This window comes from Sceloporus occidentalis, unplaced genomic scaffold (genome assembly GCF_023333645.1).
Source record: "Sceloporus occidentalis isolate IW3139 unplaced genomic scaffold, rSceOcc1.0.p SCAF_329, whole genome shotgun sequence".
In the NCBI taxonomy this organism is placed as follows: Eukaryota; Metazoa; Chordata; class Lepidosauria; order Squamata; family Phrynosomatidae; genus Sceloporus; species Sceloporus occidentalis.
This window is the reverse complement of record NW_028317309.1, coordinates 336,293-408,381: the sequence shown is the minus strand read 5'-3', so window position 1 is coordinate 408,381 and position 72,089 is coordinate 336,293. Positions and strand designations below refer to the sequence as shown.

Below are 72,089 nucleotides of genomic sequence, written 5' to 3'. Positions count from 1 at the left end.
ATGGAGCATGTATCTACTCCCTTGAGGGACGAGTTGGCCTCGTGCGGCGAGGAAAATTATTTCATGGCCCGCGACCTTTACCTACCCACAGAGCGTAAACCGAGAGAGTTTATATCTAGAAACATGGACTACCGCAGGTCGAGCAATAAGACGTTGGCCGGTAGAACGAAGCGCGGGAGCAGGACTGGATTAGAGACCGCGTTCCGTGAAAGACCGCAAACCGCTGAGAACCTTTATAACCGTTCAGACCTTCGCAAATGTTTCGCTGGCGACGCGCATGTTGCGAAATACCATTTCGCGTGTTCGGTGTACGAGAAGGGGCGTAGGGGTTGGTGATTCTCCATCATGATGTCCTTGTAAAGCTCCTTGTGCACCTCCATGAACCCCCACTCCTCCATGGAGAAACAGGCGGTGACATCATCACACCTCACAGGAACCTGAAACACAGCGACGGGGTTACCAAAGAAGACGTCGCGGTCCCATCCTCGGCTCTCTCACCTCTCCGGTCAGCAGCTGGATGATCTTGTTGGTCAGGTCCAGGATCTTCTGCTCGCTGTCTCTCCCGCTCGTGCTACTGAAGAACTCTTTCTCCATGATGCTTGGTGAAGGTGGGGGGTCCCCCAAGGCAATTTTCAGCCCGGGGCCCTTTTGGTTTCTAATTACGCCCCTGTCAACGACTACTGTTTATTTGGCATAGTAAGCGAGATGAGATAAAAGTGATCTTTATGCCTCTAGGAGCCGTATGCCGATCCCGTGCATGTTTAAATAATCCTCACTTTATTAGCCTCTACCACTTCTGCTGGGAGGCTGTTCCATGTAGACACAGAACTCGGGCAAATGTAATGTGTATTGACCTGTGACTTTGGAACCACAGTTTGGACTTTCCATCTTGTTACCATGGTGATAACATCGCAACACCTTTCCCAGGAATAACTGTTCACTTATGCATATGCTAGCCAACTGCATAGCAGAACGTACAGGTGAAATGTTTATCCCAGGAAATGCTGTACCACACGACAGTCTTGAAGGGGCTGGGGCGATATTTCCCATATTATTTCATTTAATATCAGATATTATCTTTCGATACATAACGGTTGCTAAGCAACGCTCACACGCTTTCCTGCTTTCAACGTGCACCCGTTTCACTTCAACACCCTGTAACTAAGCGCACCGGAAATGAGATCACTGGACTAGCCGCGGGCGCAGAGCATCACGGGACACGTAGTTCCTCCTGGCCTCCCGTGTAGCGCATTCTTCGAACGGCGCATGCGCCTTGTTGCCGCTGGGACGGAGGGGTGTGGCTTCTCCGTCTGCATCAGAGGGGAAAGTGGCTCGTCGGCCATGGCTGATTAACCTAAATTTTGAATTATTTGCCCTAAAAGCGTTTCTGTGGGTAAGTGAGTACTGAGGCTCTGGGAGGGGGGTAGGAAGGCAGATATGTTGTGGGCGGGGAGCAATAGGGGTGCTTTGCCCTCCTGGGGAGAAGCTGGGGGTCTGCTAAGTGGGTACTTTATGTGTTTGATATATATATATATATATATATATACACATACACCCCCCCCCAGTAAAAAGCACGTGAGGGGCAATATTTTTTTTTTATGTGGGGCAGTTACTGTTAAAACTGATCAAATGTCCATGTTAATTACTCCATATTTAGTTTTTTGCCCCATCGTAGAGCTTTCTAAATGTGGCCTGTAAAGGACGATGCGTTATAAGTTACTTTATGAGTCATTTATTGCGCCTTCTTTTAAATGCTGAATAAAAATGACTTACTTGAGGTAGAAGCTGCAGCTTCCCCGTCCTCACCACCGATTGGCTGCTTGAAGAGACTCCGTAACGCCGCGTTCGCCGGGCCGGCGCTAGATCTGATTGGCGGAAAGGATATCGCGTGCCGGGGGATGTGTTCAGCCTGCACAGAAAATAGCCCCTGGGGGTAGGGAAGGGGGGCAAGTGGTTATGGGGGGGCATCATGTTAATTATAATGGCTGGGCTGCCCCTTTAGGTTGTCTTCGCCCCTTTTTGTTGCCCCATCGACATTCTTCTCTAGGTTTTTTTTAGTGACGGAGCCGTGAATTTATTCGCCGTGAGTCACATCACTCATCTCATTCCGGGGCAACACCAACAGAAAGGGGCAAACAGCCCCTCAAATGCTTCCTCGATAAAGTGATTCCGACAGAGTCCCTCCGCATCTTTAATGTTCCGTTTAATGTCTTTCAGGCGTTTTCTGTGAAGGGTCCGGCCCCCCGGGCACCGTCTGCTCGCCCGGATCTCTTTCAAGTGGATGCAGCGTCTCCCTTTGGAGCTCCGTTATAGAAGGTGTGTTGGAAGTGGAGCTGGGGAGGGGTGTAAGTGGTCAGTGGCACGATCGGTGCGGCGTCACCTCGTATGTGTAACGTCTGGGGGTTTGTGTTACCTCTGAGGTGACCTGCCTGATCTTGGTATAGCCGGCGGTGTGGATACGCACTGATGTCTACCACGGCCGCTAACGTTACCCTAGGTGATGCCCCCCCGACGCTGGGAACTGACGCAAATCTGCAATGACCAACAATTTTGTTATTTAAAGTCACAATCGGTCTTCGATCAACACTGAGGAAGAGAGAGAGGCCACTTCTGTGGGTAAGTGGTGTAAGGTGGCATAGGCAGACTGTTTGGGGTCAACAAGTGTGTGTGTGTGTGTGTGTGTGAGGGGGCAGAGTGGCATATAGGGGGGATATAAGGCTTATCTGGGGGGCAACGTATCAAGCCGTAGGGCAGATGTGCGTAACTGGGGGGCAGGTTGGCAGCTAAAAGTCAATCATAGTTTTTATTAAATATGAAAAAAAAAGTTTACACGTGAATTAATCTTTGCTAATCAAACTTTTTCTCTATAGGGTAGGCTTATATTCAGGGGGGTCATCTTATAATCGAGCAAATACGGTACATAAAGTCACCGTCTCTTTTATTTCCAGAAGGACGACTAGAAGGACCTCTGAAGATGGAGAACGAGCAGACTCTCCTCTCACTGGGTAGGTGGCGCTGCGTTCAGTGGCTCGTTATGTTATATGTTAATATGTTATATGTTAATATGTTATATGTTAATCTTTAAGCTTCTCCTTGATTGGTTGAAGTCAGGGCTGTTGGTCCGCAGAGGTCCCTCTGGAATACGGTTAATTAATGACTTTGACGATCGCGTTCCAGACCTTTCATCGATACGTTTTGGTCCAACAGATGGCCCTGTGGTCAGGAGGAGTCCGGAAGGGCTGGAGGCAGCAGACCGCGGCGCCTGTACGCGAGACGAGCCGTCGGAGGTAGAACGCGGTTCGGAATATCACTCCGTTCGTATTAAGGAGGAATCGGACGCACGCGCGCTCACAGAATGTACTCGGTCTGTCCGGGTCAAGGAGGAGCCCGGAGATGACAACGCTACAGATGTTGCTAATGGCACGCGGATAGAATGCGCGTGTCCTATTAAGGAGGAGGAGGATGGAAATGTTGACAACGTCGGCGCCTACGCACCCACAGAACGTGCGCGGTCGCGATATAAAGCAGTCTGCGTCAAGGAGGAGCCCGGCGGCCATGAAGGTGCTACAGACGCCGCCGATTGTGCGAAGGGAGGTGGCATCCGAATAGAATGTGTGTATTCAATCAAGGAGGAGGACGATGGAAGTCTTGGCGACGTCGGCGCCTACGCGCCCGCAGAACGTACGCGGTCAGGATACACGTCGGTCCGTGTGAAGGAGGAGCCCGGTGAGGATGAAGACGCTCGAATAGAATGTGCGAGCGCTATTAAGGGGGAGCAGCATGCCTTGCGTGAAGATGCTTGCGCGCCCGCGGGACACACGCCGTCGGCGCGCTCTTCCGATTTTAAGGAGGAACCCGTCTTCTGTAACAGAGGCTTCGAGGACGCGCACGTTGCGGGTTTGGTGGTCGGCGACAAGTCGGATGTCCCTCAACGGCCGGCGGCCAACAAGGAGAAGAAGCTGGCCTGTCCTGTCTGCGGCAAAGCGTTCGCCTTCGGAGCGGACCTCCGCATTCACGAGCGCATTCACACGGGGCAGAAGCCCTTCTCTTGTCCCGAGTGCGGCAAGTGCTTCTCCCGCCAGTGGTGTCTCCTCACGCACCAGCAGACTCACGCGGCGGAGAAGCCCTTCTCCTGCTCAGAGTGCGGGAAGTGTTACAGTCAGAACTCGCAGCTCGTCCGCCACCGGAAGATACACACCGGCGAGAGCCTGTACCCATGTGACGTGTGCGGGAGGACCTTAACCAGGAGGTCCACCCTCCTCGGGCACCTGCGCATGCACCGGGGGGAGAAACCGTTCTCGTGCGAAGAGTGCGGCAAGAGCTTCACCCGCAAAACCACCCTCGCCAAACACAAATTCACCCACCAAAGAGAAAAGTCGTACATCTGCGCCGAGTGCGGGAATTCTTTCGTCCGGTTCGGGCAGCTCGTCAAGCATCAGCAGGCGCATGCGGGCCAGTGATGAGCCGGAGTCCCGAAGAGGGGAAAAAGCTCCCTGGGATTAGCCTACCCCCCCCATGAATTATTACAGAGGGTCGAAGTTCTCCTTTCCCCCCCGGCAGGAGAGGGCGCCGATCCATGTGCAATAATCCGCCTGTCCCGATTTCGGTTGCTCTTGTGTTGCATCTCGTTGACCTGGTTGTCCTTAATAAATAAGTGCTTGTTCAGCTGCTCTCTATGGTAACGGCGGTCTGCTTTCCCATGGGGTGGAAAAAGCTTGAAGAAGGAGCAGCTTTTGTTTGTCTGCGGCTGCTGCCGGGGAGCTTCGGAGGAACGTTTCCAGGCGACCCGACAAAAGACGTCCGCGCGAGGGCTGGGCCCCCCCAGCTCAAAGTCCTCTGGTTCCTGTGACAGACCCCCCCCCCCCAAAAAAAAAAACAGCTGTCCTGGAACCTTTTTATCAGGGTTGGTGTTTACTGCTGGAGTGGTGTGCCGCGTGCAGCTTGATCTGGCGCCCAGGAAGTGGATATGATGTCACTTCCTGCGCTCAGCCAGACACAGCGTACGGGGATAGAATGTGAGATCATCCTGCGCTCTCCGTGCGGCTAGCGGCGGGTATTACCCGTGCCCACCGGATGCGTCTTTATGCTCGGTTTTCCCCGGGACCTTGTTTCTTTGGCGCAGGAAATTTAAGTCATTTTAAAAATTATATGATGTCATCAGTGATGTCATCTTACAATTCTTTAGCCTGGTTATTTTTTTATGATTTTATATAGCGCCATCATATTCCACAGAGCTCTACAATGGGTTAATCTTCTGTTCTGGGTGATATGTTTTCAAAAGGGTGGCAATCCCCCCAAAATTCTAGTGATAAGGGGGGGGCACAAACATATTGTTAATGCTCCAGCTCGCTAAGGGCGGTGACGTAGCCTACGCAGCCAATCAGCCGCAAGAAACTAAATCCTTTCATAATGGATAAAGTAGGGTTTGCTGAATAGTTTCATTAAGGGTTAAAAATAAAGGTTACTGTCACTTTAAGACTGCAGAGCACTTCCTGTGTTATTACAAGGAGTCATTTCTAGAAAAATACCCCCTCTGGGGGCAAAATAAAAAAAATGCCCCATCTGCCCGATAATCAACGCGCATTTTTTTTTTTAACCCCTTAGTTCCCCTATAGACGTCCCGGTACGTCCAGCCCTTCGTGCAGCGTCAGGGACACATCCCTGCCGCTGCACGGGAGACCAGGCTGTCGTTTGACAGCCTGGACTTCCCCCTGGCAGCAGAAGCCGGCTTTCTGCTGCCCGATCTCCCGTAACAGCTTCCGGCATGAAAGCCGGTAAGATGTTACGGTTGAAAGTGCCCGATCGCGCAGTTGCAAACGCGCGATCGGGCATTCCCTTCCGGGACGTCTCTCTCACTCCCCCTCCCGTCCTGAAACGGAAAAGCTGAAAAAAAAAAAAAGTTAATTCATTTAAAAAATAATATTAAATCATTAAAATAATAATATACCACTGTGCTGTACCCAAGCCCCGACTTCCCTCCGATGTCAGTCGCTTTTCGCCTCCCAGGTGGGGCTGGCCCCTGGCTGTCCCCGCCTCTATAGTTTACCGGACTCGTCGGCCCCGCTCCACTCGGAGCCTTTTACACATTCTACATTCTGTTGTGTCACGGGCCACGACGGTGTCACTTCTCTGGTTACCAACTTTGATTGGTCCATCATGTTTCCGTTGTCATACTGCTGACCCAGATGTGTTGTTCTCCGAATGTATACCCTTCTTGCTGCACATATATATATATATATATATTTTTTTTTTCCCTCCTTACTGCATATGTTGTGCTGGACTTGGACTGTGCCCTCATCCGTGTCCCCCCCCCCCCTTCCATATTTCTGTACCCCCCCCCCCTTTTTGTTGGATTTCTTTAAAAAATGCTTAATAAACATTGATTTACCCTAAAATAATAATATAAATAATACAAAAAAAAATAATGTGAGCTGTGATGTCATTGTGACATCACTGGCATGTTCAGGAGGTCCCTAGGAGGACCTCTAACCATTTCTGTGTAAAAATAATATATAAAAAATTTAAAAAAATTTAAAAAAATTAAAATAAAATAAAAAATTAAAAAAAAATATATAAAAAAATAATAAAAAAAATATTAAAAAAACCTTACTTCCCATTGCCCTAGCATAACATCTAGCCAGTATAACCCTCCTACCCCCGTTCACAACCCCCAAACCCGTTAAGCCATAGGCATAAAAATTATACAAAATTGTACACCTTATAGTATGCTCCCTGGTGCTGGGAAAGTCTGGAAAATCTATATAAATTAGGTATTTCTGAAATCAGGACACCTGAATTAATAAACTTGGAGGGGATTTTCCATCACTTTACCTAATTAGTTTAATTTTCTAATCTTCGCTAGTTTTTACTAAATTTCTCATTCTAAATTTTCAGCTAATCATCCAACTATGGTATCAAACGAAAGCTCTATCTCTCCTTGAAAAAACAATATATAGTTTACATGGGTGCACTATTCACAGGAAAAGAGAATCACCGCTAAACCGACATACCCCAAAAATGGCAAAATTGCTCTGGGCTTTGAGGTACCAAAAACCCCTGGGATTGAAGGGGTTAAAGTGGATTTCCAGGTAAATTCGTTATGGAAACTAATACGCCGAATTTACGTCACTAGTCATCGCCGGATAGAACAAAGTTGATTGAGCATGCGCAGGAACCACCGAGCGGCTGCTGCGCGTCGCATCTGTTACCATAGAGAAAGGGGTGTGACTGTGCGGTCAAGTAGAGGAAGGGCTAAGCGGACATATTTGAACAGGGCAATCCTTCCGTGTATCCACTCCAGCAGGCTTTACGTCATTACCGGTCAAAAAGCGACCACGAGTGGACTGCGCATGTGCACGAGCCGTTTCGCTACCGAAGCGCGCTGCGTCCCTGTTACCATAGCGAAAGGGTTGTGATAGAGCTGTCGGTTGGGGAAGGGCTCAGCGGCCATGTTTGATTTGGGCAATCTTTACCGTTATTCCCCGGGAGCGTTGATGGAGCCTTGACAGCTAACGATGTTTCTAGGTATGATACATTTATATTTAATTCGGGTAATTTGCACAGGTTTCTGCCCCCCTCCCCAGGGGTTCCTTATTACTTTTGTGTTAATATTTACCCCTACTTTGGGGGTCTGAAGGAGATAAGGGTAGATGGGGAGGGGATAAGTAGATAAGCTTTTGGTGATCTCGGAGGTCTCTTGTTTAAATGGATGTACATTATATTTCCTTGCTAAGTAAAACAGTTTTTTGCTTTACTGAGAGGGTGGATGATAAGTGGAACAGCCTCCCAGCAGAATTGGTAACAGCTACTACAGTGAGTAATTTTAGCGGAATTCTGAATTTTTTGCGTTTTAAGCATGCAGCAGCAAAGATACGTATGTCTAATATTTCTTGTGTCATTGCAGCTGCCAGGGTGCTGACAACCCCACCCACGAGGGGCAAGGTTCATCCTCTGGGCATTTAATGGACATCAATTCACTAATAACCTGTCCTATGAAGACGAAAGTCAGTTCCCAGAGCACCTTGTGGACATCAGCTCTGTTATAACCCCTCCCGCGAGGACCAAGACCATTCCCAGAGCACCCTGTGGACATCAGCCCTGTGATAACCCCTCCCACGAGGTCCAAGACCATTCCCAGAGCACCCTGTGGACATCAGCCCTGTGATAACCCCTCCCGCGAGGACCAGGAACCATTCCCAGAGCACCCTGTGGACATCATCCCTGTGATAACCCCTCCCGCGAGGACCAAGACCATTCCCAGAGCACCCTGTGGACATCAGCCCTGTGATAACCCCTCCCGCGAAGACCAGAGGCCATTTCTTGCGTACCTGCATAAATCTAACATAATGATCAAGGACCAAGATCCGATCACAGACATTATTCTGAGTATCACCCTGGAGATCATCTACCTGCTCACTGGGGAGGTGAGGAATATATATATATAATATATATATATAATTGTGACATAACCACAGGCCGTTAGAAGAGCTTTAAGTCTGGACTTCTCTACAAATGACCCATTAAAAAAAACTTGATTAATTGCACATTTATTAGGGGAGAAAGTGGGATACTTTTTGACTTTTTTTATACTAGAATGAAATATTTACTATTGTATCTCTCTCGATATGTAGGGTCGCCTACCTTTGATGGATCCTGAAGGACGTGTCATGCACAGAAGACGTTCCTTCAAGACCCAAGGCAGTGGCGCTGTTCCTCTACGGCACCGCTCCTTCTCATGTGGGAAAAACAATGAGCAGAAGATCCTGGAACTGACCAACAAGATCATCGAGCTGCTGACCGGGGAGGTGAGAGGAACGGGACTTTGTACGGTAAAAACAGAGAGGGGCTTGTGGGTAATGACCGTGTTGTTGGGTTTGTCAGGTCGCTGTGAGGTGTGAGGACGTGGCTGTCTTTTTCTCAGCGGATGAGTGGGATTATGTACAAGGGCACAAGGCTCTTTATGAGGACGCGATGGTGGAGAATCACCAGACCTTCACTTCACTGGGTAAGACGATCTTTCATCTCTGTCATCCTCCCTTCCATGGTTGTCCAAAAAAAAAAGATAAAAAAGCCATGGAAAAACATTTTGTCTTAATAAATGCACAAAACCAGATATGAACGTACCGGTCCATGAGAAGACCAAGCTTGCCATCAGAAAAAAATAGATCATGGTCTTTGTTTCCAACAGATGAAAAGACCCTCGAAGGACTTCAGCATCCCACTCGCTCAACCGACGATAAAGTCGTGGCAAACGTTAAAAGCCAGGATCCTTCTGTTATAAGGACAGGAGAGAACTCTGCTCCACGAGAAGAAAGGTTAGAACATCTATCTTCTGAGGAGGAGTCAACCTCAAGTGAAGAAGGACATCTCCCAGACGGTGACATCTCCCAGACCAGGACTCCACCGACTCGTATCGAGGACATCGATGTGACTAAAGCCCATACAGAGAATCTATCTCCTGGCATCCAAGAAGAACCGGCCTCCCGTGACCTCACAGACACGTCTACACCCACAGAAGGTTCATCTTGGTTGGTGGTGGAAAGATCCTCGCGTGATGGACACGGGACCCCCGCGGAACCCCAACAGATGGAGCATGTATCTACTCCCTTGAGGGACGAGTTGGCCTCGTGCGGCGAGGAAAATTATTTCATGGCCCGCGACCTTTACCTACCCACAGAGCGTAAACCGAGAGAGTTTATATCTAGAAACATGGACTACCGCAGGTCGAGCAATAAGACGTTGGCCGGTAGAACGAAGCGCGGGAGCAGGACTGGATTAGATACCGCGTTCCGTGAAAGACCGCAAACCGCCGAGAACCTTTATAACCGTTCAGACCTTCGCGAATGTTTCGCTGGCGACGCGCATGTTGCGAAATACCATTTCGCATGTTCGGTGTGCGAGAAACGTTTCGCGTATAAGTCCGAGCTCATGGCGCACTTGAGGACTCACACGGGCGAGAGGCCATTCTCCTGCCCCGAATGCGGGAAACGATTCACGGCCAGGTCCCACCTCATCGTGCATCGCAGGATTCACACGGGCGAGAGACCATTCTCGTGCCCCGAGTGCGGGAAACGCTTCGCCGATAAGTCCAACCTGGTCACCCACCTGCGGATCCACACGGGGGAGAAGCCCTTTGCCTGCGCCGTGTGCGGGAAGCGCTTCAGTGACTACTCGAGCTGCGTCAGCCATCGGGGCATTCACACCGACGAGAAGGCGTTCGCGTGTGCCGCGTGCGGGAAACGTTTCAAGCGCCAACCGTATCTAATCCGCCATCAGAAGATTCACGCAAGAGAGAAAAATGTTTGATATGCAGAGGGTAAGCCGTGGTGGAACTACAGCTCCCATGATGCTTTGCGACACTATAGCCGGGGGGTTATCTCGGAAGCTGAACTTGTGTAACAGCTGGAGATCTTACTTATTGCCCACCTGTAGGCAATTTGAATATTGGCCACACCCACTTTCCCTCCTACTTAATACAATCTAGGGATTGCCCCACCCACACAGCCATCTAGCCCCACTCCTTTGCAAAGCCGCTACCCCAGAAGATTGGGGCTCTTCTCTCCCCTTGGCCCTAACCCACCAGAGCACCTGACGGTGGAAGAACGGCATCCTGGGCTTCAAGAAATCACTGAGGGTCCAGGAGGGGGGCAGAACCAACCATAGAGTAGGTAGAAATAGGACCGAGAGTTTCCTACTTAATCCCAAAGATGAAAATGAACAAGAAAAAGAGAGGGGATCTCATATGGTACGAGACAGGAACTTCCAAATTACTTTATTTTCAAGTATTGTTACGACGAAGATAGGATGTGTTCATATATATTATCCCAATATTTATGCATAATTAATATTTATTTTTCTTCCCCCCAGTTAAAAAGTTAAAGCGGAAAGTCTGTCCCAATGCACACCTGTATTTGTTGTATTTCTGTATGCCGATGACAATAAAATATTTTTTTTATCCTTGACTGAAAAAAACCATGGATTTTTAATTGAGATGCCTTGGCATCAGTTGAAATACCCAAGACTTGGCATCAGATGAAGATTTGTGTAGCCCTGTTGTAGACCATTCTGGAAAAGCTTAGTTTAGAACGATTTTAATACACCCTAAAATGCTGCCAATGCGCTGAGAGTCGTATTATTTATAACAAGGAAGGCATAACTCAGTTCAATGCCATATTAAAATCGTTAAATACATACCAGCATTGAAAGGGTTACACAAATATATTTAGTTTATTTGTATCAATAAAAAAATAGTCTCTTCTTATCGCTAACTAATAGAAATTTTAAACATTGTCCAGAAATGTTAAGTTTTTATTACCAATTGAACAATATCAATTTACCAAAGTAATATCAATTGAACTGCTTGCTACAAATGTAGCAATTTCACGTATCTCGGCAGATGTTTCAACAATTCAGAATGATGACGTTTCAGGCTTGTTCACAGAAATGTGTGTTAATCTTAACTCTCTACCCCGGGGGCGTCCAATATGCGGCCCGCTGGCAGGGCAACCTGGATGGCAGAATCGCAAGGGCCCTGCTGCTTTCCTGCTGACTGCTGTGCAAGCAGCACAGCAGTCAGCGTCTTTTGTACCGCACGGCGGAAGCGGAACTCAGAGGAGTTAAGTGAACTTCACATGACTCCGCTCCATTCCTGCTTCCGCTGTTCGGCACAAGAGAAGTTGCTAGCGAGCTACGCAGTGGGAAGCAGGAGCCCCTGTGTAAGTCTGCGAGTGAGAGATCTGCAGTGCAGGTAAGAGGGTGGGGGTTGTATGCGTGATTGAGGGAATTAATCTGTGAATGAATGAGTATATGAATGAGTGTATGTGTGATAGCATGGATGTGTAAGAGAGGGGCATGGCACAGGGAGCCAGGTTCCAGCATGTATTGGCTGACTTAGAATGATAGGAGTTGGCAGTCACAGTCCTATCAAGAGATAAATTACACGGCAGGAAAGGAGCTACTCCAGGATCCTGGCACATTGGTAACCAGCGACGACTGCCAGGGTTCAATTTCTGGTGTTTTTCAGTATTTTGTATGTGTTTGAATATAAACCAAGTTAACCATAAGAAAAACATTCCGCAGCTTGCAATGTTTTTGAAAATAAATTAAAGAAACAGGGTTATCAGCTTTCTTATTTCGTTAGCTCGCGTCACGACGCATCCCGAGAGATCCCGTTCTGGGTTTGTAACGGTGTCCATTGGTTCGCCCCAATTATTTATTTTGTTTGGATACGGATAAGAAATGGATTTACAAAGGTTTTGCCTACTTGATGGGGCGGGTAAAGTTAAGTGGCCCCCTAGTCACCCTTACACATACAGACACTAACCCTTACAAGCTAACACACATACACACACACGCACGCACACTCACGCTTACTATCACACCTCCACTGTGTCCAGAGCCTTTTTTTCCCTAGTGTGTGCAAGCAGTCTCTCTGTCACCCCGGGGTCGCATCGTCTTACGGGACCCTGGTGCATTCCGGCCCCTGTGACCGTGCTGGTTTAACTCAGAACAGCCTTGGAGGAGATTGTCCCCTGCCCTCCAGGCCAGCCTGCCCTTTGCGTAGCATTTATTAATCACCCCCAGTTGTTTTTTCCCCCCGTTTTTGCCCAATATTAGTGCAGGAAACCCATCGTGTTGTCCACGTGAATCTTCTGATGTTTCACGAGACTCGATTTGTTGGCGAAACACGTCCCGCATTCAGGGCACGAGACGGGCCTCCCCCTTTCTCCCGTGTGAACTCTTTGGTGCGTAACAAGATTGGATTTGCTGCTAAAGGATTTGCCGCATTCCGAACACGAGAAGGGCGAGACTCCCGTGTGAGTCCTCTGATGTCTAACCAGGCTGGAGTAATCCGAGAAGCACTTCGCGCACGCCGAACACGAGAAGGGCTTCTCTCCCGTGTGAATGCGCAGGTGGACGGACAGGTGCGAGCTACTGGTGAAGCGCTTCCCGCACACGGAACACGGAAAGGGCCGGTCTCCGGTGTGAATCCGCTGATGCCGGACCAGAGCCGAGTAGTCGACGAAGCACTTCCCGCAAACGGAACAAGGGTACGGCTTCTCGCCGGTGTGGCTGCGCTGGTGCCTCACGAGATGTCCTCTGCTGGAGAAGCACTTCCCGCACTCCGAGCAGGAAAACGGCCTCTGCCCCGTGTGAATCAGCCGATGCCTGGCCAGATGCGAGCGGTTGGTGAAGCATCTCTCGCAGTCGGCGCACGAGTACGGCTTCTCTCCCGTGTGGAGCGCCATGTGCGTGAGGAGGTTCGATTTGCTCGTGTAGTTCCTTCCGCACTCCGAGCACGAGAACGGCTTCTGGCCCGTGTGGACCTGCTCGTGCCGGAGGAGCTCGGACCGGTGGCAGAAGGACTTCTCGCATCGCGAGCACCGCAGCTTCTTGCCTTTGCGGACCGCCTGGTGTCTCTCGAGATCCGACGCGCTGGAAAAGCACCCCTCGCAGGCGAGGCGCGCGCGCGGCTCCTCCGCGTAGTACAGCGCACGGTGAGACGTGTCGCTAAACCTGTCGTAGGTTTCTCTAACGTCTCCGTAGTTGGTTTCCGTGAGGTCGGGATCTACGTTACCATGGAAATACGTCGCCTCTGGGCACGTCTCCACGTCAGGGTCAAGAATAATCACTCTGCTTGGCCCTTCGGTGGTAGAAGACGGATCTTCTTCAGGTCGGTAGCCATTGGTTGCATAAATGTCGGTGGCATTCTCTTCTTCACAAGAGCCGACTTCTTCGTTGACGTATATCGATATATGTTCTTCCTGTATGTGATCCGCGGGAGCAGCCACCTCCTCTTCTCCCTCCATACACCGCCTCTGCGGCTCGATTGCCCCGACATACGTGGCTGCCGGGTTGGTCTTGACGCCGCTTATACCTCCGCTCACAGAGCGTGAAGGAGTCGGGGTGCCGGAGTCATCCGCCATTTTGCTTTTCGTGGTTTCGCTTGGATCAGCTACAGGAAATAAAACATATTTTCAGTAGAGAAATCTGGTTAAATGATATTTTTTTATAGGAATGTAGATGATATGATCAATAAACGGTATCTGAAGAAAGCCCTTCTTGTCCAGAAAGAAAACCCCCAATACATAACTTGTCATGAAGGGAACAAACAACCCGCCCCCCCCCCAAAAAACCCAGCCTGTCCCTTAAGGGGTTAAACGTCTGTTGGGTGCATTGGCTACTAAAAAGCTTCCATCATAACCTCCAGTGGTCGGGTCAGTTAAGTGTCACTGAGGGTCTTTCCCTGATCTGAGCTGATTTTACCCCCCTTTCTTATAATTTCAATATAAATGAAGAGACTTGAACCAGCTGTGATGCGATGGATTCGAGTGGCTTCGGTATTACGTCATGTAAATTGAGATTAAGGGGTTAAAGGAACCCAGCCAATGAACACGGCTCCACTTACCTGACAAGCTGCGGGGCTGGGGATTCTCCGTCATGAAGTCCTCGTAAAGCTCCTTGTGTCCCTCTAAATATTCCCATTCCTCCATAGAGAAATGGACGGTGACATCATCACACCTTACAGGTACCTGAAAAAAAACCCACGATGACATCATACCATTCAAACTCATTCCAAACTGTGTGAGGCGATTCCCTTCCTCTCTCACCTCTCCAGTCAGCAGCTGAAGGATCCTGTTGGTCAGATCCACGACCTTCTGGTCAATGTTTCTCAAGTGAGTTGGAGCCGCCTTGCTTTGGTTCTGGTTCCTGCTGACCCCCGCCGCGCATGGACTACCACTGTCTGCCGTGTACACGCTCTGTCGCTTCACAACGATGTAGTTCTGTAGAGCAGGAGAAGCAATAAGACAGTCTGGTGCCCGAAATTGTATTTTTAATGCACGCTGGAGTGGATTTTCTGTGGAAAAGTGTGGATTCGGTCTCATTTAACCCCTCCCCCGGCTGCATAATATGCTCAGTATAACGCCCACTGACATCACTGAAGCAACAGCCAATCACATTTCTAGCAACACGGAGCAGTCTAGCATCCCCAGTTATATTATCACTTTATAGGAAGTTTATATCAAGGACCACCCATATTTTCCACAATACTAACACACACACTCACACTCACACACAGCAGAGGTGGTAGAGGGTAATACAGCGAGGGGGGTTAAACACGCGTGGGATAGACATACGGCTCGTGACCAACGGCCGGTTAAGATTGAAGACCGACGAGCGATCTGCCGGCAGGTTCTAGGCTTCCACATCACAATCGTCTCCAAGCGTAAGGTTCTCTGTACACAGGTCACCCGGGCTGGTGCTACCTGAAAATACGTCCCCTCTCGTGCGAAATGCCAATTTACTAAACACCTACAAACAAAACGTAATGGGAAACGCCGAGCGGACGGAAGTATCAGCGACCCGCCGTGCCCGCGACGCTCACTCACTTCTCCAGTCAGCAGGTAGACGATCTCCAAGGTCAGAGCCAAGACATTTTCGGTCCTCTCCTTCTCCGGGTTGCTCATTGTCACGGAGTCACGGAGTCACGGAGTCACGGAGTCACGGAGTCACGGAGTCACAGGATCCGGTCCCCTGCAGGAAGTATCTCAGAATGTTAAATATTCCTCGGGAAACGATGGGAGCGGCAGAAGCATAGCTGCCAACAGTCCCGCACCAGCCGGCAGAGTCCGACAACCGGATGGTGTAAATCTGCTCATAAAATGTTCATTTTATTTATTTATTTTTTTTTTATTGTTTTTTTTTTCGAATTATTATTTTTATATATATATATATATCATATATCTGTATAGTTATTATTATTATACTAATAAGTCTCCAAATTACCATATATATATATGTTAAAAATTAATCAATTAATAAATAAATGATACATAGGTTGTATAAAAATAATTAAAAATACCCAAAAAATATTTTAACTTTGCTTATGGAGTTGAAGTGCGATAAACAAAGTTAAATTCGGGATTATAATAGCGAAATATGTGGAAAATAAAACACTCGGCGCTGACCTGCTGCTGGGTCTACCCTGTTTCAGAAATGATTTCAAAGTAGCCGGAAGTTACTGACCGGAAGTGTCTGCGTTTCACTGCACTTCCTTATTCCTGGCCGCCATCTTCCTGGAGACCAAGCGCCGGCCAAATGTCGCCACCAAAATGGCGCCCGGAGGCGGTGACGACGAATGTGGAAAACGTTGCATTGGGTCTCTAGGACTGAAAACCCCGTTGCTATGGTTACCCGAACGTTTATTTAGTTATTTTTTTTTTACTATTAAGTGCGTTAAACATTATTTAATAATTAGGTTCACTAGTAACAACTCAAGGAGTATTTTTAGGCTTGAAGGAGAGCCGTACATATTATTAATTAATATAATAAAAATCATTACAATAATAATAACATAATTACAATATTTCCTGTTTTTTTGTTTAGATTTAATTTGTATTATTTTTATTTAATTATAGTTTTGAGGTATATCATTGGTAGGTTTTTTTTTATGAAGGATTATTATTATTATTATTGTTAATGTGGCAGCCAATGGGATGTTCCTGGTGATTGCGCCATTCTTCCGTTGGTTGCTATGGTGATAAAACCACTTTTCATACTGTGTATCGGAATCTTATATAGAACACCTATTGTGGGGTTAATAATTAATAAATTACTAAATAAAGTTTATTAACAAAGACGTTGAGACAAAAAAAAACCATTAAAAGAAAAAAAATGGTGTCTGCTTTGCACCCCCCAAGGGTCCTGTTTTTTACTGGACAGTCTTGCTGTCTTAAGTAGTTGCCCCGTAGGGATCTTGGGCTAGTTGGGGAGATCCAGTGAGCTCCTCTGATTGGCAGAGGGAGCTGTGAAAAGCGATGGAGATCTGTTGCAGACCTGAGCATACCCGGGAACATCCAGGCTCCAGCCAACCGGAGATCTCCCTTTTTCGAGAATGCAGGTAGGCGGTCCCGCTGAGGTCAGTAGGCGGTCCTGCTGAGGTCTGTGGGCGGTCTCGCTGAGGTCAGGGGGCGGTCCTGCTGACCTGCAATAAAACCTGGTTGGGGGGCATGGAGTGACTCCAGGGTCTCCGGGAGAAACATGGAGAGTTCCCAAGGAATGCCCATGAGTCCTTGACTAGCTGAGCGTTGGCAGGTGGCTCTCCGGGCGGGTGGGTGTCCACACTTCTGGCCATTTCCGCCCCAGACCCCCTCACTTCCACCTCCAGTGACCCGGCTAGAAGAAAATCCACCAAATTATCGCTGAACAGACACAAGCCAATAATTCAGAAAGTATACAAGTATGTATAAGTATAAAAGGAAGTTTTACTTTACCAAGAGGGTGGTGCATAGGTGGAACAGCCTCCCAAAAGAAATGGTAGAGGCTAATGGGGCGAATAAGGCCGATCTGCCGGCACATTCTATGTTTCCATGTTTAGGCTCGGGCAGCGTCTATAGAGCAAAAATAAGCCATGAGAGCCATCCAGTGGCTAGAAAAATAATAACACCGTAAACGAAAATTATTTTTAAACTTAACAGCAGCCAGGTCGGCCCCCATTCGGCCCCCGTCTAGTCGCCCGTTTCTCCTGCTGTAAAGAGTTAAACCTTAATAAGTCGTTGGTCTCGTCTTAGATTCAGGAGCCATATGCCTATTCCATGCGTGTTTAATACCCTCACTGTATTACCCTCTACCACCTCTGCTGGGAAGCTGTCCCACTTATCTACCTCCCTCTCAGTAAACATATTAACCACTCCCCTGATCCCATCACCGGACCCCTTAACTCTCCAGGTTGAATGCCATCTCCTACCTTGCCTGCTACGTCAGCTCAGATTAGCGCTAATAGGATTTGGGCTTTGTTAGCACCGTCCGCGCCTCGCAGGATAAACTAAACAGTGCGTTCTATAGCCGGAATATGGATGCGGCTTGGCAGCATTTTCTCTTCCTGCTTCTATTGGTCGAGGTCGGCCGGTCTTCCTCTTCGTGTGTCACCGGGTGCTCCTGTTCCAATGATACATTCGGCAGGCAAGTTCAAATAGGAATTCAAAATTTAATTTTAGTTTCTTTCCTGTCCCTGGGATCGAGATTAGTAACGCTGACCTCATCATCTAAGACTACTGCTGGACACCAAAATCTTTTATTTTTTTTAATTTTTTTTACATTTTTTTTTTTGCATTTTATTTGTCAACCGCAGCTTTTTTAAAAAAATATTAAATAGATTTTTTTCATTTTAAAAATGATATGCTTTTTTTTTAAAATGTAAAAAATGTTTTCCCTTTTTAATTTTAAAAATATTATATTCAATGCTGCTCAAATAAAAAAAAATGCTTTTTTTTACATCGAAAAGAATGTAATTTATGACCCGTGTACTGATTGCAGAAAATAAATGTATAATATATATATACAATTTTTATTAATTTTGCTTTCTTAAGTGTTTCATTTTCTCTCATTATAAACTTTCTTTTCTTGTTTTATTTTATTTCCTGTCCCCCGGGATTTAAATTTTTTGCAGTTGATCTTTTTTGTTATCTAGAAATTATTTTTTATTCTCTTTTATTTTATTTCCTGATCCTAGGATCCAAATTATTCATGAAAATGTTTTTTTTTTTTAAATTGTAAGCTAGAAACCAACATTTTATGTTTTTGCATTTTAAAATGAGATGATGTTTTAACAATCTCATATAAAAAATAGTTTTTTTTTGTATTTATTACAACTTAACATTGACGTAGATACAAAAGCCACAACTTACCCTTATACTGCAAGTTTTACCAAAATCTCTCTCCTTCCTTCCTTCTCTTCTTTCCTTTCTTCCTTCCTTCCTTCCCTCTCTCCCTCCCTCCCTCCCTCCTCCCTTCCTTTATTTCACTCCTTCCTTTCTCCCCCCTTCGTTCTTTAATTTTCCTCTTTTCTTCCCCTTCCTTCCGTCCTTCCTTCCTTCCTTCCTTCATATCTTCCCTCCTTCTTTCCCTTCTTCCTTCCTTCCTTCCTTCCTTCCTTCCTTCCTTTCCCCCTCCATTCCTTCCTTCCATCCCCCTGCTTCGTTCCTCCATTTCCCTCCTCCCTCCTTCCCCTTCCTTCCCTCCCCCTTCCTTCCTTCCTTCCTTCCTTCCTTCCTTCCTTCCTTCCTTCTTTCCTTCCCCCCTTCATTCCTACATTTCACTTTCCCTACTTTCCCTACTTTCAGCTATTTAGTTCAAATCAGTTTATAACTTCTACTTATTTCCATAACTGGGAGCTCCCCGGGTCACTAAGGGGAAACTCTTGCGCCACGTCCCACACCCCGCTCACTTTCCCATTAAAAATAGTGCGTGTTCCGTAACATCAGCGGGATCGCCCACCGACAGCGACCTGACCTCATACCCGCATCCCGCAAAGGGATGAGAACTGTGATGTGATTGTTCTCCCGCTTTTTCTTCAGAACACTGCTTTGCATGTCATCGTCCCTCAGAAGAATACCGGAAGACATCCCTTCAGACATTCGCAAAATTAGAATCGAAAAATGCCATCTGACGGAGTTGTCCAGAGGCTCATTTGGTGGGATCAGCAGCTTGGAGCACCTATGGCTTAACTTTAACAACATCACTGTCATGCACCTGAAAAGCCTGGAAGATGTCAAGAGTCTGAAGGAGCTTCGGCTACAAGGGAACAAGCTAAGTTCCATCCCGTGGACGGCATTTCAAAATACCCCCGGCCTGAAAATCTTGGACTTGAAACATAACAGGTTGGATGTCCTACCTGAGCATGCGTTGAGGTTCCTGGCAAACCTGACCTACTTAGACTTATCCTTCAATCAGCTTACCATCATCTCCAGAGACGTCTTTTACAACTGGCCTCTGTACCAGACGGCTTATGGATCAGAAGGCAGAGCAGAAGCCCGTTCCAGTGCTGTCCTAGCTTTACATGACAACCCGTGGACGTGCGACTGCCGTCTCAGGGGTTTCGTCGACTTTGTCAAGTCTGTGAGCCCCCCTATAATACTGATGAACCCCTATTTAGTGTGCGCGAGTCCAGATTCCAAGGCAGGAAAGTCCTTCCATGAGGTGGAACTAAATGAATGCACGAAGCCAGTGATCTCGGCAGCGGTCACCAATGTCACCGTCCACGTGGGACACAATGCCACCTTTACATGTCTGGTGAAAGCAGCTCCTACACCATCTATATGGTGGACCCATGGGAAAAAGATCATTAAAGCATTTAATGGTACGTTCTGTTAGTGGTCTCGTCAAAAAACATAGCCTAGAAAAATAATTACGCCGGAACAGAAAATGATTTGTAACCTTAGCACGCGCCGGAAGGCCGGCCCACTTCGGCCCCATATAGTCTGCCTATTTTTCCCAACAATACATATACATGTGCTTGTTCTTTAAAACTAGATTTTTTCAGAACATTAGCAAAGTTCAAGTATTTCCAACTATTAAATACATTAATTATGGAAAGCATAACGAGATATAGGGTATAGAGGCAAGACATCATTTGGAACATCTGGTTAAGGACAAATGCCATGTCCTTTTTTTTAATTTAATGTACAAAAGGTTAATTTAGCCTGAATCCTTACTAGCATTTGTAGACCTGCTAAGTCTCTCCCAGATCTGGACGCCCCAGTTTGTCCAGGAACACAAATAGTCAACGTGGTCATCCTACAGCAGAGCGTAGAGGAACAGTCAAGTCCCAGGAGAAATAGAATTTGGCCCTCGTGCTATGGCAAACACAGCTACCAGCCTAATTTCACCTGTACCTTTTCCATTCTTGTAGTATCTACCGTTGACGAAGATACCATTAAATCAGAAATGGCCATCCCTTCCGTGAACCCTACAGATGCAGGAACATACAACTGCGTAGCCACAAATTTCCTGGGCAACGCTTCCACGTCAATATTTCTGAGCGTTCAGCCTCCAAAAGCAGAAGATCCATCGACATTCCAGGCCTACTCCGTCCCGCCATCTTCTTCCGAGGAGAACGTTTTCATAGATGTTAGAATTTCCAAACAGACTGTCTACGGAATCGCCCTGGAATGGTTCGCAGCGACGGAGAACCCGTCGGAGACCTGGTATACCATCTACTTTGGCCGGTACGATGACGCGGACAAGGACGTGATAAATATCGGCCCCGGCATTTATACCTACTCGGTGAATGATTTGTCGCCGGCCACCAAATACGAAGTGTGTATCACCTTGAAGAGTCAACCCCCTAGGAAGGGCCAGTGCATTGTGTTCATGACAGGAAGTGACATCAGTGAACTGGAACAAAGAGAGAAGCTCATTCACATAATCGTGATTGTGTGCGCCATGGTGCTGGCGGTTCCCGCCGCGATGTACGCGTGTACCACAGAGACAAGGTTCAACTGCTTGGAGAAGTGCGTAGGGCTTTGCAGGCAGAAACGTAAGGCCCAAAAAACTCTTCGGAAAGAGAACACCAAAGAAAGCACCTTCGACAGTCTACAGGCCAGCAGCGAGGAGGGTCTGTGCCACCGCGAAACCAACGACGAGAATCGGAGAAGGAGGTGTTCGGAAGAAAAAATAAACAAGGCCAAACCAGACAACAGGAATCCGGCAGAACTTTATTAAAAGCCATGGCTTTTACGTCCTCTGGACTTATTGGTCCAAGTTTTGAGTCCCCCCCCAGAAGAACCAATGGGTTATTTTCCAATGTTTGCCCCAACATACGATATCCAAGAAGAAACCCAAGGGCAGAAACTTACGACAGACTAAAACCTCACTGATTTTAATGGCGGTGATTTCTTTTAATGGAAGTCACGTGAATTTTTTGTTTTTCCGGCACGCTGCTTACCCTGGAGGACAGTCTCGTGGTCTCGCTCCAATCAGGTTGATGGCGTGTTGGTCTGTTCAGCAGGCAACGCGTGTAGCAGCATCAGACGTTCATGTATGTTACACGCAAAGATGCTGCTCCGATACCAGAAAGGCAAATAAGCCGTTAAAGTAAATGACCATTTTTTTAAAGTGAAAAACTGCTCTTTTACCTAAACTTGGATCCCCGAGTGAAAAAAAACAGATATGACTGGACCTTTAATTGATCTGGGGTCCCCAAAAATATACTTCTTTTCCCATTTAACTGTTATTACGATGCCTTTGCTAAAGACCTGCACAGTATATCATATCCATTGCTTTCACTTAATGTTTTTTGCTTTCTTTTTGTGTTTTTTCTTCTTAATTATTGTCTAAGAATACACGTTTGAACTGCACAGAGAACCAGCTGATATAAGGCAGTAATATCGGGACTTTTGGGTCTCTCTAAACTGTATATAAATCGTATTTTTTTTTTTTATATCTATCTTTATATTCAAAATTAAAATGTACTATGTACATTCAATAAATATTAACTAATTCTTATTTTTTTTCCTTATATTTATGGCAAAAGTGCACTACAATACCACTGGACATTATTAGAATATAATAATTCTTAATGTTTAATCTCAGGAATTGTACAAAAATATTCTGTCCTAGGTTTTAAGTCTTCCTTTGTTGATTTGTTTAATTTATATCTCTAATTATTTGCAATTGGCTCTTAATAAAAGTTATATATATTATATGGTATTTTTACCTATTCATCTTTTGTTTTTCGTTATTGTATTGTTATTTCCTAGCTGAAAGCCCACCCTGCCCAACGTACGTTATTATTTTTTTAAATACTTTTTAATGAAGGGAGGCAATTTAGACCCCCACGTTAAACTTATTAATGGTGTAATATGGAAGCTGAATGGGGAGTGCTGACAAAGTGCCGCCTGGTTGCCCATCAATACATCAATATAGTTAAATCCAGCCCAATATACTCGATGGACACTATGGACTCTTTTGCCCATTACGCATAAAAAATAAACACCGAAGGGAGCACAGAAGGGATCCAGTTAGTAAATAATGCTGAAATAAGTCCTTATTACTCTAGTACCCCTCAATACTCTAGGACCACGTGCTAAATTCCATGTTATACAACACGTGTTTCAGGAGGCAGTGGCCCAAAATCTTCAAATCAGATTTTCAGATCTTTAAGTTGCCCCTTGGCCCCTGCATTTTGGATAACGGAAGTCTTCACAGCAAGAAAAAAAAAATGCTGTTGGATGGCCCAATTGGTTCTTTTCTGTCGTCAAATTCTGTTTATACGTCTCAAACCCCTAAATACAAATTATCAAAATGTCAAGTCACCCTCTTCAGTATGGATACATAAAATGTAAAAAATAGATGATAATACTAAATAATAATATTATAGATAGATAATAGGTAAATAATAAATAATAATACTAAATAATACATAAAAATATTAACATTATAGATACATAATAAGTAAATCATACTAAATAGTAAGATTAGTATTAACATTATAGATACATAATAGGTAAATAGTAATACTAAATAATAAATAATAATATTAACATTATAGGTACATAATGCGTAAATTAAAAATAATACTAAATAGTAAATATTAACATTATAGATACATAATAGGTAAATAATAATACAAAATAATAAATAATAATATTAACGTTATAGGTACATAATAGGTAAATAATAAATAATACTAAATAGTAAATAATGTTAGCATTATAGATAAGTAATGCGCAAATAATAAATAATAATACTAAATAATAAATAATAATAACATTATAGATGCACAATATGTAAACAATAATAATGATAGTAATACTCTAAATACATAATATATTAAAATAAATGAAACCACCAAAATAATAATTATAGCAAATAAGAAATTATAACATTATACAAAAAATATATAAAAAAATAGTAATTATATTATAGATAAGTAATCTGTAATACGTAAGCGTGAAGCAAAAATAAGCAGATCATTTCATTGTTTTGTTATGTTTAATGAATTGCATTGAAAATAAGAATAAATGTCAGAAAAGACACAACATCTATTTTTCAGTGAAAAAAAAATAAAAGATGCACATTAGCAATCTCATTGTATTTCTGCAGTTACTTATATGTTCAGCTAATTGTGACATAACATTCTTTCTGATAAACGAATATGTCCGTATCTGCTTCTAGGATTCCACACGACCAGGAGACAATCTGAAATAGTATTTTGGGTGATTAAGACTGAGCCATTCTATTGTTTCCCACAGGCAGTATGATGATCAAGCCTGTTTTCATGTTTAATGCAAAGTGGAGTGCATTTTGCGTGGACTCCATCGCATTTTATCGCATGTAAATCGGAGCAGGCATTCTTTAGTTATTGGAGTTAAAAAATAAGACTTCTATGTGATTTAACTCCTCCCCCGGCTGCCTCTTATGAAAGCAGGAAGCATTCGTCAGTACACTTCCTGTCCATGCTCAGCAGAATTCCTACCCTAGTCAAGGGCAGTTAAGCAGCCAATCACACCAAACACGTGTCTCTGAACACCAATGTTTTGCTAGCATTCACATGATAGGCTGTGCAGGAAGTGTACTGATGAATGCTTCCTGTTTCAGTAGAGGCAGCTGGGGGGGGAGGCGTTAAATCAGGCAGACGTGTCATTTTCTAACTCCAATAACTAAAGAATGCATGGTCCGATTTTCACGCGGTAAAATGCACTGGAGTCCATTCAAAATGGACTCCAATGTCCAATAAAAAATATGATTTTCTATGACCTGTTTCTGAAAACTATTATTTTAAAAAATGTTTTATCTTTCTTTTAAGGCTCACACAGTATATAATAAACAAAATCACTAGGTGTTTTGTATTTTTTATACAATAAAATATTTTTAGCCATTTTTAGCCCTCAACAAATTGTGTTTGATGTAATTGCGCCCCCTTCTGGCCATGTTTGAAAGCCGATTTTCCAAAAAGTTTATATGGCATGCCTTATGGACTGGGTGACCTTCGCGCAGGCGCGCGTCACGTAGGAAAAGCGTTTCCCGGACTAATAGAACGAAATGGAGGACCCCGCGTTTTTCTTCTCCAGCATCAGTTTGAGTTCTGAGACCAGACCGGTGGGGACTTTGTCTTTCATTTGCTGATCTATGATCTTCGGCGTCAACGATCCTGAAATGGTGGGCAGGCTCCATTCCGTCTTGTTGGCCTTGGGCAGTAGGCGCGGAGGTGGAGGAGGAGAAGGTGCACTTGGGGTGAGCATGGAGCCTTGGCTGTTATTGTTCCCGTTTTCGTTTTCTTCCATTTCCTCAAGGGCGAACTTATCAGGAGAGTTGTTGGATCTCTTGAATTTCAGCCACTCTCTCCGGACATTCCTCGGAGGGTGGTCCGTTCTCCTCCGCCTGATTATTCTCCTCAGAGGCATGACTCTGTTAGACTTTTTATTGCGCCAGAACATGGCGGTGGAGATGAAGATAGTGATGACCACCATAATGGCCATTACGCCAGCAAGAACCCCTAACGCTTTCATTGGGTTATCTTTACTTTGCATCAAAAAGGCAGCCATGGGCCCTTTGTGAAGAAGAGTCTGTAAAAGAGTACAAAGAAAACATGTAACTTGGATCCCCTATCTTCAAGACTTTCATCCCATTTATCAGATATATCAGCCCACCATCTTTATATCTATTTTAAAATTTCTGAGATTATTTAGAAAAATTTGCGCTAAATTCATAAAGAACTCAGTTGAATTATCCCGGTCGACAAGCCATTTTTGTGCGATATTTTGAGCTATATTTCTCCTTACTTTTTTTTTAATTAATTTTGCTATTAATTTTTTTTTAATATTTTTTTCCATAACGGTAGCCATTTTAGAATACGATAACAGAATTTTAAAATTTGGAATAATTATTACGGAAATTATTGAAAAGCCATATTCTGAAATACAGAAAAAATATTTTTTTTTTTTGAGGCGATGATGAAATCTGTGTTTGTTTTTTGTTTTCTTATACTCTTTTACAGACAAGAACATAAAAATATAAAAAAAAAACAAACATAAATGCTCTTTGGCATAAGGCTTATATAAAATATAAAAATTTTTAGTGAAGGGGCTGCCTCGGCGGTCCCTTGATAATTTTTTTAACTCTGCCTCTTGGATGGATTCTGGCTCGTTTCAGACTTTTCCAATACATGATGGTGGATATCACTATAGTTATAGATATGCTGGAAAGGGCGGGTACTCATGCAAATCCCAAATATTGTCCATGGACGCTTCCTGAGACTCAAAACATAGGACTTTACCTTTTCTCTTATCTGGAAAAGTCAAAGAAATAAGGAAATTTAACGTTGGATATGATACGTCTAGGGGGGCAAAATACAAACATTGGGGACACTACAAAAGTTACTTAGTATCAGGGAATAGAAGTTGAGGAATGGTTTAGCGAGGCTCTTCCAGACACTAATGTCCACCATGCCCTCGTCTGGAAAAATGTCTTCCAGTATGCTGGGACACGTTTGGAAGCTTTTACGTTTTTGGCATACCTTTTAATATTATCAAAGCCATCATTCCATTGGCTAGGTTTATCACAAGTGTGGTATCCTACGACCCATTCCATGGCAGATGGGCAGGTGGACGTTGGATGTTCTTCTCCATCCTACCTTATATGAGGTAAGAGGAGAAGTCAACGTAGAATAAAAGAAAATACCCTACAGATTCATATATTTAGTTATGTTGGGTGTTTTATTATTTGGAAGCCGACAGGGCCGGCCCGACAATGGAGCCGAGTGGGGCAACCGCTCCAGGCGGCACTTTTGAAGGGGCGGCACTTTGCCGCCCCCAAGCCCTTTTTTTTTTTTTTAAAGCGAAAGAGAGAGAAAGGGGCGCCGAGTGGTTTTCGCTTACCAAGCTGTCAGTACCCGCTCGTCGCCCCTCGCTCTCTCCTCTGTGGCGAGTCTCCCTGTTCGGTCTCAGTGCCGGCTTCGGCTTGTAATGCTGAGTGCCGGAAGATTTCCGGAGCTCAGCATTACAAGCCGGCACCGAGACTGAACAGGGAGACTCGCCGCAGGACTGCTGAAAGGTAAGTACAAGGGGGGGGGGAGAGGAAGGGTAGATAAGGGGGGCGCCAGGGACGGAGGGAGAGGAAGGGTAGATAAAGGGGGGGGGGCGGCATTTTAAAATTCGCCCCAGGCGACATTTTGCCTTGGGCCGGCCCTGGAAGCCGACCTGTAATTTCTAGGTTAAAAAAGGTTTCAGCTTGGTTTACAACTCATCTTTCATGCTGACCATGTTGAAGTAACATCTTGGGTATGTTTCCCAAGTTGACCTCGGTCAGCACCAAAAGTCACCAAACTTTGCATGAAAATAATAGCAGAAGTAGTAAAAAAGAATTGTATTAAGTTCAATAAAGGGGACTTCCCATGAAAAAATTTTTTTTCCAATAAACTTCATATATCTGCTGGCCCAGAGGCCGCCATTTTTCTCAACCATGTGATGTTTTGGGTGACTTTCCCGGCTCAAAAACCACAGTGAGCTGATTCGTTATGGAAATGCTAATGAAGTCCCTTCCGCCATAGACTTTCATTAGTCAGAGTGTTAGGCCGGGTGATTAAGACTGAGCCATTCTACTATTTCCCACAGGCAGTATGATAAAGAGTCGGGGGGGGGTTGTCTAGTAGATTGGGCTTGGATAAAAAAAACTCATACAAATGGCTAAAAAATGGTGAGGTTCCCCTTTAATGAAATGTTAAAAAAGGTAGAAGTCACAACAACGAGTTAGTCACATCTAGTCTTCTAAGACCACAAGCTGTTTTTTTAAATGAATGTTATTAGAAGTGTAAGATACGAAGGGACAGACGGGTTCGTTAAACATCTCACCTCCTCTGTAACGTCAATTTTGACCACAGCCGTCGTGCTGAAAGACGGAGACCCTCTGTCTTTGGCTTGGACCACCACTGACCACTTGCAGTCCTTGTTGTGCGTAATGTTCTCAATGATGTCCAGAGACCTGATATATGATTTCAGGTTAATCTCCCCAGTGTTTTGATCGATGTCAAAAACATTAGCTGGGTCCGCTTGCATGATGAAATAGTCCACAATATTGTTGGGTTCATCTGCATCCTGGTCGGTTGCCTAGGAAACAAGTCATCCAAAGATAGATCTGCTTTCTAAATCTGAACTTTCAAGTACAAAAATAATCTGTATGTCTATTAATATGCTCCTAGGTATGTTAGTGTGTGTATGTTACAGTGTGTTAGTGTGAATGTAAGTATGTTACACACAGTGTGTGTGTAAGAGGAGCGTGGGGACCCCCAGATGCCAGTAACATACTGGGAATTGGGATGGGCGATTTAGGGAAAAACTGGGTTGACTTTAATGTAGAAAAGGTGGGACTTTTTCTACATGAGGGACCTTTCTACAAAAGGTTCTTTTGTAGGCCAACATTTGCGGATTACCAGAAAGATGTCACATGGGCAATCAAGATCTCGGAAGCAAAAAGTAGTTTAGAACTCTAGTCTTCTACATTTCACTCTAAGGATATTGGCCATCAAAAGGTACCAGAAGTCTCATCAGAATGAGATGAGACACCTCTGAGCAACAAGATTGGGTGACAGGACCTTCATAGAACTTGATGCCAGATAAGAACCATTCGGCATGTCCATTTCTCCTGCTGTAACGACTTAAACCTTAATCAGCCATTGGTCCTCGTCTTAGATTCAGGACCCGTATGTCTATCCCATGCATGTTTAATACTCTCACTGTATGAGACGAGACCAAGAACCGATTAAGGTTTGAGTCTTCACAGCAGGAGAAACGAGTGACTAGGTGGGGCCAAAAGGGCCAGATCTGCCGGCAAATTCTAGATTTCTACAATATTCTCAAAGTAACTCAAAAGAGTGATGTTACTTACCTCTACTTTTACTGGGGTCCCAATGACCATCGTTCTCTCCTGAATATTTTCATTAAATTCCGGACAGTGGTCATTGATGTCCAATACCGTGACGAACACCTCTGCCAGACTATACTTCCCTTCCGTATCCTCGGCTTTGACGTAAAAGTTGTACTTTGAGTTGACTTCAGCATCGAGAGACGCCCAGGGCTGTGTGTAAATGATTCCTGTTGACGGCGTGGATAAGAAACCTGCAGAAAAAGAAAAAAAAGCATTACCCAAGAGTTCAGGATCTGTATGGAAGACATTTTATGGTTATATATATCTGCCCATAATATAATGTTTTTAGGCAGCTGCATATCAGCCATTTGTATGAGTTCTCTGATCCCCGATCTACTAAACACCCCGACTTCTTATCATACTGCCTGTGGGAAATAATAGAATGGCTTAGTCTTAATCACCCAGACTGGACTCTTGCTCATCAAAGTCTATGGAAGAACAGACTTCATTAGCATGGCCATAAAGCTCAGTGTGGTGTTTGAGATACCCACCTATAGATTGACCACTATCTGGTTATTTAAAGACCTTTTATTTTTCTTTCTTCCTAGTTTTTTTCTTACAAATTTGACTTGAATCCCAACAAAAAAATTTTTTCTAAAATTATCCCCACTAAAAAAAACATTCAAAATGGAAAATAACAGCTAATTATTATTTCTTTCTTATTCGTCATCCCCCCCCTGCTGACTTTTTGCCTGATATCCAAGTGAAATACAAAATCTATATATAAATATATATTTTAAAAACCTATATTTAGTTTTTCCGCTGGGAAGAAAGTGAGAAAACCAAAATAAATCGTGACAATTAATTTCTTCTCCCTTTTGTGTACACGGAAGAAGCTGTTATATTTGGCTATCAGAGTTCCAACTGTGCACCCCAACCCCCGCCCACCATGATCCAATTAACAGCTTGTTGGAAGGCTTTAGTGAAAAAAATTTAAATCACCAATGAATAATCGCATGTTTTTGTTATACGTGGATAATAAATTAGGTTTCTAATTTTTCCGTGAACTTATGTTTATTTTTCAATTTTAGAATTTTATTACAAATTCATTTATTAATTATATAGATAAACTTAAAAAAAAAATAGAGCATCAGATTATTATTTAAGAATAATTTTGTACTTTTTTTTTAATATAATGCTGTTTTATATTTTTCTGTAAATCCTCATTGTAACGTGCTATTAAAAAATATATACTTATTTATTATATTATTATTTTAATATTATATTTTATTTATTATTTCAAATTAAACAAAATAGCCAATTTATTAAAAAACACATTTTGACTTTTTTTTTTTTTTTTTTACTATGTATTATGTTTTTAATTGTTATAAATATTGATGATATAAATGAGGAATATGAATTTTACTCACGGATCAGATCCAGCTCCGTATATTGAGTACTTTATTTCACCCCAGATTCCGGAATCCAAGTCAGTTGCCTGAAACAGTAACATTAAAAATATTTTGCATACCACCAATGTTTCCATAATATCTAATATTGTATATTTAGACTTTTTTAACCTTAGCCTCAGCATTTTTTCCAAGGGTAATATGAACGGGAGCATAAAGGTCGCCATTGTTACAGCTGGGAAAATATGTTCTTACGGGCCCATTGTCCAGTTTATGAGGACAGGGTCCTGCACTGTCAAAGAGAATCGGGTGACCCAGTAATGTAAATAATGTCAAAATAAACAGGACTTACAGTCACGGCTTACTACGTTGGAGCCTCCGGGAGAGTTCTCTGGGATTCTGGCAATATAGTATTCCGAAGAGAACTTTGGGACGTTGTCATTGATGTCCAGAAGATGGATGGTTATCTCTGCCGTGGAGCTGAATTTTTCAGGTGTATTGACTTCTATCGCTAGGAGCTGGAGACAAAATGGTTAAAATATTTCTAACCCACCTGAAGGAGAAATGTTGTACTTGAGAAGCGGAATGAAGAAAGAAAACAGAAGAAAGAAGACAGAATAAGAAGAGGCAAGAGAAGATGCGGAGACAGGGGACACGGAAGCGGTCAGCGGAGAATGTAGGGGGGACATTGAGAGAGAGTGTGAGAGAGCATGAGTAATAGTGAGTGGGAGTGTGAGAGAGACTGTGTGAGTGTGTGAGTGAGCACCCCGCATGTCTAACGCCGAGACATGTAAGCAAGGTCACAATATAGTCCCTGTTTGATTCGTTACAGTAAAGCATGATTTTTTTTTTTTACAATATTTTTTTCTATAGGGGATCCAAAATTTACAATTGTCTGCTTTATTTTGCATATTATATCCTTAACTTTTTAAATACAATTATTAAAATGATAATTATGTGAAAAAATACCTTAAAAACAAGGAAATGGTACTTCTCGTAGTCTATTCCAGCAGAATTCTCCACAATTATTGTGACTTGAGCCTCGTTCAGGACGGTTTGGGGTACCACGCGTAAAATACCACCGGGTCCAACCAAACGTAGATTAAATTTTGCATTGGCGCCCTTTAAATAGAAATAATTAAATAAAAATAAACAAATGAAAATTATTATTTTTTTAAAATATATATAAAAAAATTTAAATAAAGAAAAACAAAGCTAGGTACAAATAACGTCTATATCATGTTTAAGTAGCCAAAGGGGCCTTTACGATTGCATTAAAACATGATAATTTGCCATTTCCCAGGTAAAATTTTATTTTAAAATTTGAATCTTACGAACCTGATCTGAATCATTGACGGTAATTTTAAGTCCTCTTAGGATCTCTCCCTCTGGCGGATGCTCATACATGGTCAGTTCAAATTGATTTTGGGGTCCATTTTCACCATAGAAAGTGGGAGGGTGGTTGTTGAGGTCAACTACTCTTATGGTGACCACCGTAAAAGCACGACCCACCACTTCCTCTTGCGCGTTCAATTCCGAAACCTGCCAGGGAAACACGGTAGAATATCGAGAAACGTTTCAAAATGGCCGAATTATTTTAGTTTTTTAAAAAAAAATGTTTTTATTTAGCAAAAAAAATTCTAAAATAAAATCTGAGATCTTTAAAGCCCTAAAACAACCAGACAGTATTGCAGAAAGGACATGAAATGTACTCCAACCGTGATGATCAAAGACCAAAGATCTTGGCGGTGCCACCGCTCCATATCATTCTGATGATTTTACCCCCCCCATTGAAAATGGCAGAGCATATTACCCCACCCATGCTCCACCTCCTCCTGCCCATGCTCCACACCTTGAGCAAGTCTAGTTCCCCCCAGAAATATTCCTGTGGACGCCCATGCCCTTGGTGTTAATACAACAGACATCCGAGTAAGCCTTAACTATAAGGACAACATTGAAGACACCATGGAAGGGGCTTCAGGGATATCAGGAAGAAATTTAGAAGCTTAATCTCGACCTATCACCAACTGAACCCCTAAAGAAATGGTTCCTATGCAACAGCCAGTGGTTCTCTATGAGAACCTTATCTCTCGTATAATTTGGCCAGTAGAATGACTTCCTAGTAGATCATGTATTCTCAAGGGTTACCTGGATCTTCAGCTCATAGACCTCTTTCTGGAGTTCATTCGGATTTTTTATCACTGTTATCACTCCAGTGGAATTGTTGATTGCGAAAGCTCCATCGCTTCCTGAAACGTTATTATAGAAGGAAAATGGGCTTATAAAATGATCATGGAGAAATTTATAATTTTTTGGTTAAATATATAAGGGTAACACAACTTATCTAAGTGAACGTTAGCAAAAGTAGTGCTTTACTGCTCTCTTTAGGCACCTTTTGCCATCTTGTTTATGTTCGATTCTCTTTAGCTCCAAACCTTGTTATAATTATTTGTTCACAGATATTGCAGATTTACTAAAATGCCAGATGTTTCACTCACATGCCCTCGCCTAAAACTCGCAACCCCGTCTAGAATTTACCACTGTTATTCTTGGGCCCAAAAAAGAAGACCGATGGCTTTGCTGGTCAGTCTTGGATGGGCCTACCCTGTGTTCCTACCTTAAACACCCCAAACAGTGGCAGATGCCCATATATTTGGTGGGAATGTCCTCTAAGACCTTCCTGGAAAGATGCTGGAGTTCTGCTAATGAGACATCTTCTAAAATTCCTCTTATCCATACCTGCTAAAATCCCTTAAACGTAAGCTCCAAACTATGAATTCCTTGTCATCTTATGTGTTTGGAAATCCATTTTTTATAAGGATTTTGCATAATAAATAGCCAAAAAAGCCAATATTTTGCTTGAATTTTTTTTTAATGTAACTGCATTGACAATGGCCTATTTTATTTCCACGTACCTTCTAGGAGATAATAACAGATAGTGTTGGGGCTTCCTCTGTCTCCATCATATGCTATAACGGTAAATATTTCAGATCCCTGATGATAAAAAAATAACCAATGAAGAAATATATATATCAGGAAAAGTGTCAATGAAAATAATTTGCGATTTGAGTGTATTATGCAAAAACGTGAAAATATTGAGCAAAATATGTCCAAATTGGTAAAACATTTCGTTCAAAATCACCCTAAAACTTATTTTAATGCCATATAACGTCATATCCTTTCAGATGCATCACATTCTGATTCATCATAATATGAGCATATCCCCTGGAGCTCATGGATTAAAGTGACTAAAGGAAGAAGAGTATGATGTCATACGATGTCATCAACTGAGATTTAACTGGTAAGGCAATCCCCAAAACCCATGCCTCAACATTCACATGTAACTTACCAAAGTAGTGTCTTCATATACATAACCATAGTACGGGGTTCCTACAAATACTGGGGGAGAATCTTGGACATCTGCAACGTTGACCGTCACGGTGGTAGTCGACGAAAAGATCTGGTGTTTGCCATGAAGTTTCCCTCCTCCATCCTTCGACGGATATCATATTAATAAAAAAATAGACACATTAGCTAAAGGAGATTACATATTGTACATTTCTCATCTTAATTCATGGTTTGCGTTTCTTTATTTGAGGCACAACAAATAGAATTTGAAGAAGAAGACAAATTAATGACTGGCAAGGGCTTAAATCACCCATTTTTATCAAAAAATAACAAGGATGAATAATAAACACAAACAAAATTGATGGCGCTGTTATCATAATCTTTTTTTTACTCTATTGGGTATTCAGAGGGGTACTTATGACAAGGTCTAGGAGGGTAAGGAGAAGAAGGCCACCTGAGTTCTTTGCGTTCTGCGGCAGAGATTCCTGACAATGACTTCACCCCGAGCACTGGGATATGACGTCATATCTAGACCGTGCAAGGAGCAGGAGTCTCCATCCATCTGGCGAATGCCAACTGTTAGCTCAGAATGGGAGAAGGGGCTGGGACAGTGGGGGAGCCGGGACAGTGGGGGAGCCGGGACAGTGGGGGAGCCGGGACACTGGAAACATTTTTGAGGTACTGAAGGCCAGGGACATCACCCATAATGGAAAAAAAAATAGCATAGGATAATTATACAGGACAATCAACATACCTTAGCCAACACTATGACAAAATGAGTCCTTGATTTCTCAAAATCTAATGGCATTCCTTCTTTTATCCTCAGAACACCGCTGTGACGATCTATGGAAAATTTACTGTTGTGCGCATTCTGGAAGAAAATATTTGAGATGTTGAGATGTTATGGGGTTATTGAAGCCAATATGGTGGCTCATGATGCCCATATGAAGACCTCAAGAGGTGACATGTTATGGTGCCCAAATCTGGAAGTCAAAATGGGACTTTCTATGGTATGGAGATACCATAGAAGGTTAGCAATGGTCAGGTGGTTGACCATGAAGACTATCTTCAGTAGTATTTGACACACACATTCAAAGATAACCCTTACCTATCAAATTTGACCTTGACTGATGTTTTATGAAACAAAAAATGAAATTCAAGCAGCACTTGTCCCACCTAATAGGCCACCTAAGCAGTGGCCTAAAGTGCCAACTGGCATGGGGCACCATTGGCCGTCATGCCAATGGTGGAAAGAGCAGTCCAATTACCGTATAGATTTCGGTCCCTCCTGGACCTCCCTCGTAGCCATATTTGGTGTGTATTATATTTGTGATTGAGACTTTGGACCTGAGGTTTAGGCAATTAAAAAAAAATAACCATTTGATTTAGCAAAATTGTGAGTTATTTTCATACATTGCGTAGCAAGTGGGTGTTGTTGCCAACCAAACAAGCAGAAGATAATATAGCGCAAGTTATGTGTGAATGCGGCAAGCTGTGAACAAAATCAGACGTTAAAGCCTAAGGCCCAGGAGTGAAGCAGAGAAAGCCACCTAGAGACAGATGCTTTGATATAGATTTAAAAGGATGCGTATGTCATCCGTCAGAGGTGTTATTAACTTGTAATTGAGGACAGAAAGATGTGAGAGAGAGACGGAAGAAGGAGAGAAAAGGGAGGTAAAGAATATGTAGAAAGAAAGTATAAATTAAGCCTTAAAAAGCCACAAAAGATGGGGCAAGAGGGAGAAAAAAAGGGGGCAATGGGCTGCACCCATCCAGCCATTCTTCTGGGATTTAACTCTTTATTTCACAACTGGACCACCTGGAGAGGTCTGTCCTGGATTTGAAGGCCCTACCACTACCCTCCGACAGCCTTTAGTAGGAGGAAACTGGGTGGAGAACAAGTGCAATGTGGGTGGGAGTGGGTGGAGCGTGGGCGGGGCAACACATTATTCCCCTACTCCAACAAAAGAAGAATCTGACCTGGAAACCCAAGAAAGCAGAATTTCTCCCAGAGACTCCGGGGCAAACTCCAGAACTCCCATATAGGACTATATGAAGTATCTTTTAGTAGTAACACCGTTTAGTGGATAAACGGCCATGTGGTAAGATGAAGAATAACATTCAAGCTTTCAAGACCTCAGAGGTCTTAACTTGCCTGTATCGAATATGTAATACTCCCGCCAGATCCGTTGTCTCTATCGACTGCCTCGATCTGAAAAATACTGCTTCCCGGCGGGGCATCCTAAAAAAAAAAAGAGGAACATCTATTTAAACAAGAGGGTGGATTCCAATTACAAACTGCCCCGAGGGATCATGGGAAATGGCTGAAATTGCATGTGAATTAACGAACCTCAGGCACCGTCACAATATATGGTGTGTGAAGGAACTGTGGGCTCTCGTCGTTGGCGTCCGTTATCAATATCCGGACCCTCTCAGCCACCTATATTAAGAATAAAAAACATGGAAATTGTAATAAATATTCTAAAATGTTTTTTTTTTAAATATCAAATATGCTAAATTATTTTGTATTATTATTTTTTTACTACCGGATTTCGACCAATAGTGGCTTTTAGCCTCATATCTCGATGAACATCAGCATTCCAGACTTACCTTGTTTAGACCATCTGATATGCTAACAAGTACTTCGATCTCATCCCGTTTCTGTAAAACAAATGTTTTTTTTAAATGTTTAATATATTATAAATATTTCCTGCTTCTAACTGTGTCTACCTCTAATCCCACCCCTGCTCACCTCCAATCCCACCCCTGCTCACCTCTAACCCCACCCCTGCTCAGCTCAAAACCCACCCCTGTTCACCTCTAACCCCACCCCTGCTCATCTCAAAACCCACCCCTGCTCACCTCTAACCCCACCCCTGCTCACCTCTAACCGCACCCCTGCTCATCTCAAACCCCACCCCTGTTCACCTCTAACCCCACCCCTGCTCATCTCAAAACCCACCCCTGCTCACCTCTAACCCCACTCCTGCCCACCTCTAACCCCACCCCTAGGTTGTGTCTAGGTTACACATCATGTCTCTCCTACTTGCATGCATTATAGCAGATCCCAAGCTCACCCTTCCAGTGAAAACCAAAAATGATAATTTTACCTCTCTGTCTAGTTCTTCAATTAACGTGACATTTCCGTTAAGAGGGTCCACGGCAAAGTAACGTTTCATTCCAGGTTCAAACGTCAGGCCATAGGTCACCGGATAACCCTCCGGGTCACTTCCATTTAGGGTATAGATATAAGAACCTTCAATGAATACATAATTAAATATATATATATTAATATAAAACACATATTACACATTTTTATTTTAAATTATATTTTACATTTGAATTTATATTTCATTCTAAAATTATATTAAAAAATTTCACTGAGAATTTCCAGTTTAATTTAAAGTTCCAATTGACCTAACTCTATTTTCTCCAAGTTCTAATTTACCTTATTTTTTTTTTTTTCCTAAAAATGAAATTTTGGGGGAAATTCTGGAAGATTTTTAAAAATTCTCTGCATTTTCACATTTTTTTTCACAGGCTTATTTCCAAAACACCAACATTTTTAAATGAAAAAAAAATTAATAATAATTAAAACAAAATATACCGTATATAATTTTTAAGTTCAATATTATGTTTTTTAATATATTTTTTATACTTTTTCTTACCGTAATGCATTTAACCCCTTAATGACAAAGCCTGTACATGTACGGGCTCAAAATGCATTGTTTTCAATGGGATTAGAGACCACCCATTGTCCTTAAGGGGTTAAAACACTTGATCGCACTAAAAATCACAGCTAGGGCCCGCAAATAAATCCATAAATATTTATCTGTGCCGTGCATATTAATGAGCTGTAGGATGTCGGTGTTAACGGAATGTGTGACATGTTCCTCTCCTGGCTTGGAGTAACCCCTTCCTGGCCGCTTTCCAGAATATACAAAAAAATTATAAAAAGAAAGGTATTACCACTGACCTACTGGTGTGTCTTCCGAAACGCTCAGCAGGGCCATGTTTCCATTGTTGCTTCCGGCTCCGTTGTCAAAAAAATACGGGGCGTAATTGGTTTGGGCTGAAAAAAAATAAAATACAGATTAAATATTTTTAATATGTAGAAATTTACTAAGAGAAGTGCCATGTACCTCTGTATACAGTAATAACTCCCAGTGCTGTATACAGTGATATAACTCCCAGCGCTGTATACAGTAATATAACTCCCAGTGCTGTATACAGTAATATAACTCCCAGTGCTGTATACAGTAATATAACCCCCAGCGCTGTATACAGTAATATAACCCCCAGCGCTCTATACAGTAATATAACCCCCAGCGCTGTATACAGTAATATAACCCCCCAGCGATGTATACAGTAATATAACCCCCAGCGCTGTATACAGTAATATAACTCCCAGTGCTGTATACAGTAATATAACTCCCAGTGCTGTATACAGTAATATAACCCCCAGCGCTGTATACAGTAATATAACTCCCAGCGCTCTATACAGTAATATAACCCCCAGCGCTGTATACAGTAATATAACCCCCAGCGCTGTATACAGTAATATAACCCCCAGCGCTGTATACAGTAATATAACCCCCAGCGCTGTATACAGTAATATAACCCCCAGCGCTGTATACAGTAATATAACTTCAATCGGTGACAAAAACCTGGTTTTATCTCATTTTGCTCCCTTTATCTGCAGACCTGGAGCCGCAGTTGCTGTCAGTCATGTGATATTTTGGTGACTTTCCCTGCTCAAACACCACAACGAGCTAATGCTTTGTGGCAATGCTAATGAAGTCTCTTCCTCCATAGACTTTCATTAGTCAGAGAGTCTGATAAGTGATTAAGACTGAGCCATTTAGTATTAGCGTGTGTGTTTATCACTGTATGGGGTTAGCATGACTGTGTATGAGTGTATGAGTGTATGATTTTAGCATGTGTGTGTGTTAGTGTATGATGTTAGAGTGTGTAACAGTATGGTGTTAGCATGAGTGTATGTGTGTTAGTATTCAGTGTTAGTATGAGTGGGTGTGTGAGTGTCAGCGTATGGTGTTGGCGTATCAGGGGTGAGCCTTGGGTTAGTGGCTCCTGGGAGGGGGAGAGGAGGAGCAGGATAATCAATGTGTGTGAGTGTAAGCTGGTAGAGTGAGTGGGTGTTACACCACTAACCCCAGGCTCGCCCCTTTTCTCATCAGATGCGTTTGAATAATCATTTCTGTTTGCTCCACTTATTGACCACCATCCCTGTAACAAAGTTTTACTTTACTGAGAAGGTGGTAGATAAGTGGAAAAGCACCCAGCAGAAGTGGTAGAGGGTAAAACAGTGAGGGAATTTAAACATGCATGGCGAATGTTACATCGCAATGACTTTTTAGGGTCAAATACAGGAATGTTAGTAATACAGTGCAGTGATGTCATCAATAATCCTTTAAACCTAGAGTCATGTCATTAAGAAACTATGATGATGTCATCAGAACAGCCAAGTCATGTTGAGAATTTTTTTTGTTAAAAATATTATATTTGGTAAAATTATATTTTCTGTTTCTTATCTCACCGACTGGGAAATGCTAAACACCCTCCCATCCCTTCTACATTATTTGCCCCCCAATAAATATTTAAATATTAACTCTTTCATAGCCTGTCGTGAAGCTCCTAATTTACTGACCTGCTTATGACAGCAGCCAAATGGTTTGAATAACGGTCAGGAGGGGAAGGTATTCTGGATGGAGGCACCTGTATTCAAGCAGGGATTCCAGCTGTGGTATAGCAGGAAGAAACACACCAATCGGGACGCTCCGATATCATTCAATCAGAGAATATGAAGGAGACGGTTCTAGACTGTGTGACCCTGAGAATCCCCCCCCCCCCACACACCCCGAGAACCTGAGACTGGGGTAAAAACCCTGAGAATCTGCCCATTCCACCCGAGACCCTAAGATTGGGTAAAAACCTTGAGAATCTGCCAATTACCCCTAAGACTTGGGTAGAAATCCCTAAAATTCGGCCCATTTACCCCGAGACCCTGAGATTGAGGTAAAAACCCTGAAAATCTGTAAATTGACCCCAAAACTGAGGTAAAAACCTCTAAGAAACTGCCAATTTACCCTAAGACCCTGATATTGGGGTAGAAGCCATGAGAATTTGCCAATTACCCCCAAGACTGGGGTTAAAAACCCTGAAAATCTGCAAATTCACCCCAAAACTGGGGTAAAAACCTCTAAGAAACAAGAAACTGCCAATTTACCCTAAGACCCTGATATTGGGGTAAAAACCATGAGAATCTGCCCCTTCACCCTGAGACTGGGGTAAAAAACCCTGAGAATCTGACAAATCACCCAGAGACCATGAGATTGGGGTAGAAATCCCGAGAATCTGCCTGTTCACCCCAAGACTCTGAGATTGGGGTAAAAACCGTAAGAATCTGCCCATTCACCCCAGGACAGGGGTAAAAAACCTGGGACAATTTCCAGGTAGATACATATTTATACTGGAGACATTTTTTAATGTAATTTAAGGTAATTTTAAGCCCTGGATGATACATTTCTGGTGAAAATATGAGACAAGCTGACATTTCTCGGAGAAAAAACATTTTTTGAGGACTCTCTTAACAACATATTCCAAAAAATACTATCAAAGAACCTTCAAAAAGGTTGTCCATCGATAACAACATGAATCGGAGCCATAGTTCCTGCCCCCCTGAGCTTCATCAAGCTCTAAATTAACGCGTTCTAATTTAATTTTAAATTTAATTTAAATTTCCCCCCCAAAAATCCAGAAATCAGAATTTTTCCCCACAGCATTTTCCACAATTGACACTTTTATTGTCGACCTTCTTCAGGAATAAAGAATGAAATCCGTGCCGCAACGCAGTAGACAATTTTAATAAATTTTTGTTTGAAGGAAATCCTTAAAAAAAGGAGAAAAAAAGAAAAAAAGAAAAAGGAGAAAAGCTTTTTTTTTTTTTTTTTTCTTTCTCAAAACCCTTAGGTTAGGAAGGGTTAATAAATATCCCTCTGTGAGGTTAATAAGAAGGGATTAAGCTTTCGTACCAACTGCTCCTCCAGCCCGAGAAGAAAAGAAATTGAATTCCACTTACCCGCCAGGCAAACGTGAAGTACGGAGAAAGGGATGAAGACGAGACGGAGGCCGGTTTTAGAAAAGAACATTTTTGGTTTAATTTAAAAAAAATAAAATAAAATATATATATATATAATTTAGAGGAGTTTTTCGGAGGCTGCTAACTTTCCGAGCAGCGAATAAAGAATCTCTGTGCCGTCGGAGATAACAACAGACGTTAAGATGCTAATCCAATCACACGTCCTATTCTCCCCTTCTGCTATCTTATTAGACCAATTAACTTGCGAGGCGTAGAGTGATATTTTTTTTTCTTTTTCTCATTCCAACTACCCCCCCCGTGGACTGTTTGAATTTTTTATTTTTTTTATTTCTAATTATTTAATTTTTTTAAGATGTATATTTAATTTGTAAATTATTTAATTTATAGAGATTTTTTTTTAGATTTTTTTTTTTTTTTTACTGCGTCAGGCAAAAGGTTGAATTATTATTATTTTTTTTTAATTCGGAAAATTATTTATTGTACATATTTTATTCTTGGAGCCAGTGGGAGAGCTGAGTGGGAGTCACTCTGTATCAATAGTTTTGTTGTTATACACATGGCTGGGTTTCCGACTCGAGTGGGCTTCAGCCTATCAGCTCCATGGTCTTAGAGGTGCCATGGGATGGTTGAAACCATCTAGTACCAACTTTGATACCTGGGAATCCTTCAGATTTACCCCAGGTGCTCTGGGTTGCACCGATAATTACCCTAGACTCTGGGACAACCATTGATCGCTAGGCGGGGAGGAACTCTCGATCTTTTTTCACCCACATCTCACATGAAAGCTCTAATTCCACCCTAATTTCCTGGACGCTGTATGGAACATTAGGGAGTTCTTGCCATTATATACCCTACTACATCTACCTACCCCCTACACATTATAGCCCCATCAGTGCTGTATTTATGGGGGTCTGTGCCCTAGGCTTGGCCGAGAAAAGTCCCCCCCAACCACCCTCATAGATCTAGTGGCATATTCTCTCCTAGGTTGACTAGGAGGTCAAGGCAGCCATTTTGCCACATAACTATGGGCAGATTGCCCTGTTGGGTGATCATACTTCCTGGCGTGCCAATGCTCCTCATGGCGGTTGGGGAGGTCCCTTCTAATGGCCCATATAGACTCCACAGTGATGTCATAGGCCGGCCTTCAGCATGGTAGATGGTGGCCGTGGAGGTTAGTGGTAAGGGGTGGCTGGGGTGCTCCCCTGGGCCAGAGCTAGGGCAGCACCCAGCCAAGGTACGTCTCTGACAGGACCTTTCATATGGAGGGTCCGTTGGGTCTTCTGTTGGTCTTCTCTCTGCAAAGGGCTAGGGTATGATGTCATTAGGTTGGGTGACGATGGTGCTATGGTGGTTTCCACAGACCTCTGCCGTATATCAAGGTGACACATGCCTAAATGCTTAAATTCCTTCACTGTATTAACTTCTACCACCCCTGCTTGGAGGTTGTTCCACCCATCTACCACTTTCTCAGTAAAGTAAAACCTTTGCAATATTACATAAATGCCCCTGACCCCCAAGTCCAGATTGGACAAATGGCTTTGATCTGCCGCCAGATTCTATTTTACTTTTTAATGCATGTAAATTGCTTGATCTGCTTTAGTTTGCAAAAATACACGATAATTGATAAAATTTGCTCATAATCAGCCTAATTCAACCTTGATTTGCCTTTAAAAGAACCATTGGCCTCTAAAGCAGATTATGGATTTTTTTCCCTTTTTTTTTATATACATCTTAACTTCCGTTTTCAGGATCTGTGTGATTATTCCTCCCCATTAGGTTATGTCTGTTGTTGATTTGCTGATTGTTGCCATTGCCCGTGCACTCTCTTTGAAGGTTGCCGTGATTAAAATGTTTGGTGTAGTAGAGTAAAAGGAGAGGAGAGAAAGAAGAGAGACAAGAAAAAAGGAGAAGGCAAAGAATATAGAGAAAATGAGAAGAAAAGGAAGTGAGAGAAAGAGAGCGGAGAAAAGAAAGGAGGACAGTGAGAAGGGACATGACAAAAAAAAAGGACAGAAGCAAAAAGGGAAGAGATGGAAGAGAGAAAGAGAAGAGGGAAAAGAGAGAGGAGAAAAGGATAAATTAGGTAAAGAAAAAAAGAAAGAATACAAAAGGAAGAAGGGAGAAAGGAGAGCACAACACGAGAAAAAGAGAGGAGAGAGACAAAAATAAGAGAGAAAAAGAGAGAGGGGAGAAGGGAGAAGAAGAGTGAAAAAAACAGCAAAGACAAAGGAGAAGAGAGAAATGGGAAGATGCTTAAAAGCCAAGAGAGATCGGAGAGACAGAGATGAGAGGAGAAGAAGCAAACCCTACTCGCAGTTTTAGAGCTCCAGACAGGGTCGGTCACTCTCTTCGTTCCACGTAATCTGCACTGCAGGGGCAGATCCAGAGCATAAACTCACACTAATCCAATCAGATACTCACACTAACACACACCCCCAGACACTCACACTAACACAACCAGACACAGTAACTCTCAAGCACATAGACACTGACACTAACATACCCCCACGCACACTGACATATCCAGACACACTCACAGTAAGACTCACACTAAAGAACATGCAGACAGAAACTCATACTAACACACTTATTCAGACATTCACACTAACACATCAAGCCAGACACTCACACCAACACAACCAGGCACTCAACACTAACACACACATTAATGCACATAGCTAGACATTCACACCAACATACATTATCATACCCAGACATACACTCACACTAGCATACACACACAAACACGCACACTAACCTACCCAGACACACAGACAAAATCACACACACTGACACTCACTCTAACACATACCCACCCAGATGCTCACATTGAAACAACCAGACACATTAACACACATGCACACTAACACACTCTCAGACACTAACACATGCACACTAACATATGCAGACACACTAACCCATCCAGGCACACACTAACATACCCAGACACACGCTAACATACCCAGACACAGGCAAACATACTAACATTCCCAGACACAAACACTAACCTACTCAGAAACACACACACTAACATACCTAGACACACACACAACTCACGTACCATGGTGAAGCCTTAGCCTGTCCTTAATGCAGCTCACACACAGTGTGACTCCGTTGAACCTCCATGAAATCAGGGGCATAAAGAGGTAAGTCTTGGCCTACTCGGTGGGGCAAATACCCCCCATGGATCTGTCCATGCTGCTCTGAAAGAACTTTAGGCCACATCCACAGTCCAGAACTCTATAGCACACGTTCCTCTCACATGTCAGCAGACATGGCACATCAACTCTCCCCCTACTACATCTCAATGTCTCCCTCTCTCTACTCCGTTCTAAGCAGGGGCAGTCCTCATTATACAAACAGGAGGAGGGCATTAGGGAACTTCCAGTGGAACCTCAACAAACAAGCAACAGAACTATTATTCTATCTCGGGGACCGAGTCTTTAGTTGAAGTCGGTAGAAAAAAATGACCTAAGCATTCAGAAGCTCATAGACCTCTCCTGAGGAGGGAATGGCCATGGATCCATTCCATCTGGAAAGGAGACCTCAGAGGCCCTGAAACCTTAGGTCAGAGTCTAGATCTGTTGGCCCAATAGAAGGTATGAGGTATCAACTAAAGGCCCCATTTTCTCTTGGGCTAATGAAGTTAAATCCATTTTTCTTACCATGATTTGACAAAGGATCCATTCGTGCCACTGACTCGCTAAAATAAAAAGGGGGGGCAAAGAAACATTGGGAAGCTGGAGGGGGAGGCTGAATGGGGAGGATAGGTGGGAGGCTGGAGGGGGAGGCTGAATGGGGAGGATAGGTGGGAGGCTGGAGGGGGAGGCTGGATGGGGAGGATAGGTGGGAGGCTGGAGGGGGAGGCTGGATGGGGAGGCTGAATGGCGGGGGGAAGGCTGGAGAGGGAGGCTGGATGGGGAGGCTGAATAGGGAGGATGAGGGAAAGGCTGGGTGGGGAGGCTGGTTGGGGGGCTGAATGGGGAGGATGGGGGGAAGGCTAGAGGGGAAGGCTGGATGGGGAGGCTGAATGGGGAGGATGGGGGGGAGGCTGAATGGGGGGCTGGGGAGGGAGGCTGGATGAGGAGGCTGGATGAGGAGGCTGGATGGGGAGGCTGAATGGGGAGGATGAGGGGAAGGCTGAATGGGGAGGCTGGATGGGGGGGCTGAATGGGGAGGATGGGGGGAAGGCTAGAGGGGGAGGCTGGCAGGGGGGGGCTGAATGGGGAGGCTGGACCTCTATATATAGGATAAAGGAACTAAAGAAAAAAAAAATGCCGTAACATCAAAATTGGGTTACTCTTTTCTTATAATTATAAATGCTCATTATGCAAAGATAATTGGACGAATAAAGCAGAGGTCTGTTAATTTATTCATTTCTGGAAAAGTGTGAAAACAGGGGAGGAAAGAGTAAAAAAAAAAAAAAAAAAAAATTCAATTTGTGGTGTCATGTATCAGCAGGAAAGGCTTTCGGCCTATACGCTCTTGCATACCTAATACGAGTTGCCATGGAAACCACAATATTTTTTACACCTTGCTCAAAGTGGCGCTTTGCTGATGCCATAACGGATATAAGACCATGCAACATTCACCCTTTTCCCACTTTTTTTTCTGACTCCGGTAGTTTTAAAATATACGGGGAGGGGAAAAAACAAGCAAGCGTACAATTTTTTTTTTACTGTTTATAGAAACTTTTTTTATAGAAACGTAACTGAAAAATAATAATAATAAAATACATAAACTTAATTGTTGGTATATATTTTCCCTATTGACCAATTTTCCTCCTCTTTGCTTCACTTTCCTCCCCTGATGCCCCTCTTTCCTCCCCTGTTGCCCCTCTTCCCTCCCTGATGACCCTCTTTCCTCCCCTGTTGCCCCTCTTCCCTCCCTGATGACCCTCTTGTGACAGGGCCAGGCTAGCTGGCTCATGTGTCATATGAAGTTTAGCCGGGTCACGGAGCACTTTTCTGTCCAGTTCCTTATACCATGACCCGGTAATATATTATATTGTGTATTATTGTGTAACCGGCCCAGAGACTGATGTGGATTCAGCCCCAGCCTTCAAAGAGACGATCCTATAATCTGTCTGGGGCTCTTAATCAGCCAACACAGCCCTGTCTGCCCAGACGGCACCCGCACTACAGGGGGGATAACACAGGTGGGGGAACCCATTGTATTCTGTAATCCCCTCACCTGATACATCCCCTGTATACTGATGGGATTTGTGATGGGATGTGAGTGATGGGATTGGGGGTTGGGTTCAGTACACATTGCATTGAGATTGTATAAAGTTCTGTGTGTTTGTAATAAAGAGAGTTCTTCTTGGTTTGCTACGAATGGTGGTCTGGATGATCCGTGGATAGCTGAGTGCTATCCGTATGAGGGACTGACTGGTGATTCCTCAGCCCTCAAACAGGGGTACCCAGCCTTGGGTACGGTGACCCTGTAACAGGTACGGTGACCCTGTAACACCTCTTTCCTCCCCTGTTGCCCCTCTTCCCTCCCTGATCCCCTTCTTTTCTAGGAGGTCAGAATGTTTGCTGGGTATGAGGGGATCGCAGGGTTCTACAGCCCTAAAGCCCAGATAATGTGCATAGAAACAGCAGGAAACGGCTTTATAAATTAAGCGGGGTAAAGAAAAACCCAGTATTCTTCTAAATTCCCCGTCTAGTTACACAAATACCCCGCAATAGGGCAGAAAGCCACACAAATAGTCTAGGTAAATCCCCACCACTAACCACACCCCTAAAACAAAATGGCACCTCTCTGGCCATAGACACAGGTCCTTTGCATACACAGTCTATAGCAGAGATGGCTCGTCTATTATTAGGCCTCTCTGTTTCTAGAATGGTTCTCTGTAAAGCCCCACACACAGGAAAACTGGGTGTGGTTGGAGGGAAAGTGGGCGGGGAGTGGGACGTGCTGCAACGGGGCTCCCGCGACCCGGAGATTCTCCGTGGTGACCCGGAAAAGTGAAGCTTCACCGAGAGTCTCCGGGAGAAACCCAGTGTGTTCCCAGGAATGCCGAAAACTGCCACCGGTGAGGAGCCAGGTCTTAAAGGGACCTCTTACGTGTACAATGATGTACCTGGGGGGGGGGCGCCTCTTTTTTCTGGTGGTGTGGCAGTGATCTGTGGCGGGGCTAACACTTATTGGGGGGAGTTTCTTCCAGTTAAACTTTGGAGTGATAGGAAGTGGGTGGGGAGTAGGTATGGGTGGGTATTACCTGGGTGGAAGTGGGCATAAAGACGGTGGGAATGGGCATGACCAAACCTCACCCCCCTGCCTGGAGATACTAAGAACCATAGGAGGGGGTATATTTTAAAGCTCCATACCCTAAATAATCCTGTGTAAAGTTAGATTATAATAAACTATACATATGTCTTAGAAACCCCCGTTATGGGTTTCCAATGGTAGCTTCCATCTTAACTTCCTGTTCCCAGGATGGGCATGATTATTCCTCCTTATCAAGTTCTCTCTCTCCCCTATCGTTAAGTTGGAGAGTTTCAGGACAGGGATTGATTCGATAATACTGGCTCCGAGGTCACAATCTAAAACCAGAGGGTCAGCGGCTTAGATGGAATGCAATGGAGTTTTACTTTACTGGGAGGGTGGTAGATAAGTGGAACCGCCTCCCAGCAGAAGTGGTAGAGGCTAATACAATGAGGATGGGATAAACATATGGCTTCTGAATCGAAGACGAGACCAACGACTGATTAAGGAGAAACGGGCAGACTAGACGGTGGGGAACAGGTCTGCCAGCAGGTTCTCAGTTTCTGTTTAACTTGTATGTTTTCTATTGGCGCCCTCTAGTGTACATGCCCCGATACTACAGGCACATATTCTTATACTTTAATTTTTTAAAACGCAGCGTCTGGCTTTACCACCTTTGAATATCCTTACGTAAAGCGTCTGGTTTATATTTAGCGCAGCACAGATGTCAAAGCTAAGTATAAGATGATTTGCTTATAGGTAATCCTTTGTCGATCTCGTTATCCAGGGAGGTGGAATCTTATGCTGGCACATCGCACAGACCTCCACCTGCTGCTGGAGAGGAGGATCCGGGTCCCCTGCAGCGCTGCGGGGATCTGGATCTTAGACTTGTAGTCAGACCTCTATTTGACATCTGATTAGAAGATGACCTTGAATATTAGACGAGGGGTATTTTTCAGAGCATTTGCTCTGAAAAATAACTCGTTTTATAATCGAGCAAATACAGTATTTTGCTATTTTCTTTTTTAACCCAGTTGTAGTTTTTGCCCCCATAATATGTTTTCAGGCAGCTGCATATGAGCCGTTTGTATGATTCTCGCTCTGTTATCTGAGCCCCGATCTACTAAACACCCCGACTCCTTATCATACTGCCTGTGGGAAAACAATGGAATGGCTCAGTCTTAATCACCCAGCATGACACTCTATTAAAAGTCAATAGAGGAACAGACTTCATTATCGTTGCCATAAAGCATCAGCCCAACGTGGTGTTCGAGCCAAGAAAGTCACCCAAAATATCACATGACTGACGATGCAATGGCGGCCTCCAGAATTTATTGGAGTAAAATTAGATAAAACCAGGTTTTTGTCAATGGCTACCTAGATTACTGTGTACAGCACTAGAGGGGTTAATACAGTATACAACACTAGGAGGTTATTACTGTATAGTGCTGGACCATCCATGGGATCACAGGAGATTCCAACCATAAGTGGTGTCCATATGGTGGAGGAACATCTCCAACAGCGTTGGCCTGATGAGCTTATAGACGGTTTCTTGGCATTGTTCACCAATCAGAAGATTCCCTACCATCGTTTCGGTGAAATCTTAACGTTACGGATTACGCATGTCGAGAAAGACCGTGTTCTACGTTCCTTCCTGGTTAGATTATGAGTTTTATAGAGAAAGGATGTAAAACCATGTGCCGAGGGCCACTTCACCAGGATTCTCAGGGCTTCTATGAGGACTATCGTGTCCCCCCTTTATAATGGGTTTGAGATTGCGTTTTCATGGTACCGGTCTCGTTCTAATGGAATCTTAGTTTTGCTCCATCCACTTATTGACCCTTCAGAGATTAAGGGTCTTCAGCTACCTTTAACTTTCTCATCCTAAATTTAGGGAATGTTCTTCTTGCTCTACACATTTTGGAATGTCAAGTGAGAGGAGAACGAATCATATTATTTTCCAGCGTGTCTATCAGGGCCGGCCTTAGGGGTGTGCGACCTGTGCGACCGCACAGGGCGCCATGGTTGCAGGGGCGCCTGACTGGGACTTAGATTAAAGCATCGTTTTGTTTTTTTTTGTGTTTTTTTTAAAACTTTATTTAACATCATTCATGTTAAATAAAGTTTAAAAAAAAAATGATGCTTAAATCTAAGTCCCGGTCAGGGGCGCCGAGCGGTTGCTCGTGAAGCTCTCGGCAACCGCTCGGCGCCCCTTACTCTCCGTGACTCCGTCGCTGTGCCGGCATCTCATGTTGAGCGCCGGACTATTCCGGCTCTCAACATGAAATGCCGGCACCGCGGCAGAGAGAGAAGACGGATGCCTCCCGCTCTCACCGCAGGACTCCGGCAACAAGGTAAGTGGGGGGGGGGGGTGTAGTTTGAAGGGGCAGAGGGGGGGGTGTAGTTTGAAGGGGCAGAGGGGGGGGTGTAGTTTGAAGGGGCAGGGGGGGGTGTAGTTTGAAGGGACAGGGGGGGTGTAGTTTGAATGGACAGGGGGGGTAGTTTGAAGGGGCAGAGGGGAGGGGTAGTTTGAGGGGCATGGGGGGTAGTTTGAAGGGGCAGTGAGGGGGGCGCCAGAGGAGTAGTCCGCACAGGGCGCCACAACGCCTAAGGCCGGCTCTGGTGTCTATTATGTGGAAATGCTAATTTACAGCTTCATCGTCTGAGTGTATCGATGTTAAAGAATATAGATTTGGTAAAAACTTATTTTTTCCGCTGACCAGATGTCCTAAACTGGAAAGACAACAGATCTACTTTATATTGAAGGCGACAATGAAAGTCACACAGCTTTGGTTGCTTCATGGCCAACCGTTAACCAACGAAGAACATCCAATGGGATCACCCAACCAAGATGCATCCACCACAGAATGTGTCTCGGCCACCATCAGAGGACACTTTCTTTTCTCCCCTTTCTCTTCTCCATCTTTGCTCTCCCTCTCTCTACTTCTTTCATCTGGGGGCTCTGAACGAAACCCCAGTTGATTCAGTTTTACCAAAACTACACATAAACTAAACAAGTGTCCAACGTAGATTTATTATATATATTAACAAAAATACAAAAATTTTAACAGAAATATTTAAGGGTCCTGACATATCTGCACCTCGCTGGTTACAATCAAAGCCTAGATTATTTTTTTTCTCCCCTGCTCTTACAGAAGAATAATATATATATATATATATATATATAAAAAAAACACATATATATAACATATTTCTGGAAGCAATTTCTTTAAAGCCACTTTGAAAAACAATTTTTTTTTATTTCCCGGAACAAATAGGTGTTCAGTTTATGACATCCCTATAAACCCACTTTGATGACCCATTACATCTGCAAACAATTATTCCGACCTCTGCGTCTCCATCTCGGAAAGGAATTCTTGAAGAATGGATGGTAAAAGACATTTTCCGCCCCCCCCCCCCCCCCTTTCTTCCATTCCGGTCCTCGATATTACGGATGAGAATTATACATAATGTAATGAGTTCAGAAATCTAAACAAATGATTCAATTGACGCGCATCTTTGATGTTTGCATTCAAGATCCTGGAGGCGTGTAAAGTGCTTTGGGGCAGAACTCTTATTACTACGGGTTCATTTCCTTTTGCCCCCACCTCCCCCGGCCATTATCATGGCCACGCGGATAAAGATGTTCAAGGTATCTGTGTAGATTCCCAGGCACCTACAGACAAAAAAAACAAGGCATCGTCATCAGGTTCACAGATACAGAATATAAAGACAAGATTTTCCCGCCCAAACAGGAAGTTGTAAGTCACTTCCTGTCCTCGCCCCGCCTTGTTTTAGCGGACTGTGCAGGAGCCTCTAGCGCTAGAATATTGTTTTCAGCCGCGCAGGGTTTCTGTAAAGCTATTACCACAAATAATAAATAAGGGGAGGAAGGGATTTAAACCATGTGATGGGGCAGCAAGATGGCGGCTCCAGCACACAATGTACAACTATATAAAACTGGAGAAAATAATATATTTTATATATATATATATACACACATATATATATATATATTTTTTTTTTATATGTTCTAGGTTGGTACACGAACTAAAAATAATTAAGATTTATTTCCAGAATTAAATACAGACAAACCCTCTTAAAAAACAACATTTTTATTAAAGGGTCGAACCAATCAAAGTAAAGTCTACAGGTTATTCGACATACGAGTGCAAATTTTGGTTCTGAATTATATATATTTTGGAACAAAATAATATTTAATCTAACATTTATTGAAAAAGCTTGGATACTTACGAATTAATCGGGTCGAACTTTTGTACCCCGTACGCCGGATGGGTCTCGGCCCGTTTGATGACTTTCTGTGTGTCGTACAGAAGGAACATCCCAAATAACACCAGACCCCCGTATATCGCAAAGGAGTAGAGGCCAGCCCCAAACGCAGAGGTTGGGGGAAGGAAAGCACTTCCTGGAACGGAAGAAGAAAAGTGGTCAGAAGAGAAACATCTGATTGGAATTCGACTACTACCCTGAAGTTGAACGGGAGCTGCCCCCTCAGCGACACATTGAGAAGCCTGAGAAGTTCTGCCCCCGTTTCTCCTTCAACCATGGTCCCACCAATGAGGCCGCACCATTGGGTGAGAGGTCACCCCCCCCCCCCGGGAGGGAAGCGGATCCGGAGGCTGCAGCTCTGGGTAGGGACCCCGGAGCCTGACAAATGGCGCAACCAAGGAAGAACATCGCTTCTACTTACCGATAGATGATGCAAGGACAAGGCCCAGACCAACGCCCAACGGTCCTCCCATGTTGAGAAACTTCTCACTTGGTGCACACATGGCTACCGTGGACAGACCCCCTACAATGCCAGCCGTGTACCAGGCGGCCCTTATAAGCAGGGGCCCTCCTAACAATGTTAAAGGAGCCACCACGGCGCCCATCACGCCTGCGAAGAGGAAGCCGATGTTAGCAAGCAGATCTACCATTGACATGCGTACAGTTTATATCCCCCTGAAATACCCCCAGGTAAGGCTATATGTCTTCTTCAGGAGCGCTTGGGTGTCTAAACGTAGCCATCATCGTCTCATCGTGGTCCAGTGAACAGGACCATTAAGTATCCCGAGCTGTCGCCATGACTACCGCCCAACTGAGTAAGACCATCTAAAACTGGTGCGTTAACGGTTTCAGATTATAACGGGGACCCTTTTAAATCTAGACCCCTAAACCAGTGGGTTCGGCGTACCAGCATGTAACATCCACGCGAGATGCTTGGCTCCGGGACTTTGTTCGTATGAGATGGATCGGAGGAGCATCCCGGCTCCGATCATGGCTGCGAAGGTCGCCCCGATGGCCTAGAACGACACGAGAAAACATCGCTTTTTAGTTTAAAGTGCTGTAGCCCTTGGGCTCAAATGCGACGGGCTAAGACATTTTGGGGTATATTTTTCTTAAAAAGGGAGCCCGAAATGTCAAAATATTTGAATTTATTTAAGCCGCATGTATAGAACACGCACGCAGAATGTAGATCCTGCTACGATCCCGAGGATGCCTTGTATTTTTTATGGCCATCAATTGTTACATTGTGGCTAACGAGGTGCGACATGACAGATGATGTCGCCATAGCGACAGAGTCTAGAATAGATTCTCACCAGCCAGGAGCCTCTCATCATCAGGTTCAGGAGAGCCGGCGACCTGCTAACCGCTACGGCAGACAGAGCCGTGAGGCCGATGCTGCCGGCAAAGTACATGTAGGTCGACCTAATTCTGTCTTTTACGTACTGAGGCCAAATGCTGCAAAGAAACAAACAAACAAATGAAAATAAAACATTTCATGAGACAGAAATGAAAAGGAGGAAAAAGAAAGAAAAAAGAGAAAAAAGAAAAAAAAAGAAATGGATTCCAAAAATGATGAAACAGAGCAATAAAAAGGTATCTGTAACATACACAGCCTTCTCCACCGCGCCGATTTCATTAGACATTCCCAGTCCATAGTAACACAGAGCGCCAAGACCAACCACGGCACCTCCAGCAACGACCAGTCTGCCGGTCAAATCGACTGTAAAGTGGGGAGGAATTACAACATTAAGTACAGAGTATAATAGATAGCAGAAACCAGAAAGCCATGAGACCCATCCGGCCCCCGTCTGGTCGCCCGTTTCTCCTGCTGTAAAGACTCAGACCTTAATCAGTCGTTGGTCTCGTCTTTGATTTAGGAGCCGTATGCTTATCCCATGCATGTTTAAAGTCCCTCACTGTATCACCCTCTACCACCTCTGCTGGGAGGCTGCTTCTACTGAATACAAATTGCCGCATTCATTAAAGGGGTTAACGCTTGTGTCTTCAGCCCCCACAGGTCCAATGGGACCAAGTCACCAACTCAAAGCATCAACAAAGTAAGAAAAATAAATAAATAATAATCATTAAAAAAAAAAACTTCAATGGCGCCGACCTGGAAGTCAAAGGTGCTTCCAGGTCAGCTGCACTCCTATTGGTCAGCAGTGATCTAATCATACTGATTAGCATCTGATCACTTATTAGCGACATTTTGGGTCACTGATTATTGATCGGACTCACTGTGTCACGTGATCTAATAGTGCTTACAGATTATTTTTTTTATTTAAAAAAAATGTTTCTTTTTACCAGCTCTTAAGCTAATAAATTGCTATCTGATCATTGACTCATGAGGCCACCGATCACCAGCCAGCGACCTGACCCGGTGGGCGAGTGTTATACACAAGAGCTTCATTTTCTTCCTGCGTATCACGCGCAGGCGCGTTTTATACTCATATATAAAGCATCGGCCGGTGGGAGTTTCCGGTACAACGGAGACGAGGAAAGCTGCGGGAACCAATCACTGAAGCCAAGTCACTTACTTCTGGCAGCCGTCCCCACTGACGGTTCCAAAGCCGCCTCTTTGAGTTCTTCGCGAGCGGATTTGCCACGACGTAGGCCGAACCTGGCTTTGGATGAATGACCCTGTCGGAGAAGACCACCGCTGTTAAAAGTACCCCATAGTGTACTATGCTATGAGCACGTATGTTATAGTTATGTACGCGTGATACGTCAGGTACATAAGAGGACTTCTCCTGTAACTGCGTCAAGGAGGTCCGTGATACCGTTCAGTGGCTCAATGCTCAAGAGTCAGAAGCTCCCAGGACCTCCAGAGGTCCCGTCTTCAGACGTTGGAGCTCAAAGCTTACGTGAACTGTTACTTTATGAACGTTGGTCCACTAAAGGGTATTGCTGACCGTCTGGGCACCGTACAGCTGGGGAACGAGGCAGCCGTCTCTTGGCGCTCAATACACTTTCGGAAGGATCTTGGTTCTTCCCTACCGTAGAGGGTCACAGGGAACATAGCCAGCGGCTACCTCCCGACACGTGTCATCTCTGCACACGCGCCACCATACCCCACACATACGCAACGGGCCGTCTGTATAGTTCATTATCCATTGTATAACCGTGTTAAGGACGGAGAAGGTGGGCTCACCTGGTTGGGCTGCAGAAGCCACTGGTGGGTCTTCAGCGTGGTGTTCCTCAGAGCGGGAGAGCCCTGGGTCAGTGCCGGGCGCAAGGCCAGCGCAGGCACGCTCCGAAGGCAGACCAGTCTCGCTGCGAACATCTTGCTCGTCTACCGGATCACCTCTCCTGGAAACATAACAGTAGGAACTTAAATAAAATATATCTCAGGCATAACAAATTAATAATAATAAATACCAATAACAACACAAAAAAAATATATATATCTCAGACATAATAAAATAATAAAAAATACATCAAATATATATATATATCTCAAGCATAACAATAATAAATACCAATAACATCACAAAAAAAAAATTATATATCTCAGACATAATAAAATAATAAAAAATACATCAAATATATATATATATATATATATATATATCTCAAGCATAACAATAATAATAATAAATACCAATAACAACACCAAAAAAAATTATATATCTCAGGCATAACAATAAAATAAAAATACACAAAATAAAATATATATCTCAGGCATAACAATTAAAAAAAAATAATAATACTAAAAGACCAATAATAACAATACAAAAAACACAAACATCTTGCATCATTGTATGAGGTTTTTTTTAAATAAAAAACTAAACACATGTAAATTGGGTTTATATAAAATTACTTTATATATATATATATATATATATATTTTTTTTTTTAAATGTAAGGTTTTTAAATAAAAAACTAAATAAATGTAAATTGATTTTATATAAAATATATTTTAGGCATAACTTATTACAAAAAAATAAAAAATAAACAGCTTGCAACATTTTATGTAAGATGTTAAAATAAACAAATTAAAAATGTAAATTGGGCTTATATAAAAAACATTTTCGGCATAACTTAATAACAGTAATAATAATAAAACACATAAAAAACTATGCATTAGAGGTGTTCTTAGATAATTCATAGGTTTAAATATAAAAGAAATATAATATGAGGAATAATTGTAAAATAATGAAAAAAATGCATAAACCGTTAATTACACAAACAATAGCAGTTATTTTTACCCTTTATTCTATATATTCGCGAGTTATTACTTACCCCACTTGTCCTAGAGTTTTAAAAGCCCCTCACAAGTACAAATGCGACAAGGACTCGGCTTCCTCTGATGTAACTACGCAGCAAGCTTCGGGAAGGTTCCCTGATATTGCTTAGAACGCAAGGCTTGGTGGGAAGTGTAGTCCTCGAGAGACTACAGATCCAACGCAGGCCAGGGAGACGGAGAAGTCAGAAGAACTACAATTCCCATAAGCGCCCGGTAGCTGGGCGCCTGTCAGCGATTGGTGGGCGTCGCTTTATGCGATGACGTAATTACATAAGCGCTGGGTGACATGACTAATGGGCATGCTCGCTTTTGTACAGAAATATATATATGTATACTAATAAATAATAATAATTTATAAATATAATTTAAATATAATATAAAAAATATACAAATATAGATAAATATATATAAATAAAAAGATTGAACGGGATAAAAGTCTCTAAAATGTCTCTTTACGGCTGCTAAGAGTATTCAGAATTACAATAATTACATGATTTGTACAGAAATATATATATATATATATATATATATATACTAATAAATAATAATATATAAATATAATAGAAAAATAATATAAATATAAACATATATATATATATATATATAAAAATAATATAGATAATATAAATGTAATAAGAATAAAATAATCTAAATATAAAGAAATATATATATATATAAATAAAATAAAAAATAATATAGATAATATAAAAAATGTAATACAATTAAAATAGTCTCAGTATAAAGAAAAATATATCTAAATAAAATAAAAAATATAGATAATATACATGTAAAATGAATAAAATAATATAAATATAAAGAAAATTATATATAATTAAAATAATATAAATATAAAAAATATAAATAAACAATTTGACTTACAGAAACGAGATGGGGAGCTTGCTCGAATAATAATAATAATAATAATAGTTTAAAAAAAAAATAGTCTATCAGTCTTTGTATCTATATCTGTATCTATATAAACTATTATATAGTCAGTTGTAAGCGGTGTTATTGGGAAGTGGGGCAACTTCATATTACTGTCTAAGTATTAAGAATGTGATGTCATCAAAGCCCCTGTTGGTGTAATGGTCAGGTGTCCGAATACTTTTGTCCAGATAGCTCTCTTTTGTCCATACCGTCCCAAGTATCTGCCCCAGTGGGCATCATTTGCAAAATACCAGAAAAACAAATGACCGAAGCACACAAAAAGTACAGATCTCATATCTGGATAGGCGTATTCAAGCCAGACTATGTTTTTATGACCTTGTTTGTTGTCGGCCAAGGTCAGTCTGAAACGTTTCGGGATATTCCTTTTTTCTTCCGTACAGCTTTTTTGTTTTCCTTTTCAGAACGGTGAGATATTGGGACGACACTAAAGTTGATTAAATTTTAGATTTTTTTATTTTTTTTTTATTTTCCTTGAAATGTATTTGAGTCTTAAGTAAAAGTTTCCATAGATTTAAGGAGGATAATTGAAATTGAATACTTATTTTTTTGGTCCACCTAGTCTGGTCTGCTTTTACTAATATGCACACGGTTTGGGACTTCATGTATGTCTCAACCATATGTGTGACAAGGACCTACTCCTTGGTCAAGTGGAGCTCTAACTTTCTCTCCTCTATGTCAACCTAAACAAACCCAGAGGAGAAGGAACTGATCTACCCTACGCAGGAAAGGGTCCCGATGTGGAAGATTGCATTGCCGGTTGCATTCTTCACCTACCATAGCTGCAATTCCCCTGGAGTTGAGCCATTGGGGTATTGTGGACACTCAGGCTTATGATGGTCCACCAAAGGGTGACATTGACCACAAAGACGTGGCAGATAGCAGTTCAATATATATGTATTTAGCAAGTGGGTGAAATCTGGGCAAGCAAAAGCTCAAGGTTGGCTGAAACCAACGAGTAAGCAGAGGTAAGGGGTATCCTCAAGGTCCAACTATGATAGGTGAAAGGCTTAAGGCCAGTTGAGATTATTAAGTGAGTTATTTTCCACTTTAAGTCAATTTTTGGTGATGGGAACCTAAGATCATGCAAGGTGACAACACGTCTATGGCCATCTTGGCTAATGACAGATAAGATTATATCCGTTTAAGGTTTCATCAATGACATCAGACACAACTAGCTGCAGATGAGTACAAGCTAGGAAACCGTCTCCTTCTACAAGTCTTAGAAACTATCTCCTATTTTTCTAAATTTTATTTACCAGCAAAACAAGAAAAAGGCAAAAATTTGGACAATCAGGACCAGGGTGCCATATGCATCATGGGGTAGTGAATGTTATATTATCGTTACTTATTTCGCATTTATGCCAGAGGTAGTTTAAAATCGAATTTTGAAAATGGTCTCTGTTTTTACATCAAATCCGTATCGAGCTCTTTTGAAGAAATTTATTTTTTTTAATTTTTATCTAAAGATTCCACATTCTATTCAAAAAATTTTTATAAAAGAAAAAAATTAGAAATTAAACAAAGATGATCAAAAAATTCTCATTCGGTACAAAAAAAAAATATAAAATAAAAAAAATAATAAAAAATATATAAATCTGCAGATACTTATAAAGGCCTTGAGGGGGCAGTATTGAGCTTTACATTTTGTTTTTTTTTTGCAGAGAGAGGCCAGTAATCTGTTTTTTACATGACAAACACCTATTGTCTGAAATGCCTCAAGCTCTAGTTATCTGGCTTATGCGAAAGTAACAAACCTCCAGGAAATACCCATTTATTGTATGTTAAAGCGCAATGTGTCACCTTCATCTCAACCAGGCAAAAAAACCAAAAAACACTGTTTGATACGGCATCAAAAGGTTTATATTTTGTGCGGACGGCCATTTTTTTTTTTTTTTAGCGGTTTAACAAATTCCCGTATCTAAAATAGGTCACGTCGGAGTTAAGGGAACACTCCTCTTTTATAAATGTTTAATATTTGGCTTTAAAGTTCAGGGGATCACTGTATGAGGTTTAATAACCGAACAGGGTTTCCTGGCAGAGAACACGGTACTGTACTGTAATTACATCGCAAAACTCATTACCACAGCCTGGGTAAATGTCATGCAGGTTATGAATGTGCGTGCGCAGCCGTAACCCGAGAAATACCAACCTCTGGTATTTTAACTACCGTGGTTCAGCGTGGCTTTGATCACCGTTGACAATCCCTTTTCGGCCGTAATTGGTTCTTCGGGACAAGAGGAGGACTTCTCTGGAATTTGATGCCCGATATGTGGTTGGAAAAATCGGCATACGATGATTGCATCTTGAAGATGCGGGATATTAAGAAGGTTTGAGTGATAGGGTGAGTGAGTGTGGTGACGGGGTTTTTGGAGGATCTGTATGGCCGATGTGTTGGGGACGTTGACCGGTGTGCGCCTTGCGAGTTGGCTTGTTGAGGTGGACAGCGGAAAAAAGTCCCCTCTAGCATTTTTCCAGGAGAAAGGTCCTGACCAAGATAAAGAGTCTGAATCAGATCAGCTACGATTCCTACCTCATCTGTCTCCGCAGTCCAGGGCGACTCAAGTGTTCTCCTTGAGCTGGCTGGAGCCCACATTGGATATCTCAGATATAGTCTGGAGAAGACCCCTTGGGACATTTTTTGGTAAGAATTTGAGAGTGAAAAGAGTCATTTATTTCTGTAGTATTACCATACCTCGGAACTTTCCAGGGCAGGCTACCCAAAGCTTTTCCTTTCCCCGTACCTGGAGAATGAAAAAATGACCTGGAGACCCAGGGAAGCAGCTCTTCAACCGGAGACCCTTGGTCAAAACCAGAGAGTTCCCCAGTATGTGTATTATCTATGGGGAATATGTGATGTTAGTGAAGGTCACATTCATGTATCTTGGTTTATCACCCAAAAGAATTGTCGCTAATTTGGGTCAAGAACACTTTTGGAATCTAATTATACATCTGGCTAAGTTTGGATATCTCGTGGTTATTAGGGTATCCATGCCAAGTATCTGAGCCTACATCGGAGTCATATAAAGGAAACAAATTTTAGCGGATTATGAAGATTAAGAAGAGTTTGTCGGGTCTAGCGTGGAAAGAATAGTTCTCGAGGGACGCTGGTGGTGCCAATAGTCTCGTCAGCAGCAGTGAGGAAAGACCCTATGTCCTTTGGTTTGATTTAGTGATATGAAGTCCACGTGGGTTCAGTGACCAAGTTCAACCCACACCCAACGCTAGCGATCAACACATTTAAAGGTCTTCTTTTTTGATGCCTCCTCTTTTAAGCCATCCCTGTAGAGAGTCTACATGGTTGTCTACAAGGACAGCCTCGAGATCTAGAGATAAAGAGATCTTATGGAAAGATCTTAAGTAAAAATAATAATAATAATATTAAAAAATATATATATTAGTTTTAAGCAAGTATCTGAATGATTCCGTTATGATTATGCTTTCTTAAGGCTATCGTTGGGCTTCCATAACCTGAAACTACATCTGATAATAGGTGGTTTACAAGATCCTTATTAAAAAATACTAGAAATTACATTTAAACTCACCAGGTATTAGAACGTAAATATCCAATTACGCATAAACAAAAATAGATGAAGTATTAACTTCTTAATCAAGTATAGCTATAGAAACTTGAAGCAAAATTAACATATGATTATACGAGTAACGTTATTAAATACCTCGCTGATTAGAAATTATGTAAATAAGTAGAAATGTACAAGTCAAAAAGTCCAAGCTAAAGTCCGCTTTTAAACCATAATAATCGCTGAAAAAAAAGAATTTTGTAATTCCAATTTATGTATTTCGATGCCTAAAGGTTCTAATATTGTTAATTAAATTAACAATTTTATGTTGTAAACGGACAACTTGCCGCACTTACTCAAAAATCAGTTTTCTTTATTTTTAATACAATAATTTTGTATGGAAAACAATGGCTGCGAGGGTTAAGCCCCGGGCAGAGAGCAATTAAAAACGGGGAATTGAGACAAGATGCGACCGGGGGGGGGCTTTACCTGGACTTTTTATATGACTTTCTATCAAGCTCAAGGTGTGGGTCTTCAAAATCCAAAAAAGGTCCAAAGATCCACAATGGATCCCCAAATCTTCATCTTCTAGGGCAGCAGCCTTCTCCACCCCTCCCTGGCTAGAAGGCCTGCTGGTTGATTGGATCTTCTTGGCCGTCCTCGAAAGAGAGGAACCATGAGAGGCTTCAAAGGAGATGCCAATCTTACCAATGGCTTGTAGAACCTGCTGTACCCTCACACCCAGCAAACATTCTGAGCTCCTAGAAAAGAGGGGCATCGAGGAAGGTAGAGTAGTACCAACGGAGGAAAAGTAAAGGAACAAGGATTTGGGGCATTAAAACGGAGATACTTGGCAAGTACCACTTATAGAATATTCTAATCACTCAATGGTCATGGTTGGACAGTACAACTCTTTGTCTTCAGGCCACACACTTCTTTGTCATGAGTTAATGGCATGAGGCGTTTGAAAGCTCTAGCTACAAAGAAAGCCACTTTGATTCCATGTGTCTGAACTAAGATTAAAAGTCTATTCTGTGAACAGAATGGCTTCGTCGCAAAGGTGATTCCTTATAGAAAGTCATCGCGCTAAAAATAGATGAAAAAGTCCAATTATTACAATCATTGGGGTTGTGTTTTGTAAAATGGGCTCCATAGAGACCACGGATCAAATGTTCAATCTCAAACGTCCGAGCTTCACCATAAGTTAGTATCGTACTATATTGCTTGTTGAAGAAAAATCAACAAGCTCACGAGAAAATCGTGTCGAAGGTCAAAGGTCATACCTTTTTTGGGGCAACACAGTAAAGGATGTTAAAGTTATACGAGCCTTCGAAACCCGAGCGGTCTCTTCTTCATAAAGAACTTGAGGACCTCTAACGTTCATGTAACTTAATACGGCAAGCTTGGGAGAGGTGTTCTTGGTCTCAAAGTCTGGTTGATCATCGTGAAGACCCTTTGAACGTTTGCTCCAAGTAGACGTCGTGTATGGTCTTTTTTTGGGGGGGCATAGTTAGGAATTATCATGACCATACCTTGGGAACTCTCCAGAAATACCTCGGAGATCGGGATATTACAGCTGATAATTGGTATTCTGGGGCAGTCCGTTGGTCTCCTCGTGTGTAGACACCTCATGGCTACCAAAGACTCCCCAATCCAGGAGATTCGGCTTTGCAAACCTAGATGTCACCCTCACTGTCTCCATATTTGAGCTGAAATCTACAAAAAAAACTGTTACATTATTAAGTTGGGAGATACTCAGTTTTTGGAGATATTTCTGAACTTTCAATAATCCGGAACCCCATTCCCCCTCCTCCCCCCAACAATTTTATGGTTTTCAAAGTGATCACCCCAAATTTTCCATGAATTTGAGGAATTATTTAAGGAAACCAATGGACCTCTTCTTGGTCTTTTTGTCTGGTGATCCTCGGACGGATGAGACGTAATTCCGACGGTGTCAGAGGGTGGCTTCGGCCAACCAGGAGGAATTATAATAATCTTTCATCTTCGTGGACGGGGTTTGCACAGTCTCCCTGCGAGGTAAAGTGAACGGTAATCGTATGAGTTTGCGAAAGCAGGCAACGCGGCTTTATATATTTATGTATTCATAAGGAGCTTGATGAAGGCTTCTAAAAGAGGCATCGACACTAGTAATCTGCTGAATAAATTATACCAGCGATCCGGGCTGGCAGCGAAAACATTTAATGTTCTCTTGATCAAATATTCAAGACTCATATGAAAATAAATGAAATATGTTCATATACATGATAAATACCGGAGGATAATACTGCGTGACGGAGGGAGGCACCTTGGTTTCCCATGCTTTTTTCAGCACCCCAGCGCTGTATACAGTAAAATAACCCCCAGCGCTGTATACAGTAATATAACCCCCAGTGCTGTATACAGTAAAATAACCCCCAGTGCTGTATACAGTAATATTACCCCCAGCGCTGTATACAGTAATAACCCCCCAGCGCTGTATACAGTAATATAACCCCCCAGCACTGTATACAGTAATATAACCCCCAGCGCTGTATACAGTAATAACCCCCCAGTGCTGTATACAGTAATATAACCCCCCAGCGCTGTATACAGTAATATAACCCCCAGTGCTGTATACAGTAATATTACCCCCAGCGCTGTATACAGTAATAACCCCCCAGCGCTGTATACAGTAATATAACCCCCAGCACTGTATACTGTAATACCCCCCCAGTGCTGTATACAGTAATATAACCCCCCAGCTCTGTATACTGTAATACCCCCCAGTGTTGTATACAGAAATAACCCCCAGAGCTGTATACAGTAATATAACCCCCCAGAGCTGTATACAGTAATATAACCCCCAGAGCTGTATACTGTAATAACCCTCTGTGCTGTGTAGAGTAATAACCCATACTGCTGTATACTGCAATAACTTTCAGAGCTGTAGCCTATGCTATATTGTATACGTTAAACTCTATGCTATATATTTTCTTTACAAACACCCTTCTGATGGTGGCCCTGATCGAGAAATAAAAAAAATAAATAAAAATATCTCTCAAAAATATTGCCTGCCTTGCAGTTTTTTTTTCATTATAATGGCTTTAATTGTAGGGTCGTCGAAAGAGTTAAGGGCCTTCCTTCGGCGCGCTATCTCTCTCCCGAGCATCTTCCAGCCGGAGAATAAAGAAAAACAGACCAAATTTATAGTGCGGCAGAACGTTGTTAATATTCTAGAGATGTCTGGATTTTCCTGGCTCAGCTATCATCAAGGGACAAGCTGCTTCTCTGGCTCTATGAACACTCTTCAAACTCGAGCTTATCCTTCATATCAACCTGCCAGCCTGGCACCCCCCTGCTCGCCGCTTCTCACAAGGTATTCATCACTGTCCTTATCGCTTCCAAACATCTGACATTCCGAGAAGGGTATTATCTCTTTTTAAAGGCACAAACCTCGATGGAAAATGTTTTCTTTGCCTTTTTTTTAAAGAAAACATTTTATTTGAGGGACACGAGTGGTTCCGTTGCGAAGAAAGGAAGGAGAAACTTGGCCACTTAACCCAAGTCTTGGCCTGGTAGAAATCGTAAAGGTGATAAGTCGGTATGACTCGCGGTGGCGCCTCTGCGCAAAATTTGCATAATTGAGGCGGGATAGAACCAGATGTGAGGAAAGCCCCAGTTGGGGAAGGTCTTGGTGGAGATGGAGTGTTCCATGGGTGGAATGCTGATCTATCACGGACATTATGGCTCCCACATCTCCTTGAAGACTTGAGGTCCCTCTCCTTGCAGTGAAAGGCCAAGAAGATCTGGGCCCCCCCCTTGGTTTACCAGGGAGGGAAGAAAGGGGCCACGTATCCCCAGCCCCAGAAGCAGAAGATGGGGACCCAATGTCCTCTGTGGCCTTATGAGGAGCATGGTCAACTGTCCCCATTCTTCCCTGACAATGTTAATGGCTGATACCTTGGACTATTTTCCATGGCAACAACCTATCAGTGCTTTTTTTTGGTCACATGACAATTTAGTGTTCCCGGTAAATGCTTTGAAAGAAGCCAAATTTTACACTGTTAAGAATAATTTCTGGGAAAGGTTTAGTTGGGTGTAGGCTGAAGAGCACCCCTTCCCAGCCATCATAAACCCCAATTTCCCAACACGGACCAGAAGCCAAAAGGCTGCCCTAGATGTTAAGTAACCAGGTAGGATACCCAATGCCTCTGGGGTATAAGTTAGGTTATAGTGGTTAACAGCATAAATGGGAACTTCCCAGGTCAGGCTACCTCGAGCTGTCTGACGTTTGGGGGAATGGCTTAGAAAGGGAGCGGGACTAGCTGCCAATAATATAAAATTGAATGGGAGTGGGAGGGGAATGGGCGGAGTCAGGGCTGGTCCAGGACATTGTGCTGCCTGGGTTCATGGATGAAATGCTGCCCCCCCCACCAAAACCATATCCCCATCCTGATTGTTGCTAATTGGTTGAGGCAGCCTTTGCAAAAGTGGGGTAAGGAGAGATGGTGTGCAAGTGGTCAATGGACCAGCTACAAGGGAGATCTCTGATTCCCCCCCCCCTTTCCTGGTTTAGCAGCAGTAGGATTTCTGCCCCCATGGACACGCTGCCTCGGGCCACAATACCATTTTTTTGCTTGAATATAGGACAACCTCACCAAACTTTGAATCCTAATCAAAGAAAAAAAGAAAAGGCCTGAATATAATGAGCATAAGACGACCCTATCGGAAAAAGAATCATAACCACTGTTTTTGCTTTCGTTGCTCTCACACTCATACTCACTCTTGCTAACACTCTCCCCCCTTCTCCCCTTTGGAGTACTTATGCAAAAAGGAGGAGCCACAACCCGCACCACGGGGATAGCCTCTCCCCCGTTCCTCCAATAGGGGGAAAGGGTGTGCAAGGCTCCGCCCCTTTTGCGTAAGTACCTGGATAACAGAGCTGATGCCGGGGAGAAGAGGGCGAAGAAAGAAGACGAAGAAGAAAGGCAAGTGAAGAAAGGGAGCTGCGGAAAAAAAGACACGGAAGCGATGGGGTAGAAGGTAGGGAGAGACTTGACCGTACAAGAGAGTGTTAGAGAGCCCTAGGCTAAGTCAGCTGGGCCGCAGCTATAAGGTCTAAATAAAAGTCATCCATTTTTAATAATTGATATAATATTATATCATATAATATACCATATTAGTCGCTCTGATTGGATGAAAAAAGCACGAGCTATTGATGGTTTTAACGAATGGCTTTGTTTGTTCGGAAAGCAATGGCGGGGATCGTTCTCCTTTAACGATCATTTATTTATGGCCGGGCGCACATCGCGGACGCACAGTTTGGCTGCTTCGGTGACATTTGTACAGCCTGGATCTTACGATGATGAACAGTATAAATGCTCGCGCTGGAATTTACTCAGCACGGCTCCGGCACGCTGTGTCTGACCGATTCACACGCCGAAAATACATCTCTCTGTACAATATAAGAGGTTACGCACGAATCCCCGCCGACTACAACAGGGAGCTTTTCTGTACGCGCACGGAGTTAATAGGCAGAATCTCAGGGTTCCCCCCACCCCCGTCTCTGGGTATCGGGGTGACCGGGCAGATTCTCAGGGTTTTTACCCCAGTCTTAGGGTAACTTGGTGACTGGGCAGATTCTCATGGTTTCTACCCCGTTCTTGGGGTGAATGGGCAGATTCTCAGGGTTTTTACCTCAGTCTAAGGGTAACTTGGTGACTCGGCAGATTCTCAGCCCCCCCCGTCTCGGGTTGACTGGGCTGATTCTCAGGGTTTTTACCCCAGCCTCGGGGTGACTGGGCAGATACTAAGGTTTTTTTTACCTGCTTTCTTGGGGTAAATGGGCAGATTCTCAGGGTTTTTACACCAGTCTCAGGTGTCGGGGTGAATAGGCACATGTGTCACACAGTCTTTAGCCGACTCTTTATATTCTCCTCTGAGCATCTGAGCATCCCGATTGGTGCTTTTCTCCCTCTCATATCACAGCTGGAATCCCTGCTTGAATACAGGTGACTTCATTCAGAATGTCTTTGCCTCCTGAACTCTTGATGATGGGACAGCCCTGGCACTTTAATGCCAGCAGCCACCTGATGACATAAGTGTGGCCGAAGGCTGGATATGGGCGGCTGCACACATGTCCTTGAGACGTGCCTCCCAATTGTCCTGCTTTGGGTGGGACAGTCCTGATTTAGCCACTCTATCCCACTATTGCAACTCTAGATGTTATTACAGCCTGGGCCTGCTGATCATCGTACTCTGAAGCAAATTAAACCGGAGGGGGGCAAATCCTTGTGGCAGATTCATAAAGAGAGCTATGATGGCAGTAAAGCACTCCGTTTTGGCCAATCCACACTGACCTGAGCCCTGTACGCTGTATAAGTTAAGGACTCTCACTCAGTCGCTCTTACATTCTTTCACAAGGATATGGAAGCGGCCGGCGCGGAAGGTAGGGAGACATCGAACGAGAGTGTGAATGAGAGCTCTTTGCTTCGTTATCCTTCATTCATTGGGTCTCTCCTCATTTTCTGACATTTGTGCGAATGAATGAAATTGGCAAATTTAGTTAAAATTAAAATTCGGACGAATTTAAATGCCCAAGTCTAGTAGTTAAGCAGGCCTGTTGATATAAAGTACACAGCCGAGCTCTCATTACACTGACACATTATAATTAACCTGGAAATTCATTAAAACACCGTAGGCCTGGCCTTTGCTAATTACTAATTAGCGGACTGTTCTAAACTCACGAGCCCAGCCTCTGTAACCTGAACCCTGCACGCTGTATGTGTTAATGGGCACTGATACAGGACTTTATGGAAGCCTAGTTAGCAAGCTAATGTCCTCTGGTGTCACCAAATTTTGGTCTTTATGTAGCTCCATATTTTGAAAATCTGCTGTTTTCCTCCCTTGAATAGGGTTTTTTGGGGGCTAAAAGCAAGAATTTTGTATATTGTCCTCAACCCGAGGATTTACAGCCCTCGGAACACTGAAATCTGTAATTTCAGTCTTAAAATCAATGTCAAGTACATAGTAACAGACATTCCGCCCCGTGGTTGTGGTTATTTTACTTATGTGTTCCGAATGTGGAGGAATCACGCCTTGTGATTTCTTTCAGGGTAGGATGGACATGTTTGTTAATTGTTAATGGAATCTCCTAGTGTCTGTGTGTTCCATGTGTTCAGTCAACCCAGTCGCCTAATTGTTCAATGGAGACTTTTTTTTCCCCTCGGGTTGTCAATATGCTCCGGTTGACTGGTCTTCGTGATACAATCTCTCCCGTAGCTGTTTTCTAGATTTCTTTTGGAAAGCAGATGGATGTTGGGTGCTAAAGGTTCGGCCTTGGATCTATATTCCATTCATTGGACGAGAAAAGTAATTTCCTGTTTCATGAAAGCAGGCCATGGATGGTTGAAGAGTTGTTGGCCAAAGTTGTTTGTTTCGGAAAGCAAGTAGAGGCAACGGAGCAATGATTTGAAGAGAAAAGCTGCTGAAGCAGTAATAATTGGTACATCACAACAGCTGGTGCTCATTCCGAACGAAACACACAAAGTCAAACACAGAAGAGCTGGATTTGGATAGAAGGGAGATGAAAGTTGCAGAGATCCTAAAGATGGACCTCAAGGTCCATCTTTTTTGTCCTCAAATTAAAAGCAAAGTGAGACATTCAAGAGACGAAAGTTGCAGAGATCCCAAAGATGGACTTCAAGGTCCATCTTTTTGTCCTCAAATTTAAAGCAAAGTGAGACAATATAAAGACGAAAACTGCAGAGATCCTAAAGATGGACCTCAAGGTCCATCCTTTTGTCCTCAAATTTAAATCAAAGTGAGACATTCCGTTAAGAGTATAAAGAAACAGTGTGAAACGCGGCTAACGTCATATGGCTTCTTCATAATGCCCGAACGCTCCATCTTCAAAGCCTGTTTTACCACGAAGCACTGTGCATGCCCTACTACTGTGCTACCAGATCCTTAGTTCATTAGCCATGAGGACACTCTCAGTCAAGACAGTTGGCACTTATGGTTGTAGCAACATTTTTTTTAATGAAAAAAGATGTATAAGACATAAAAATGCTTCACTGGAGCTCTAGATTTATAGAAAATAGCCCTTATTTTTGATAGACGATCTTGGGTTTAACTCGCTGTTTGTCCTTCAGCCTTTCCAGAGGTGTGTTTTTTATGAGAAGATAAGACAGTCTTTAAATAATTTCCAAACCGCTAGTCAGATTAAAGAATATGCCAGCTGGAAAAGATAACTTGCTTAATTGAATAGAACACACATTAAGTGAACGGAAAAGAGGATTCTATCCTATAAGTTATTCCAGATTTCTCCAGAATTTATGACAGCATAATGCTGAGGCCTTTCTCCGTAGATCCAGTGGGTATTTATTTATGTTATATGCTAAGGCAGTAAATCTTGAGGATTTGTCAAGTAATTTCCGACTCTTATTCCTTGTTTTTATTCCCCACAAATAATTGTTATTGAAGGATGATTCCATATTTCAAGATAAAAGAAATCAGAAGGTATACATATATAGTATGGCAATACATTATATCACCAAACATATGGGGGGGCAGCAGAGCGGAATCCCCTTGAATGGTAAACAGCTGATAACATGGAATGATAACATGGAATACATTGATACATGCCATATCCGTCTCATCTAAATGATACCATCGGAGAGGAAATCTGAGAGCATCAGGGAAGAGAACAGACGACAAAGGATTCCAAAGAGAGAGAGAAGGGGGAATAGGGGGGGATGGAAGGGTTAATACCTGGAAGGGTCCGGGGTAAATTGTGTTCGATCAGGTTGCTCAATTGGTTGCCATTGGCTTCAAACACAGAAGAGCTGGATTTGGATAGAAGGGAGACGAAAGTTGCAGAGATCCTAAAGATGGACCTCAAAGTCCATGTTAGTATGGGTTAGTATGTGTATGTAAGTATGTTAGTGTGGGTTAGTATGTTAATATGTCTATGTAAGTATGTTAGTATGTTAGTGTGGGTTAGTATGTGTATGTAAGTATGTTAGTATGTTAGTGTGTGTGTGTAAGTACATATGTTTGTGTGTGTTAGTATGTGTATGTAAGACCATTTGTATGTTAGTGTGTGTGTAAGTGCGTTAGTAAGTATACAAATTTTGCTGTGTGTGTTAGTGTGTGTAAGTATGTTAGTATGTATAAGTATTTTGCTGTGTGTTAGTGTGTGTAAGTATGTTAGTATGTATAAGTATTTTGCTGTGTGTGTTAGTGTGTTAGTATGTTAGTATGTATAAGAATTTTGCTGTGTGTGTTAGTGTGTGTAAGTATGTTAGTATGTATAAGTATTTTGCTGTGAGTGTTAGTGTGTATATATGTTAGTATGTATAAGTATTTTGCTGTGTGTGTTAGTGTGTGTAAGTATATTAGTATGTATAAGTAGTTTGCTGTGTGTGTTAGTGTGTGTAAGTATGTTAGTATGTATAAGTATTTTGCTGTGTTAGTGTGTGTAAGTATGTTAGTATGTATAAGTATTTTGCTGTGAGTGTTAGTGTGTAAGTATGTTAGTATGTATACGTATTTTGCTGTGTGTGTTAGTGTGTGTAAGTATGTTAGTATGTATAAGTATTTTGCTGTGTTAGTGTGTGTAAGTATGTTAGTATGTATAAGTATTTTGCTGTGTTAGTGTGTGTAAGTATGTTAGTATATATAAGTATTTTGCTGTGAGTGTTAGTGTGTGTAAGTATGTTAGTATGTATAAGTATTTTTCTGTGAGTGTTAGTGTGTGTAAGTATGTTAGTATGTATAAGTAGTTTACTGTGTGTGTTAGTGTGTGTAAGTATGTTAGTATATATAAGTATTTTGCTGTGTTAGTGTGTGTAAGTATGTTAGTATGTATAAGTATTTTGCTGTGTTAGTGTGTGTAAGTATGTTAGTATGTATAAGTATTTTTCTGTGAGTGTTAGTGTGTGTAAGTATGTTAGTATGTATAAGTAGTTTACTGTGTGTGTTAGTGTGTGTAAGTATGTTAGTATGTATAAGTAGCTTACTGTGTGTGTAAGTATGTAAGTATTTTGCTGTGACTGTAAGAATGTTTCTTGCCCATTTTTTTGTATGTTTCTCTGATTAGATGAGAAGTTCCGTTCCTCACATGTGCACGGATGACCCCACGCTCTCCGTCTGTTGCTTTTAATTAACAGGTGTGCGGCGCTGGTATTGTGAGGTTACAGAGTACTCATTCTTCACGTTTTCTTTTTGTAACCCTAGACAACAGTTCATTAAATCTAATCGGCGCTCAAGTCCGCGAATGAGCCGTCGCCAAATAAATCACAATGTGTAAATCATTTATTACGGAGCACAAAAGCAAAATGTCAAATCATACCCATAAAACCCCAAAATCTCAGAAAAATTCTACAAATTTTGGGACAAGGACTTGATTAGATGATTCTAGTTTTGCCACCTTCTGCCACATCTCTTCACTTGATGTTCCCTCAAAGCTGTGTTTTTTTTTTCCGCCCCGGGGCTCATAAACCAAGCTTTTAATTCCCTAACATAGTTTTTTTTTGTTTTTTTTTTAACTTCTGAAACAATCTTAATAAATCAGTTTAGTAATAATCATGGCGGATAATGATACAGCGATGTTGCGGGTGCGTAGTGGGAGTTAAATTGTTCTTCCTCAGGCTTCATTGATTCAGAAAATTGGTTAAGTCGAGGAGAAGGTTACTGGTGCTGGTTTTAGGACTGCTTTTAGACACTGCACTTCTACTTCTTATCTGTGGGGTTTGACGGGCCATGAAACGGGACATTTTGACACATAATAATTTTTTTTAAATAAGACAAGATAAAAAAATAATAATTTGCTTGTAATAATTGTACCATATCTCCCAACTCTCCCTATTTTGTTTGGCAGGTCTGCCCAAAATGCCTGTGCCCCTCTGTCCTTCCTCTGATGCCCCTCTTTCCTCTTCTGTGCCCCTCTGTCCTCCAATGTGCCCCTCTTCCTCCTCTGATGACCCTGTGTCCTCCCCTGATGCATCTCTTTCCTCCTGAGATGTCCACCCTTTACTCCCCCTGATGTCTCTCTCTCTCTCCTGATGTCTCTCTCTCCTCCTCTGATACTACTCTGTTGTTCCCTGATGCCCCTCTCTCCTCCCCTGATGCCCCTCTCTCTTTCCCAGATGCCCCTCTGTTGTCCCTCATGCCCCTATCTCCTCTCCTGTGGGCCCTCTTTCCTCCCTCCATATCCCTCTTTCCTCCCTGGTGCCCCCTCTTTCCTCCCCAATGCCCCTCTTTTCTAGGAGGTCAGAATGTTTGCTGGGTATGAGGGTACAACAGCAACCAGCAACTTAACAATAGGGGAGAGATAACTTAATGGGGAGGAATAATCATGCAGCGACGGAGAACAGGAAATTAAGATGGCTGCTCCCATGGTCTCTTATGTTATATTGGATTATTTAAAAATATTACTCTGTGTTTTTGTCTAACTCTTTTATTAGGATACGGAAGCAACCTTTTTAAATGCAGCACAATATAGGAGAACGTATTTAATCCACATCCCGCGTATCTATATGATGATCCTGCAGATTGGACGGCGCTACTCCGGCCTCCGATAAATTATATTTATGTAGATTAAAGCTACGCCGGCATCCAAACCCCCGAGATGACCTTGAAAACAGTAGATAACGTTTAATCTTCACGAAGGTTTACGAGGACTAAATTGATTGATTAAAGCTTAATGGGGAGGAATAATGATGCAGAGCTTGAGAACAGGAAGTTAATATGGCCGCTCCCACGCTATACATATGAGGCTTGTATCTAATACATAGATATTGTTTTGTTTTTTTATCTAGAAATGATGTATCCTGGCCTAGGCCCTCTGGAAAACTGGAGGAGAGACCACCATCTTGGGTCCCCCTGTGTCCCTCTGCCCAAGGGCCAGTTACTGGAGGGGTCTTTGATTCCCCCAACCTGCCCATTTATACTATGGAGGCTGTGCCCCCTTCCCCTAGGATGTATTCATGTGTAAATGTCTTGCTTCCATTGGCTAGATAGTAGTAGATGGGCGTGCTACTGAGCATGTGCAGGAAGTGTACCGACGAACGCTTCCTGGTTTCTGTAGAGGCGACCGGGGGAGGAGCTAAATGAGATAGGATTCCTACATTCTACGTCCGATAACTAAAGAACGCCTGCACCGATTCGCACGCAGTAAAATGCATTGACGCCCATGCAAAATGGACTACAACATGCACGTTACCTGAAAACAGGACTGGAATATTCCATTAAATATAGATTACATAGGCTCTGATTATCTTCAAGAACTTCCTGCTCACGTTATATTGTCAGCGAGAATAAAATCGGTCTAGCTACAGTGCTTCTGTCTGTTCCAGTGTTTATCTATGACTCTC

At 42.9% G+C, this 72,089-nt stretch overlaps 3 protein-coding genes across 3 annotated transcripts; 1 reads left to right on the top strand and 2 right to left on the bottom strand.

Moving 5' to 3' along the window:
• Nucleotides 1-17,851: 17,851 nt before the first annotated feature.
• On the top strand, nt 17,852-21,501 carry LOC149274471 (leucine-rich repeat, immunoglobulin-like domain and transmembrane domain-containing protein 2). The gene is made up of 3 exons (XM_089505443.1): nt 17,852-17,961; nt 19,356-20,137; nt 20,690-21,501. The coding sequence occupies exons 1-3, from the start codon at nt 17,852-17,854 to the stop codon at nt 21,499-21,501; spliced, it is 1,704 nt and encodes a 567-aa protein (XP_089361569.1).
• A 3,308-nt stretch (nt 21,502-24,809) lies between these two features.
• LOC149274470 (cadherin-related family member 1-like) lies at nt 24,810-40,567 on the bottom strand. Its single transcript, XM_089505447.1, is given in 18 exon segments — nt 24,810-25,346; nt 27,630-27,884; nt 28,663-28,878; nt 28,880-28,892; nt 30,072-30,139; nt 30,416-30,568; nt 31,020-31,172; nt 31,389-31,592; nt 32,199-32,299; nt 32,966-33,044; nt 33,400-33,543; nt 34,153-34,269; nt 35,554-35,640; nt 35,749-35,838; nt 36,009-36,059; nt 36,509-36,654; nt 37,375-37,470; nt 40,498-40,567. Coding segments are annotated over 18 exon segments (2,580 nt in total).
• Nucleotides 40,568-50,319: 9,752 nt separating this feature from the next.
• Nucleotides 50,320-54,304, bottom strand: LOC149274469 (growth hormone-inducible transmembrane protein-like). Its single transcript, XM_089505457.1, has 8 exons — nt 54,173-54,304; nt 53,559-53,661; nt 52,630-52,741; nt 52,335-52,476; nt 51,929-52,037; nt 51,443-51,631; nt 50,986-51,157; nt 50,320-50,407 (listed from the first exon to the last, which is right to left on the bottom strand). Exons 1-8 carry the CDS (start codon nt 54,302-54,304, stop codon nt 50,320-50,322), a joined length of 1,047 nt encoding a protein of 348 aa, XP_089361583.1.
• Nucleotides 54,305-72,089: the final 17,785 nt, after the last annotated feature.

Bases quoted from the DNA above. Each gene is read 5' to 3' on its own strand.
- LOC149274471 (XM_089505443.1), top strand. From the start codon at position 17,852: ATGGATGCGGCTTGGCAGCATTTTCTCTTCCTGCTTCTATTGGTCGAG. The intron at 17,962-19,355 runs GCAAGTTCAAAT...CTTTTTCTTCAG, and splicing joins TCCAATGATACATTCGGCAG to AACACTGCTTTGCATGTCAT. The intron at 20,138-20,689 runs GTACGTTCTGTT...CCATTCTTGTAG, and splicing joins GATCATTAAAGCATTTAATG to TATCTACCGTTGACGAAGAT.
- LOC149274469 (XM_089505457.1), bottom strand. From the start codon at position 54,304: ATGTTCGCAGCGAGACTGGTCTGCCTTCGGAGCGTGCCTGCGCTGGCC. The intron at 53,662-54,172 runs GTGAGCCCACCT...CTTCTCCGACAG, and splicing joins GGCTTCTGCAGCCCAACCAG to GGTCATTCATCCAAAGCCAG. The intron at 52,038-52,334 runs GTGAGAATCTAT...GTGTCGTTCTAG, and splicing joins TGATGAGAGGCTCCTGGCTG to GCCATCGGGGCGACCTTCGC.